Source organism: Oncorhynchus kisutch, linkage group LG19 (assembly GCF_002021735.2).
Source record: "Oncorhynchus kisutch isolate 150728-3 linkage group LG19, Okis_V2, whole genome shotgun sequence".
Lineage (NCBI taxonomy): Eukaryota > Metazoa > Chordata > Actinopteri > Salmoniformes > Salmonidae > Oncorhynchus > Oncorhynchus kisutch.
This window is the reverse complement of record NC_034192.2, coordinates 40,185,174-40,257,262: the sequence shown is the minus strand read 5'-3', so window position 1 is coordinate 40,257,262 and position 72,089 is coordinate 40,185,174. Positions and strand designations below refer to the sequence as shown.

The window sequence follows — 72,089 nt, the reverse complement described above, 5'->3', positions numbered from 1 at the left end:
TTAATGATAGGGTTTGCATTGTTACAACAGCTGACGGAGTCCTAGCCTAGCTTATTTAGGTGGTAGTGACTTATGTAGTTACGTGTAACAAGGTTACACAATAGGCTGCATTGTTAACATGGTGCTACACAGGAGACTAACATGTTAGTTACATTTGGAACTAGACCTCTTGTAATTACACATACATCAATCATGCGTAATTACACATGTGGAATAACCTCCGAGTAGATTTGTAATTACACATCCTTGTTACACTTGTGTAATAACACAAATAACACCTTATTACATTGTAATTAGTAGTGACATGTAACTATGTTATAAATACATTTATTACTATTTAGTTACATATTAATTAATGTGCACTTAAAGTAAAGTGTTAACCAATATATTCATATTACGAATTTTAAATGTACAATTGCAGCATTGTTCGTTTTTTTTTTTATCACATAGAAGAGCTACTATCCCTCTCTCCACCCACCCCAATCCCACCCTCCTTTCCACATCTGTGAATTTGAATATGAATGTGAGATGCTCAATTGCGCTCAACTAAAATACTGGAATACTTTTGAATAAAAAAATATGTATTTAAATGTTATCTGCATAAATAAAGCACCTTTAACAATATTAAACACGTTGATTCTATTTGCATTGAAGTTGTGTAGACTTGACAATCAGTATTTTAAATTGTAAACATTCATTTGAGACCAATGCACATATGGGATACTTCTGTGTTTGGGCTCCCCCAAGCCTTCAGCTTTACCAGCTTGTCATGTGGGGAAAATCTGTTTTGGGAAAGGACTATAACCACAGACAGAACAGCATCTGGTTGCTTTAAAGACATAATTGGAGTTGGGGGATTCAATTTAGGATGAAAGAGGGGCTCAAACGTTTCTGCCCCATCTGGATAGTGTTTACAGTAGAGTAGTACGACTCATATACATAAAATGGTACTACTATCCCAGAGTCCTACTGTACACTGTGGAATGATTCCAAATATCCTTCATGATCAAATCAAATTGGATTGGTTGCATACACATATTTAGCAGATGTTATTGCGGGTGTAGCGAAATACTTGTGCTCCAACAGCGCAGTAGTGTCTAACAATTCACAATAATGAAAGTAACACTTCCATTCCGCTGCTATGGAAACGTGCATAGAATCCATACCATAATAGAGCAGCATGAGAAGCATCAGAGAGGAGTGGCAGGAGGAGTGGGTACGTTTGTATGCAACTGGACTATGATACATACTTAATCTCCACCTGTATCCTTCTGGAGGTTTTTAAATCTATTAAATGGCACCCCAGATCTGTGGTGGCCCCCCTACTCTTGAAGAGATAATAGATGTGCAGATTTCTATATAGTCTAATCAAGTCCTGATGAGCAGGTGCTAGTATGGTCAGGTGTGTTTAGAACAGGGTTGGATCCTTGAGCGGAGGGTTGGATATCCCTGTGCTAGATGTTTAGGGACTATGGAAACAGTATGGTTTCCAGTTCTCTTCTGCACGGAATAAATGTTGTGGAATGCATCATGCCTGCATTAATGTTAGAAAACACATTCCCAGACAAATGTATTAAATGATTCACCAGGGGAGGAGCAAACCCCTCCTCACCCACAGTTTCATCTTCCAGGAGGGCCAGTGGGTGGCTTCCAGTGTGGGTCTACTTAAAGAAAGTCCAACAGACGATTAAGATGACAGTAGTGTGTGGTGGTTAGTTTGACTTGGTGAAGTGGTTACTGATGGATTCATAAGCTGTGGCTAACTCTCGTCTTCTGTCTTACTGGACTTGGTGTTTTAGATTGACAGGTTTTTGACTGACTATTCCAGCCTGTGCTAGAGCCAAGTGTGTGTGCATTGGGGTGGCTTCACACCACCTCTGATGCATAGTTGTCTGCTGAGTGCTTTCAGGGGTGTGGTGGAGTGATGGAAAATGAGGCGGGAGCAACCTCATGCTGTTCCTTTTGAATTGGTTGACAGCTTCGTAGCCAGGATATGCTGCGTCAAAAATAGAAATCCTTCCACGGAAATGTAGTGCATCCCATTCTGTGCACCTTTGCATTGCCACAACGCATGGCTGTCATTGAACACCATTGGCTGTCTTTGAACACCATTGGTTTTCCTGAGTTTACGATGCATCATTTTGATCGGTTTGGAAGCTCCCTTAGTCTACCGTTGTGTACTGGTTTGTCCAGGAACATAGTGTGGTGCACAGATGCTGTGGTGGTTACCCCATAACTGATGCCACATTAGCTTTTATTGTCCCTTAGAACTGTGGGTAAAAAGATGTCTGTGCCAATGAACTTCCTGTCTGAATTTAAGCTTTTCCACACAAAGTGTTCCACAGCTGGCTCACACTGGCCTACATAAACACACACACACACTAAAGCTCATGATCTAAGCTACAAGTATTCTATTCTAAGCTGAATTCAATTCTCATTGATACTGTTTGCGCATCACACTAGCCCTATTGATTCCCTGTTTATAGCTTAGCAAAATTCCAATGGGCAGCTTTCACAGGTCAATAGTTTAGCTTGCCAAAAGCACTTAATATGCTAACTGTCGTCTGAACTATTGCCTCCACAAGAGACTGGTAAACCCATATTTTTCTTTCCTTAAACAACCTAACCATGACGAAAGATGAAGTTAGAGAGAGGAAAAAGAGATAAAAATGTTTGTATTGTGTGCCAGCATGGAGAAAATCTGTGGAGCTTCCTTCTCCTCTGAAGTCCTGTGAGCCATTCACAGTAAACTCGGGATGAGCCTCGGGTCCTGATATGCCCTCAACAGCTCCGTGAAGGAATTGCTAATCAAATGCAGATAAAACTCAAGGTTGACTGACAACAAAGAAAGAATTCCTTCTAGAGACTTGGACATGTATCTTTATTCATAGTCACTGTTTATACATGTTTTTTTTGTGTCATTTTTGTGTCAAGTGTAGGCATGTGAAGAATGCATCTGTTTGTGCTGTCTGTGATTTCGCTATTGTCATCGAATCAACCTGATGCTGCCAGTGGAATGCTCAGCCTAGAATTGAACTCAAGGATTCACTGTGAACAGGACCTATGTACTAAGGGAGAGGACATGCGAGGGAGGAAGCCATTTTGAGATATTGGTACATGCCATGTGCCAGTGCCAAACACTTCAATGAAGTGTCAGTGCATCATTAATTAACAGTGATTTTTTTGCAGCTTGTAACTTGAATAACCCAAGGAAGTTTAGGCTATACGTGTCTGTCGTGTGTGGAAGTAGCATTGCTCCTGGGGTTAATTGTAGCTTCCTGTCATTCTCAGGCCAACTGAACTTCTCCCCCCACCAGACACTCCCGCCAAGGTAAAACCACTATAACTATAACTTTTCTTTCTTTCAATAGGCCACTATGTCATTGTACACATGCAATCACATCCCATTATTAAGGAATTACAGCAATGATACTTGTTGTAGAAATGACATTGCTGCACAGTTACAGTAGGTCTATGTTTGACACATCCACACAAAGTTGTGATGGGCTCATTGTCAATTTTCTTCCCTTGATTCCTCGTACCCTCCCCTTAATTATTTTCCAAACACATTGTCAGAGAACGTCTGAAGGTCTCTGGTTTCTCGTTTCACGGAACATTCGCACTTATATGTTAGTCAGACCAAAATGAGTCTGTTTGGAATGTTCCATCTCCATACTGCATGATAGCTGGATGGTGTATCCAGGTCAGCGGAAGTCAGTCAGTCTCTGTAAGGGGAAACTTCCCTTCCTTATCGTTGCATCGGGGCTCGAAGCCAACTGGATCAGTGTCTAGTGTTTACTGTCTTTAAGGCCTGGTTTCTGTCTAAATCACCACAGTGGAAGCCAGAAAGGAAGTGTTGACCCCCAGGTAAAAAGACAATGGAAAAAGTGTTTACTGTCAATGGCCGAGTTTTAAATTGAGACTGCGCGCGCAACTCAGACTGTCGTGCAAGTCCTTCATTGACATCAATGTATGACTTAACGCAAGTGTGTTTCAATGTAGAATTTGGCCCTATGACAGGGTTCCACAGTAGCAGAGGATGGGGGTGGATAGTCTGTGTTAAAATTCCACCCAATCCTAATCAGCTCCTCCTTATCATAATTAATAGACAAGAGTTGGTGTAAACACCAAAGAGTGCCCATGCTGCATAACCATCATAAAAAAATAAGACATTTAGTAGCCTTTGTTCTCACTGAGTGATATAGTGTCATCAACACTATGGGTTTGAAGGAGGCCAGGGAAAACTCTTACAAGGCTGTTAAATCATTGGGAAAGGAAAGTGACCACTTCACCCTGCCGTTGATCACTTCACCCTGCCGGTGAGCACTGCGGCCTGCAGGTGACCACTGAACCTTGTCTGTGACTACTGCACCTTGTCTGTGACCACTGCACTAACAGCTGATATGAATTTGAAGAATGCTGATGGGTTGACATCTGAGACAAAGCAGAGTGCTTCTCTAGCCAGAATAGATTCAGACCTTACACTTGCAACTGGAATGGCTGTGTCAGCCAATCAGCCCCGTTGTTGTTCAATGTGAGGTGTCATTCCATAATGGCTGCTGTGGCTACTGCTAGCAAGCATGAGAACGAAAACAGCAACAATCTTCTCCGTGTAACAGTTGGGATAATGGGACAAGTAAAGAAAACCTGTGGATGTCCCTGCTATCTTATTAGTGCATGGCCACAACATTCTCTCCCCTCTCCTCACCTCTCTCTCTCTCCTGTAACTGACATTGGTGTTTCAACACCACCATCCCGGCTCCAGGAAGCCTGTTTCTGGCACTGACCACCAGATGGGATTTAGCTTCTTCCTGTGGCAGGAAGCTGGTTCAAGGATGCAAGGAGATGGTGAGGAGAGAGGGGGCAGAAAGGTTGAACGAGGGAGGACAGGGTAATTGGGGGGAGGACAGGGGTAGAGTGGGACTCAAGGAGGGTTGGAGCTATGTCAACAAACAGCTCCAGGTTCTAACAAAGGCAGTGGGACAATGGTCGAAGGGTTAGTGGGTTCAGAACGCTGAGTGTTTGGGTGTAAACGGGCTGTGTCATTGCCTGTTGTTGTTGTCTATAGGCTAGCTATCCAATAGGCTTAAGGCTTAGGGTGGAAGAATCACTAAGGAAGCTAAGAGTTTAGCTTGGGGATTGGTCATGTGTGGTTGGGTTGGGCAGAATGTGTTAGGGATAGTGGTTAAACAGGTCGTTGTGGGAAAGGTGTACTGTCACTACCTTGCATGAATTTCAGAACAAACGGAATAGATATCTTGAGTCTGTTGTACAGTGTGCATGTGTTGGTAAGCGTACAGACTCAGATTTAGGTTAAGAAATATGTTAATATAGCGGATGAGTGACACAATCTTTTCCACACCTGCATCCTCTCTGGGGAGTGGTGTCATACAACCTCCATCCTGTCACAATGATCACTGCCATACAACCTCTATCCCGTCACACACACACACACACACACACACACACACACACACACACACACACACACACACACACACACACACACACACACACACACACACACACACACACACCCCAACACACCCCAACACTCACACACACACACACACACACACACACACACACACACACACACACACACACACACACACACACACACACACACACACACCCCAACACACCCCAACACTCACACACACACACACACACACACACACACACACACACACACACACACACACACACACACACACACACACACACACACACACACACACACACACACACACACACACACACACACACACACACACAACCTCACTTGTCTGAGTAGGCTGAGCCAGGTAGGACTACTTAACTGTGTGTGTGGATGTTTAGAAGAGTTCCTGGTCTTGTAATCATGGGGCCTTAGCAGGACAATAGGAAAGTATTGGGTGCTGACTGCACTCACTCTGCACTCTGAATGGGAGTGGAGGGTCAAAGGAAGAGCTTCTCTAAATGTAGCCTGGAGGTGACCCCTTATATTGAGGGCTGTAAGGGGTGACTGTTAATACTAACTTCTTTGGGGAATCATGTTTTATTTGTGAATTCATGCAACATACTGGACATAATGTCAGCATGATTGACAAAGTCGAGCAATTTCTCTCATCTCTAGTTAAAGATGTATATTGTGTATCCATTCAAATGTGCGATTCAAGGCTATTGTGTGTGTGGGAGGGGGGTGGTGGGAGGTGGGGTGGGGGGTTGGAGAGGAGTTTGAGGAGTTTCAAAACATTTTCTCCCTCTCCATTCCTACTGAATACCACTGCTGGTTTGGAGTGTGGCTAGATTCCACCAATATGACTGGAAGTCAGAGAGATTCGGTTTTCCTATTATTTTTCTAAGTGCGTTAGACCTCTCTAGGTCTCCCTGTCCTGAGTTGTTCCTGCCTTTACTGGGTGTCACACAGGGTGACAACCACACACACACTCAGCTGGACTACAAAAATACACATGCACGCACACATTTACATGCACACACTTGCATGCACACACTTGCTGGTTCAAGGATGCAAGGAGATGTAGTCTTGAGGTAGACTAAATTCCTCTTCCCAATTTAACATGTTTCATACAAAACAACATTTATCACAAGTGTTATATCTGTATTGGTACACACTGTATCATCAGTGAAAAATGAGGAGCTACTCTGATACAGAAACGAGGTCACAAAATCACCACATCCCACAAAAAGCTGGGAAAACTAGTGGGTGGTCACGAGGGGCGTGAAAGAGGCACTTAGAAAAAGAATAGGAAAACCGAATCTCTCTGACTTCCAGTCATATTGGTAGAATCTAGCCACACTCCAAACCAGCAGTGGTGTTCAGTAGGAACGGAGAGGGAGATTTCTTTTTGAAACTCCTCAAACTCCTCTGCAACCCCCCCCCCCTCCCCTCCCACACACACACACACACACACACACACACACACACACACACACACACACACACACACACACACACACACACACACACACAATAGCCTTGAATCGCACATTTGAATGGATGCTCAATATACATCTTTAACTAGAGATGAGAGAAATTGCTCGACTTTGTCAATCATGCTGACATTATGTCCAGTATGTTGCATGAATTCACAAATAAAACATGATTCCCCAAAGAAGTTAGTATGACAGTTTTTTACAATCACTTTGGCACTAATTTCAGAACCTTGTGGTCATTTTTCAAAACTCTGGACACAAAACTCAAAACAGTCATCACTTGTAAAACAGGCTGCCCAATGTTCAAAACATTGCATTGTGCATTCATATCTTTAAAGAAACCTTACACTTGCAGAATCATTGGTTCAAATAACTAATTTATCATGAAATACCATCGGAACATTCATTTCGATCACCCACACACAAGATACCGATAGTTTCACTGTGTAGTTGTCCGTACAATCATTAAATATTGTAGTACAAAATATGTGATACATGTTTCATTATGCTACTACATGTAAATACATCAATGTAGAAGGACTAGTAGAGAGAAAACTATAGACACAGTGGAATCATTGAACAAAATATGAAATTTATTGATGAAATGCAATAAAATCACAACGTAGGTTTCTTTGAATCAAAGCAAAAATAATTAGCTACAAAAAAACAAAAAAAACTACAGTAAAACGTCAGATGCATTGTTCCTCACCTGGCTTACTGTAAAACATCACTGCAGTGTTCCTCACCTGGCTTACTGTAAAACATCACTGCAGTGTTCCTCACCTGGCTTACTGTAAAACATCACTGCAGTGTTCCTCACCTGGTTTACTGTAAAACATCACTGCAGTGTTCCTCACCTGGCTTACTGTAAAACATCACTGCAGTGTTCCTCACCTGGCTTACTGTAAAACATCACTGCAGTGTTCCTCACCTGGCTTACTGTAAAACATCACTGCAGTGTTCCTCACCTGGCTTACTGTAAAACATCACTGCAGTGTTCCTCACCTGGCTTACTGTAAAACATCACTGCAGTGTTCCTCACCTGGCTTACTGTAAAACATCACTGCAGTGTTCCTCACCTGGCTTACTGTAAAACATCACTGCAGTGTTCCTCACCTGGCTTACTGTAAAACATCACTGCAGTGTTCCTCACCTGGCTTACTGTAAAAAGCAAAACAAAGGATTGATTACTGTACTATATTTCCATCAAACCTGTCTTGTGGATTTGGCCACAGGTTCTCATCCACATCACAATGGATGTTTTCATTAGCCAAACATCTTAGGAAGAATCTTCGGGCATGGCGAATCCAGGCCTGACCCTGGTCTGCCGTGATGTCATTGAGTGCATCATTCCATGGCCTGGAGAAGGGCGGCTTGTTCATGAGGGTGCCTACAATATACCTTCCACCTCCATGTGGAGAAAAATTCCTATTGGGTTAAAAGGAGAGTATGGGGTAAGTACAGGGTGGTAAATTGTGGTTGGGCCTGAAACCATGCTTGCACCATTTGAGAATGGTGGAACCTGACATTATCCCACACAATGACATAGGTCATGCCATCTGCTCTACAGACCTGATTTAGCTCATCAAGAAAGGTTACATTCGAACAGTGAATCATGTGGCTGCCTGCAACTCAATATATAGAGTATATAGGGTAGTTATCTTTAGATGTTGTTCGACCAAACATTAGAACAGGCAAGATGAGTAATCTAAGCAACTTTGACCGTGGTATGATTGTTGATACCACACATGGTGATTCCAGCATCTCAGAAACAGCTGCCCTCCTGGGATTTTTGCGCACTACAGTCTCTAGAGTTTTCAGAGAATGGTGCGATAAACAAAACACATTCAGTGAGCAGCAGTTCTGTGGGCAAAAACACCTTGTTAATGAGAGAGGTCAGAGGAGAATGTCCAGACTCATTCAAGCTAACAGAAAGGCCACAAATCCTCAAATAACAGCTGTTTAAAACAGTGGTGTGCAGAATGGCATCTCTTACCATACAACACCATGAATAATTCAGGCTGTTGTGGAAGCAAAAGTGGGTCCTACCCAGTACTAGATAGGTGTACCTAATAAAGTGGCCGGTGAGTGTACAGTAATGTCAAATCTGAAACCATGGTCTGGAAAAGTGGTACATGGAACCATAGAAACATCGTCTGATAAAGAATGATGATGAACTATAACATCCATAGATAATGTAGTCCAATTGGTTCATGTTCCACCGTAATTGATGTCAATGGATCTCGTTATCCTGAAACTTTCATGATCTAAACATGGAATATTGTTTGTCAGTTTCCATAAAACTCTGCATTAAGAGTAATGCAACAGTTACTTATCATTTTGAGCAGTTGCATCAATTGATAGATCATTGTAATGAAATGAATAGACAGTCATTTCAGATGTAATGTGTGAATTGCATTTTGAAATGGTAATACCTTGATGTCAAGTTGTGTCATTTTGAACAGGTGATTTTAGTTCAATGATCAAATGATCTTAGCTTTATGTGTATTGTATCCAAGCAATTGGAAAAAGTGTTAGAGTTTTGAACAATTTGCATTTTGATCATTGGTTGTGAGTTTTGTCTCTAGAGTTTTGAAAAATGACATCAAGGTTCCAAAATTAGTGCCAGAGTGATTGTAAAAAACTGTAACAGTCACCAGGCACAGCCCTCAATATATAAACATGTTGTGTCCAGTTAAGGGGTCACCTTCAGGCTACATTTAGAGAAGCTCTTCCTTTGACCCTCCACTCCCATTCAGAGTGCAGAGTGAGTGCAGTCAGCACCCAATACTTCCCTATTGTCCTATACATTTTTTCTCAATCATCTATACACAATACCCCATAATGACAAAGTGAAAACAAGTTTTTATAAATGTTAGTACATTTAGTGAAAATTAAATACAGAATAAACTCATTTACATAAGTATTCACACCCCTGAGTCTGTACTTTGTAGAAACACCTTTGTCAGAGATTACAGCTGTGAGTCTTTCTGGGTAAGTCTCTAAGAGCTTTCCACACCTGGAAAGTATAACATTTACCCATTACTCTTTTAAAAATGATTCAATCTCTGAGATTGGTTGTTGATCACTGCTAGACAACAATTTTCAGGTTTTGCGATAGATCTTCAAGTATATTTAAGTAAAAACTGTTGCTCAGCCACTCAGGAATATCTATATTCTTGGTAAGCAACTCCAGTGTATATTTGGCTTTGTGTTTTAGGTTATTGTCTTGCTGAAAGGGGAATACATCTCCCAGTGTCTGGTGGAAAGCAGACTGAACCAGGTTTTCCTCTAGGATTTTGCCTGTGCTTAGCTCCATTCTGTTTAGTTTTTATCCTGAAAAATTCCCCAGTCCTTAATGATTACAACAATACCTATAACATGATGCAGCAACCAATATGCTTGAAAATATGTTGAGTGATACTCAGTAATGTGTTGTATTGGATTTGCCCCACACACACACTTACAGACACCAACAGATTAATGGACTGCTGAATGCCATCCCTATATCTGTCTATCCTGTCCTGTTTCATGCCTGTTTATTAATTAAATGTTCACTGCCTGTACTTGTTTCGCGTCTCCCAGCGTTGGTCCTCACAGAATGCTGACACCACAATTTGGAGCATCAGGGAGCTTTTGTTTTTTGTTTTTGTTGGTGACATCGGGTCCGGGTGCCGCTGCCGATGGAACCGGGGGTGCCTCAGCTGGCTCGTCGGGCTTCCATTCCTTAGCTGGCTCGTCGGGCTTCCATGCCTTAGCTGGCTCGTCGGGCTTCCATGCCTTAGCTGGCTCGTCGGGCTTCCATGCCTTAAGCTGGCTCGTCGGGCTTCCATGCCTTAGCTGGCTCATCGGGCTTCCATTCCTTAGCTGGCTCGTCGGGCTTCCATGCCTTAGCTGGCTCGTCGGGCTTCCATGCCTTAGCTGGCTCGTCGGGCTTCCATGCCTCAGTTGGCTCGTCGGGTTTCCACGCCTTAGCTGGCTCGAGAGGTTTCCTTGCCTCGGTTGGCTCGGCAGGCTCCCCGCTCCATTTTATGCCTCATCCTCAGCCTTATGCCAAGCACGCTTCAGCAGGATCGTCAGGCTTTCAGGCCTCAGCCGGATCATCAGGCTCCCACGCCTCAGCCGGTTCGTCAGGCTCCCACGCCCCTAGAGGGGGGGGGGGGGGTACTGTCACACCCGCTCCCGCTCCCCCTCCCTGGCACTCGATGGCACCAGGCTGCCCATCATGACGCACACATGTCACCTTTGTTACGTGAATCAGCGCTTCATTGGACTCACCTGTACTCTTTCATGTTTTGATTGCCTTCTCTATATCTGTCTGTTCCTCTGTTTCATCCCAGTGTCAGCATTAATGTTATGTTTTTCATGTCCAGACGCTGTCCTGTTTCATGTCTGTTTATTAATTAAATGTTCACTCCCTGTATTTGCTTCTCGTCTCCCAGCGTTGGTCCTTACAATATTACTCATTTCTGAGACTCACTTAGATAATTCTAATTCTGCTGTATTTGATGATACAGCAGTAGCAATACAAGGACATAACATCTATAGAAGAGACAGAAATGCTTATGGGAGAGGTGTTGCTTTATATATTCAGAGCCATATCCCTTTATTGCTTAGAGATGATCTTATGTCAAGTGTTATTGAAGTATTGTGGTTGCAGGTTCACTTTGCACATCTAAAGCCTTTTCTTTTGGGGTGTTGCTATAGGCCACTAAGTGCTAACAATCAGTATCTAAATAATATGTGTGAAATGCTTGATAGTGTATGTGATGTAAACAGAGAGGTCTACTTTCTCGGGGACCTGAATATTGACTGGTTTTCATCAAGCTGTCAGCTCAAGAGGAAGCTTCTCACTTTAACCAATGCCTGTAATCTGGTTCAGGTTATTCATCAATTTACCAGGGTGTTTACAAACACTCCAGGAACAAGATCATTCAAATGTATTGATAACATTTCTACTAATACTGTAGACTTTGTTCTAAAGCTGTGTCCGTACCCATTGGATGCAGTGATCACAATATAGTGGCTATATCCAGGACAGCCAAAGTTACAAAAGCTGGGCCTAAAATAGTGTATACAAAAGATTTTGCTGTGACTCTTATCTGGATAATATAAAAAATATATGTTGGTCTGATGTGATCCATAATTAGCATCCAGACGCTGCACTTGATTGATTTATGAAATTGCTTCTTCCAATTATTGATAAACATGCACCTGTTAAAAAACTCACTGTTAAAAAAACAGTATTGTGAAGCATAGATCAATGATATACAGTGGATATTGAGAGTCACCACTCCCTTTCAAACTGTTCACCTTCTGTTACATTGCAGCCTGAATTGAAAACACATCAAATGATACGTTTCCCAACTTTATTTACACACGGTAACCCACAATTACCAAGTGAAAAAACATCTTTATAAATATTAAAACAGTAAAATACCCTATTTGGATTAGTGACCCTCCCCCTTAGAATTACAATTGCAAACTTGCTGAGGTATAGTTCAGAATAAAACAGATGTACATAGAGGAATCCACTGCTTAGTAGTGCAATTCAAAGCAAAGAATCCACTGCTTAGTAGTGCAATTCAAAGCAAAGAATCCACTGCTTAGTAGTGCAATTCAAAGCAAAGAATCCACTGCTTAGTAGTGCAATTCAAAGCAAAGAATCCACTGCTTAGTAGTGCAATTCAAAGCAAAGAATCCACTGCTTAGTAGTGCAATTCAAAGCAAAGAATCCACTGCTTAGTAGTGCAATTCAAAGCAAAGAATCCACTGCTTAGTAGTGCAATTCAAAGCAAAGAATCCACTGCTTAGTAGTGCAATTCAAAGCAAAGAATCCACTGCTTAGTAGTGCAATTCAAAGCAAAGAATCCACTGCTTAGTAGTGCAATTCAAAGCAAAGAATCCACTGCTTAGTAGTGCAATTCAAAGCAAAGAATCCACTGCTTAGTAGTGCAATTCAAAGCAAAGAATCCACTGCTTAGTAGTGCAATTCAAAGCAAAGAATCCACTGCTTAGTAGTGCAATTCAAAGCAAAGAATCCACTGCTTAGTAGTGCAATTCAAAGCAAAGAATCCACTGCTTAGTAGTGCAATTCAAAGCAAAGAATCCACTGCTTAGTAGTGCAATTCAAAGCAAAGAATCCACTGCTTAGTAGTGCAATTCAAAGCAAAGAATCCACTGCTTAGTAGTGCAATTCAAAGCAAAGAATCCACTGCTTAGTAGTGCAATTCAAAGCAAAGAATCCACTGCTTAGTAGTGCAATTCAAAGCAAAGAATCCACTGCTTAGTAGTGCAATTCAAAGCAAAGAATCCACTACAGGCAGATCAGGCGACTGGCGACTTTGAAGGAGCTTCAAGCCTTTATGGCAAAGACAATGGCAATGTGTGCATGACCACAATATCACAAGTGCTCCATAAATCTGGCCTTTATAGGGAGGGTGAAAAAAAACACTCCTCAAAAAAGCCACATCAAGTCTCATTTGAGCTTTGCCAAAAGGCACATTATAGATTCCGAGGTCAAGTGGCAAAAGGTGCTGTGGTCTTTTTGGAACTTTTTGGCCTGGACACAAAATGATATGTCTGGCAAAAACCCAATACATCTTTCCACCCAAAGAACACCATGCCTACAGTAAAGTACAGGGTTGGCAGCATCCTGTTGTGGGGGGTGTTTCTCTTCAGCTGGGACGGGAGAGAAAATTGTCAGGATAGAAGGGAAAATGGACAGTGCAAAATACCTACATATTCTTGAGGAGAACCTGCAGCCTTCTGCCAGTAATTTGAAAACGGAAAGATGGGTCATGTTTCAACATTACAATGACCCAAAGTACACCGCCAAAGCAACCATACAGTGTCTGAAGGACAAGAAGGAGAATGTCCTTGAGTGGCCTAGTCAAAGCCTTGATCTAAATACCATTGAGAATCTGTGGAATGACTTGAAGAGCGCAGTCCTTGAGTGGTCACTATGCAATTTTACTGAGTTTGAACAATTCTGCAAGGAAGAATGGGCAAATATTGGACAGTCTAGGTATGCAAAGTTAGTAGAGACATACTTAAAGACACTCATGGCTGTAATTCAAGCATGGCTGTAATTATATATATTTTTTCACTTGGATATTGTGGGTTACTGTATGTAAATAAAGACAGAAAAAGTCTGATTTTGTGTTTTTATTTTAGGCTGTAAGGCAACAAAATGTAAACATTTTGAAAGGGGGTGGTGACTTTCCATACCCACTGTAAGGAATTGTGGGAAAAAAACTTTGTTGTACTTGAAATGAAATGATGGGCAGAAAGACACATTCAACTCCATCTTTCATTGACTCAGATGCAGTGGTGTAACATACTTTAAGTAAAAAATACTTTAAAGTACTACTTAAGTAGTTTTGATGGGTATCTGTACTTTACTTTACTATTCATATTTTTGACAACTTTTACTTTTACTTCACTACATTCCTAAAGAAAATAATGTACTTTTAAATACATTTTCCCTGACCCCCAAAAGTATTCGTTACATTTTGGTCCGATTCACTTATCAAGAGAACATCCCTGGTCATCCCTACTGCCTCTGATCTGGCAGACTCACTAAACACAAATGCTTCATCTGTAAAGTATGTCTGAATGTTGGAGTGTGCCCCTGGCTATCTGTAAATTAATAGAACATGAAATTTGTCCCGTTTGATTTGGTTAATATAAGGAATTTGAAATAATTTATACTTTTACTTTTGATACTTAAGTATTTTTTAGCAATTACATTTACTTTTGATACTCAAGTATTTGTAAAAACAAATACTTTTACTCAAGTAGTTTCTTACTGGGTGACTTTCACTTTTACTTGAGTCATTTTCTATTAAGGTATCTTTACTTTTACTCAAGCATTACTATTGGGTACTTTTTCCACCATTGATCAGATGGCTTATTCATCATAAAACCATTTGATGTTGCCAATTATTTGAATGATTACTTCATTGGCAAATGAGGCAGGAAATGCCAACAACGAACAGTGAGCCATTATACTCATGCATGCAAAAGCTAATAATGAAAGACAAGCATTGCAAGTTTAGTGTGGGAGAGGTGGAACTTTTTTTGTTATCGATCAATAATGACAAACTTCATTGCATTGACAACTTAGAGGGAAAGCTACTGAGGATGGTAGCTGACTCTATAGCCACTCCTATCTGTCATATCTTTAATCTGAGCCTAGAGGAAAGTCTTGGTCCTCACTCCTGGAGGGAAGCCAAAGTCATTCCGCTACCCAAGAGTGGTAAAGCGGCCTTTACTGGTTCTAACAGCAGACCTATCAGCTTGCAGCTCTTAGCAAACTGTTGAGAAAAATGGTGTTTGACCAAATACAATGCTACTTCTCTAATGAAATTAAAAGCAGACTTTCAGCATGCTTATAGAGGGGCACTCAACAGACAAATTACTGATGATTGGTTGAAATACATTTATAATAAGAAGATTGTGGGAGCTGTACTGTTCGATTTCAGTGCAGCGTTTGATATTATTGACCATAACCTGTTGTTGAGAAAACATATGTATTATGGCATTTCAAACTCTGCTCTTCATTGTAATCAGAGGGCTGATATAAATACTTTGAATAACAGTCTCTCTTGGCTGAGAGTTGAGGAGAGACTTACTGCATCACTTGTTATTTTTACAAGAAACAATGTGTTGAAATGTCCATTTTTTTGCATAGTCAACTTACACACAGCTCTGACACACACACTTACCCCACCAGAGGTCTAGTCACAGTCCCTAAATCCAGAACAAATTCAAGAAAGCTTACAGTATTATAGAGAGCCATTATTGCATGGAACGCCATCTCATATTGCTCAAATGAACAGCAAACCTGGTTTCAAAAAACAGATAAAGCAACACTTCACACCACCTCTCCCCTATTTGATCTAGATAGGTTGTGTGTATGTATTGATATGTAGGCTATGTGTGTCTTTTTTTAAATTGATATCGTTCTGTCCTTGAGCTGTTCTTGTCTATTATGTCATTTTCATGTTTTGTGTGGACCACAGGAAGAGTAGCTGCTGCTTTTGTAACAGCTAATGGGGATCCTAATAAAATACCAAATTACCCTTTGTATTCAGGGCAAAAACCTAATTGCTTTGGCACATTTTTGCAGTATTACTTTAGTGCCTTGTTGCAAACAGGATGCATGTTTTGGAATATGTTTATTCTGTATCCTCAGATTTCTCCTATCACAGCCATTAAACTCTGTAACTCTTTTAAAGTTGCCATTGGCCTCATGGTGAAATCCCTGAATGGTTTCATTCCTCTCCTGCAACTGAGTTAGGAAGGACGCCTGTATCTTTGTAGTGACTGGGTGTTTTCATACACCATCCAAAGTGAAATTAAAAACTTCACCATGCTCAAAGGGATATTCAATGTCTGGATTTTTATTTTTCTGTTTACCTATCTACCATTATGATGTGACTTGTTAAGCACATTTTTACTCCTGAACTTATTTAGGCTTGCCATAACAAAGTACTTTAATATTTTTTGAACAAAGACATTTCAGCTTTTCATTTTAAATTATTTGTACAAATAATTCCACTTTGACATTATGGGCTATTGTGTGCAGGCCAGTGGCAAAGAAAATTCAGGCTGTAACAAAACAGAATGATGAAAAAGTCAAGGGGTGTGAAGACTTTCTGAAGGCACTATAATTCCCTCTGCTGGCTTTCTTCATTTCCCTAATCTGCTATCTTTTCTCTTTCTTCATTCCCCCAAACTGCTTTGGTCACGTGTGCTCCCTCTCTGGCCTCTAGGTCACCAGGCTGCTTGTTAAGTCGCACACCTGTCACCATCGTTACGCGCATCTGCTGATAATGACACTCACCTGGACTCAATCACCTCCTTGATTATCTGCCCTATATACAGTGGGGCAAAAATGTATTTAGTCAGCCACCAACTGTGCAAGTTCTCCCACTTAAAAAGAGGAGAGAGGTCTGTAATTTTCATCATAGGTACCCTTCAACTATGACAGACAAAATGAGGGAAAAAATCCAGAAAATCACATTGTAGGATTTTTAATTTATTTATTTGCAAATTATGGTGGAAAATAAGTATTTGGTCACCTACAAACAAGCAAGATTTCTGGCTCTCACAGACCTGTAACTTCTTCTTTAAGAGGCTCCTCTGTCCTCCACTCGTTACCTGTATTAATGGCACCTGTTTGAACTTGTTATCAGTATAAAAGACACCTGTCCACAACCTCAAACAGTCACACTCCAAACTCCACTATGGCCAAGACCAAAGAGCTGTCAAAGGACACCAGAAACAAAATTGTAGACCTGCACCAGGCTGGGAAGACTGAATCTGCAATAGGTAAGCAGCTTGGTTTGAAGAAATCAACTGTGGGAGCAATTATTAGGAAATGGAAGAAATACAAGACCACTGATAATCTCCCTCGATCTGGGGCTCCATGCAAGATCTCACCCCGTGGGGTCAAAATGATCACAAGAACAGTGAGCAAAAATCCCAGAACCACACGGGGGGACCTAGTGAATGACCTGCAGAGAGCTGGGACCAAAGTAACAAAGCCTACCATCAGTAACACACTACGCCGCCAGGGATTCAAATCCTGCAGTGCCAGACGTGTCCCCCTGCTTAAGCCAGTACATGTCCAGGCCTGTCTGAAGTTTGCTAGAGAGCATTTGGATGATCCAGAAGAAGATTGGGAGAATGTCATATGGTCAGATGAAACCAAAATATAACTTTTTGGTAAAAACTCAACTCGTCGTGTTTGGAGGACAAAGAATGCTGATTTGCTTCCAAAGAACACCATACCTACTGTGAAGCATGGGGGTGGAAACATCATGCTTTGGGGCTGTTTTTCTGCAAAGGGACCAGGACGACTGATCCGTGTAAAGGAAAGAAGGAATGGGGCCATGTATCGTGAGATTTTGAGTGAAAACCTCCTTCCATCAGCAAGGGCATTGAAGATGAAACGTGGCTGGGTCTTTCAGCATGACAATGATCCCAAACACACCGCCCGTGCAATGAAGGAGTGGCTTCGTAAGAAGCATTTCAAGGTCCTGGAGTGGCCTAGCCAGTCTCCAGATCTCAACCCCATAGAAAATCTTTGGAGGGAGTTGAAAGTCCGTGTTGCCCAGCAACAGCCCCAAAACATCACTGCTATAGAGGAGATCTGCATGGAGGAATGGGCCAAAATACCAGCAACAGTGTGTGAAAACCTTTTGAAAACGTTTGACCTCTGTCATTGCCAATAAAGGGTATATAACAAAGTATTGAAATATACTTTTGCTATTGACCAAATACTTATTTTCCACCATAATTTGCAAATAAATTAATAATGTGTAAATGTGTAATAATGTGATTTTCTGGAATTTTTTTTCTCATTTTGTCTGTCATAGTTGAAGTGTACCTATGATGAAAATTACAGGCCTCTCTCATCTTTTTAAGTGGGAGAACTTGCACAATTGGTGGCTGACTAAATACTTTTTTGCCCCACTGTATGTCACTCCCTTTTGTTTCTTCTCAAGGTGTCATTGTTTCTGTTTTATGTCTGTGCATTGTTCTTGGTATAATTTGTTAATTCATTAAATGTATTCACTTTCTGAACCTGCTTTCCTACTCCCAGCGCACATGATGCAGAATGACACCTCACCAAAGGGAATCATCAGGGAGTGTTTTTGTTCTGTTGAAGATGTCGGGTCCGGGTATCAGAACCGGAGTAACCTGGGAGGCCTCAGCCGGTTTGTCGGATTCCCATGTCTCGACGGGTTCCCCTGCCTCAGCGGGATCGACGGGTTCCCCTGCCTCAGCGGGATCGACGGGTTCCCCTGCCTCAGCGGGATCGACGGGTTCCCCTGCCTCAGCGGGATCGACGGGAGCCGCGCACCGGGGAGGGGGTACTGTCACGTATGCTCTCTCCTGCGCCATGCTGCCGCGCCTCAGCTGGATCGACAGGTTCCCGCGCCTTAGCAGAGGTGACCGGTCCGCTCCTGATTCCTGGGATCGTCATTTTGGTCAGCGTCCTGCAACTGGAGCCATGCATTGGGGAGGGGGTACTGTCACGTGTGCTCCCCCTCTGGCCTCCAGGTCACCAGGCAGCTCGTTGTGTTGCATATCTGTCACCATCGTTACGCGCATCGGCGCATAATGACACTCACCTGGACTCCATCAGCTCCTTGATTACCTACCCTATATATGTCACTCCCTTTGGTTCCTTCCCCAGGCATCATTGTTTCTGTTTCATGTCTGTGCGTTGTTCGTGTTTCGTTTATTCATTAAATGTATTCACTCCCTGAACCTGCTTCCCGACTCTCAGCTCACACGTTACAGCTATCTTTTCTCTTTCTTCATTGCCCCAGTCTGCTAGCTTTGAAGCTCTCTATTTTTTCACTTTGCACTTTCTACTTTAGGGCAATTCCGTGGTAACGAAATTACGCTGAGACTCAGATTTTTCACTTTAAAATGTATGCCAAACTAAACACTGGTTTAACAAACCATAGAACTCTGTGCACAATGACCACTTTGAACAATTTACACAGTATGTGCACAGTTCTTTCTGTAAAATGTGTCTTTGTAAAATGTTCAGTGGAAATTATTCAAAGTAGTCATTGTGCATAGAGTTCTATGGTGTGTTAAACTTTGAAATCAATGTTTTTTTGTTTGGCATACATTGTAAGGTGAAAAATCTCTGCTCGACTCAAAATGTTTTCTTTAGGTGTCAGTTCAGTAAGTCAGTAATTCTGTCTTTAGAAAAGTGTGTGAGTGCTTATGCATGCACACACTTATGTGTGTGTGTAATCACTATGATCAGATGGAGCCTCTCCCGTAGAGACTCCAGCAGCTACTAAACTTGACTAGACAGAGGCAGGGAAATTGCACTTGGCCTTGTTGTCTTGTTTACCAGCGTCCATATCCTTTATCTATCTGGTAAACAACTCAAATAGCTGGTTTCTTCCTGGAACCCCAGTGTCCCTATTTGGCTTTGTCGACTCACTTTCCTGTTTTTCCAAGTATCACCAGCTATTGTTTTCACTTCACAATGATGTTTAGATTAGATACCCAACACCGGTCCGCACTAAAATGAGAATGAAAAGGAAGGTGTGTAGGAGGCTCTCTGTTGGGGGTCTCCAACGTGAGCGGTGGGAGCGAGAGGGATGGATGTATATGTTTAAGTGAGGGGGAAATGCTCTACACACACAAGAAAACGTTCATCTTGACGGGATGTACACACACTCACAACAAATGTGGCAACCAAGACTACTACCAGCAGGAAGTCTCCCCCACATGAAAAGTCTTGTCAGATGCCAGTTTACATTGGCAGACCAACTTAAGGGGGATGAGGAAGGAAAAGGAGGGGGGAGATAATAGTTCATCAGATGCTCTCTGATCTGTTGTTTTCACATGTTCTGCTTATCTGCATTGTGGAACAGAAGAGCACAACTCAAGCCAGAGCCAAATGTTACCGTCTCCTTCTGGCCCTACTGTGTTACACTCCCTGAGGCTGTCTGTGTTTTTGGCTGAATGTTTTCCTCCTCCTCCTTAGCTGCTGTGTATTTTTCTGTATTGACTAGCGACAGATGAATTATCTGAGTGCCAAAAAGGGGATTGAGCATTATTCTAAAGCAGTGTAGCAGTAGCTGCTCTGGAATGTGTATGTGTGCTGCAATGGAGGCTGCTGAGGGGAGGACGGCTCATAATAATGGCCGGAATGGAGTGAATGGAATGGTGTCAAACATGGTTTTCATGTGTTTGATACCATTGTATTCTCTCCATTCCAGACATTATTATGAGGCATCCTCCCCTCAGCAGCCTCCACTAGTGTGCTTGTAATGTATACTAAAGTTTAGGATCAGACTTTAACCTAAGAGCAGTGTTTCCCAAATGGTCACTCGGCAAGGTGTGTGTGTGTGTGTGTGTGTGTGTGTGTGTGTGTGTGTGTGTGTGTGTGTGTGTGTGTGTGTGTGTGTGTGTGTGTGTGTGTGTGTGTGTGTGTGTGTGTGTGTGTGTGTGTGTGTGTGTGTGTGTGTGTGTGTGTGTACTCCAGTGGTGAGGATGACAAGTGGCTCAGGATTGTTTGTAGGGAACGAAATGCTTCATTGGTGCATGTTATTGGAATGCAAACAAACCCTAAACAGGGATGGTAGACACACACACACACCACTACCTTGCTAAATTTTTCTCTCCTTGATGTCCTCCACTCTATGAATTCTCAATTGGTCCTAAGAGTCCAGCTTTATGTCCACCTCTAGGTTTTCTTGACTGCTCGACTTCTCATGGAGCCTGCAAAATATCAAGACTCTTATGTCTGACAGTATGACAGCAGTTCCAATCAGAGCCTTCCCACCGGGCAAAAACTGGTTGAATCAACGTTGTTTCCACGTAATAATAAAATAAAAAAAACTATATGTGATGACGTTGAATAATGTGGAAAACTGATTGGATTTGAAAAAAGTTAGCAACTTAAGGGAATTTAGTCGTTTTTTTCACCCAACTGTTAACAGAAATCCAATGACAAGGTGACACTTTATGATTTCACGTTGAATTCACATTAGTTGATAACTCAATCAAGTGTAAACCAAAACTAGACGTTAAAATGACATCTGTGCCCAGTGGTGGCTTATTCTTATTCTTATCTTTCAGGTAACAGTATTTTTTTGTATAAACCATTTCAAAAAGTTTGTTTTGTAGAAAAATAGGGCTAATCATTACCACACACTAACCACATGCCCTCCCACAGATGTGGAGGTTGAGAATGTTGAAAGTTACAACACACCTTCATACACGTTATGTTAATTAGGAGAGGGGGTAGTGGTATGTTTGCCCGTGTGTGTGAACGTGCATGTGTATTTATACTTTGATAGAGAGACAGAACTGTTAAGGACTCCCACCAGCTCTCAAAATGGGGATAGGAGGAGAACAGCTTTATGTGTGAAACGGATCCCCTGTTTGTTTAGGAGATAGAACCTAATCGCATTGGCCGACCTCTGCTCTCTCTGGCCGCACAGAGACGGTCGCTCTGAGGGGAGTCAGCCTCCCCTTTTGGCTTTTTACGAGGTCTGGGGACCCTTAACTATGTCTCTGAAAACATACAGTGGAAAGGGACTGGTATCTTCAGCATCATCTTTCCCAGAGTTATCACCCTGCCCGGTGTTATCACTCTGTGAAAAGCTTTTATTGGCCCGCACAGTGATAGGTTTGTTGATGTCCAAGCTGAAAGGGAAACCTCCCATGCTATTGTTTCTGGTATAGGTTATAGGCCTACGGTTCCTTCGGTCCAGCTCATCAAATAATTGATAAGCATTGTGATAATACAAACAGGATATTTATATTAAAGTAAACATTGATTGATCAGGTTGATTGGTCAGGCTTTACATGTTGTGTTAACAGTAAAGAGTACAACAAACTTTGTCTATGTAGGCTATTAGATCATTTCCTGTTGCACATTCAACTTGTATATATACATGCAGAGCTAAGATTAGGCCATTTCACACTCCTTTATCATTTTCCTATTGTGGAGATCCATATAATTGGCAAGATGTCTGTTGTTTATCAGGATTGCTTGCCCTGTTTGTTAGCATCTATATTGCAGTTGTGCATTATACACTACATTGTTGCTAGACCTTCAGTATGGATAGCTTCTACTTTTTACAACAGCAAAAATGTTATGTTATGTTCTTGACTGAGCTATGTGTGATAAAAAATGTTTTAACTGCTCAACAATTGCAGCTTACTGCTGAGAAACCCAACAAAAACCACATCATATTACAACAAAACATGAAAGAAGACATTAAAGTAATCCAAAAATGGGCATTTGACAATCTAAAAGACGTTTTCTACTGACAAGTTTGAAGTTGCCCACACATTTATCAGCAAGTGCTATCTAGTGTTTAGGATTTCTGTCGCGAGCCCAGACCGTAGATCATGCAGCTCTGAGTGGAGAGCAGGCCTGGTTACAGCTAAAAGTCCCATAGGGGCAGAGCTTCAAGCCCACTACTGAGTTAAAGATCCACAATGCAAGGCTCTGATGGTTTTTTGAATATTGCAGGAAAAAATGAACAAGGCAAAATGTGGTCTGGGGGCAGAGCGGGAGGATCACATTTCTTTAAAAGCACTCAAATGTTGTTTCAACTCCTGCTTAATTTCCTGAGGGCCCATTTTTTTTCTTTCTGTTTTAGGTTGTGGAGTCCAGATTTGCATATGCTCCATGCCTCCTGTTCTGATTGGCTGGGTCCTCCCCTGCTTGTATCATCACAGATCCAAACTTCCTCAGTGTTCTCCTAACTTTACTTTGTAGCTACAAGCTGATGAACCGAGAGGCTGGGAGCCAGCAGCTGTGTGAGTGAGTAATGCAGTAAGCTATGAGTGTATGTATGTGTAAGAGAGGGAGGCAAGAGTTATAGTTATAGGGTTTGTAATTTGGTTCTCTGACTCAACTTAAGGGTTGTAAGGTTGTTGGTATTTAAAGGATGTAGGGTTATCTTTAATTTCATTTGAATTCTGTTTGGTTAGGAAATACATTCGATTGTTTCATTGATAGATTTAGCTGTAATTGTTGGTATATTTTGTGCTGATATTCAGAGCTCTGTAAAAGTGTAAGAATATGGGTGGATGAGCAGTTTGATTCATGATTTTTACTGATAAAAACATAATTCTATGTTTTGTTGATTTATAACTCAGATATTGAACTATCAACATTTTACTGTAGCAGGCTATATTCAAAGGAGATATTTTCTATCAAAAGGTTTAACTTTTTTTCATCAGTCATCAGTATTTAAATTGAAGAAGATCATTTTAGAGTAGGGGCAAAGAATTACACCACCTTATCTCAGTAGTTTATAGTGGGTGTTAGACATGCCCTTTTAAATGCTGGACAGGACAGTAATATCTCACACAGTCATGCTGCTGGCTCTACTGCTGGTTCTGTGTCTTGCTTCTGGGGCCCAGTGTTCAGACCCGGCCCCATTAACTGTTATGTACAGAGTCTGGGAGGAGCAGCCTGTGGGCACCAGGGTCGGCCATCTGGTCGATGACCTGCGTCAGAGAGGCGAGACAGAGGCATTGGAGGATTTCCAGGTCGTGGAGCATGGTCAAGCCCTGCCTTTCTCCATCGGAGCGAGCGACGGAACTCTCTCCACTCTGGGACAGCTGGACCGGGAGGAGCTGTGTCGAGGCTCGGACCTGTGTGAGTTGGCCTTCAGTGTCCTCTACAGGAAAGGTGGTGCTATCCACTTTCTGAGGGTGCGGGTGGAGGTGATGGACCTGAATGACCACAGCCCCACCTTTCCCAGTGGCAAGCAGGAATTGGAGATCTCTGAGACGGCTACGTTGAGGATGCGGATTCCCCTGGACCGAGCCGTGGACCCGGATGCCGGCCCCAATGGACTGCAGACCTACTCACTGTCCGTTAACCAGCACTTTGCCCTGGATGTAAGGAGCACTGCGGATGGGCCAAAGCAAGCAGAGCTGGTGGTGATAAAGGAGCTGGACAGGGAGGTGCAGTCCTCCTTCGAGTTGACTCTGGTGGCCTGGGACAAGGGGAACCCTCCCAGGTCGGGCAGTACTCTGGTCAGAGTCAAAGTCTTGGACTCTAATGATAACAGCCCCATGTTTGAGGATGGCACCCCCACCGTGGAACTAACTGAGGACACAGCCCGTGGGACTATCGTCATCAACCTCAAGGCCACGGACCCTGATCAAGGGGCCAATGGGGAGGTTGAGTACTCTCTAAGCAAACATGCTCCACCTGAGGTGCAGAGGCTTTTCAGTGTCCACCCCCAGAGTGGGGCGGTGACCTTAAAAGGCGAACTGGACTATGAGGACAAACACTCTTATGAGGTGGACATCCAGGCTCGGGATCTTGGGCCCAACGCCATCCCCTCTCACTGTAAACTACACGTCAAGCTGAGGGACGTCAATGATAATGCACCAAGGATCCACGTAACTTGGACTCCTCCTGATTCCCCAGTGGCAACTGTTTTAGAGGGTGCACCGGAGGACACGTTCCTTGCACTGGTGATGGTCTCTGATGCAGACTCCGGGGACAATGGGAATGTGCACGCCCACATCTGGCACGGATCAGGCCACTTCCGCCTCAAGAAAATCCATGGCGACAACTACATGATCGTAACCAATGGCACCCTGGATCGCGAAAAGGTCATGGAGTATAACCTCACGTTACTTGCCCAGGATTACGGTGACCCTCCACTGTCATGTGTTAGATACCTAGTTGTCCATGTGTTGGACGAGAATGACAATGCCCCTGTGTTCTCCAAGTCCCACTACAGGGCTTCCTTCAAGGAGAACAATGCCGTAGGCCTACAGGTCCTCAAGGTAGAAGCTAATGATGTGGACATTGAGCTCAGCGGCAGGGTGTCCTACTCCATCCGAGAGTCCAATGAACTGGGAACTCCCACGGCGTCTTTTGCCATCCACCCTATCAGTGGAGTAGTCAGCGCCCAGCAGTCATTGGACTATGAGGAGTCTCCCACCTACTCCTTCATCGTGGAGGCCATAGACCATGGGCATCCACCCCTCACCAGCACTGCCACGGTACTCATCGAGATCCAGGATGTCAATGACAACTACCCCGTCATCAAGGAGCCAATGCCAAAGAAAGGCATAGCCTTTGTGAGCGTCCCTGTCAACGCAGAGAAGGGGGAGATGGTGACAGAGCTAGGGGATGGTGCTGAAGAAGGCTCCACCTATCCTCCGATCGATCGCTCTGCACAAAATGGACTTTCAGGATTCCTGGCCACTACCATCAAGGCCAATGATCTAGACTCTGGCCTCAATGGAAGACTCAGCTACATGATCACAGATGGAAACCCCACAGGACTGTTCAGACTCGACGACACTACCGGACATCTGTATGTTAACACGACCAATGCGACAGAGCTCATTGGGAAGACTTTCAAAGTGGATATCGCTGTATCGGACAAGGGCTCTCCAAGGCTAGTGACAAAGGTCACTTTGGAGGTGACTTTCGTCAACTTGCGGGACCATCTGAAGAACTCAGCCCCTGGTAACCGTGGCCATCTGAGTTTCACCATGATGATGGCCATATGCCTTGGGGCCAGCTGCCTACTGCTTCTCCTGGCTGTTGCCCTGGTGACCACCTTCTGTCGACCCACGAAACGAGATAACCATGCCTACAACTGCAGGATGGCTGAGTCCACCTACACGCGTCACCCTCGCCGTCCACAGAAGAACATCAGGAAGACGGACATCCAGCTGGTGCCAGTCCTGAGGGGACGAAGGGAGGAACCTCCGGAAGACGAGGATGAAGCCCAGCCCCTCTCTCCTATGCCCCTGGTGGTTGAAGAGCAGCACACCGAAAGGCAATACAGCATAGCCACCTCCATGCACCCAACAGTCCACTCCCAGGCCTACCCTGATGGGGGCGCAACGCTGCCAGTCTCCCATACCAGAACCCTCAGGAAACCTGGGAGCATCGAGCTGGACGGCAGTCTCCCGCGAACCCCCACCACTCCTTACCGAACCCTGCGCAAGGCAAGAAACCCTTCGTTGTCCTCCTCACTCTCTCAGACCAGCACCCTGAAGAGACATGGGAACTCTGAGATCCAGGCTAGGCCTGACGTTGAAGAGCCAGAACCATCCTCCCCAGTGTCCCAGGTAGCAACACTTAGAAGGTCCAAGAACACAGACACCAGAGGTGGACATGATGCTGAAGACCACAGACGGATGCTGAGGAACTTAGTCCGTCTCTCCATGGCTGCCTTCGGAGACAACTCCATCGAGCTGTCTGCTGCCTCTCCAGAAGTACAGGTAATAAACATTTTAGTTATAAATACTACAAACATGAATGCACATTTGATATATATCATGCAATGCATTACCTTGATTTCCATCATTCTCATGTTAGATGATACCGTATATACATCTAACTAATAACAGACTTTTGTTTTGTAAATAGGCCTTCTTTTTTTTCACTTAAAGAATTACTGTAAGTAATTAAGTGTAACCTACAGGAATATGAATGTAATGTCCTGAGAGCAAATATTTTTCTCCCTCTGTTCCTCTCTGCTATTTTGGCCTGGTGTTTAGCTTACATATAGGAAGCCTGAGGGGACAGCTGACAAATGATGCTGGAGCCAAAGCATTGAGTTTATTCAGGTGCTCATGTGTCAGCCACTGTAATCCTGTCTACTTCTGTGCCCCCGAGCAATCTCTCCTTTTACTCAATATCACATAACAGATTCATACAGGGGAGGAAAAATGCCAGGAAGAATCAGTAGACCACTCTTATTCTCTAAGGGGGAAGCCCAGCCAAAGTAAGCTCTGATATGTCTGTAGTGTAAGGTAATACTGCTTTGACATGTAAGGACCTCGAGTCGTCAGTTACAAATGGCCCAAATTGCTATTTCTGAGCTCACTTTAAGCAAAGAAAAACAGCAACTGTAAAGGTCTGGTTTCCAACTACTCCAGAAGTGCTATGCTAGTCAAACGATGCATCCTCATTGAGGGAGAATTCATGCAGTCGACAATGCCAAACACCCAATGGGCTTAGAACATAGAGTCTGGCAAGGTCTGAAGGCCTCATGTGAATTCCATTTTAACAGCAGGAAGAGGCCTGATTCTTGACCCACCTTTCCTGTACCCCCGCCCGCTCGCCCGCCTGCCCGCTCGCCCCACTTGGCACTTTGGCTTTAGAGTCCCCCCGTCCTCCACCTCCACACGTTCATATTTCGGAGGTTCATCCTGGAAGGAAACGGGTCAGAGAAGAATAGTCCTTTATGTAAAAGCACTTTCCTGTCCACCCTCGACCCTCTGTGTGCAACACATACATGTGCCTACACACACACACACACACACACACACACACACACACACACACACACACACACACACACACACACACACACACACACACACACACACACACACACACACACACACACACACACACACACACACACACACACACTTCCCTCTCTTCACATCACAAAGCCTGTTTCCTCTCTGAGCTTGGGGCCACAGTTAGCAGCACATCCGGTCCTATAAAAAAGATGCCAGCACAAACCGTTCCAATTGTCTAATTGAATGACACCCATTCCCTCTCCCACAGAAAGTCGCCTTTCTTTCACATGTTGCAACAGTTAAACCAACATATACCATGAACATAGATAAACAATGAGAACCACAGTACTTCATGGTATTTACATGCTGTTCAATTTAGTAGATTAAAAACTCTGACGTTTGTCGGCATTGCCTTTGTCAGGGAGTTAAACGATATCCCATACAGTTGGTATAAAACTGTCCAAACAGCCTCAATACACTACATTCCCCAAGCACTAGTTTGTTATTCTGACTTCTGTGTTATAATATCAGTAGCTGGTTTCCATCCAATTAGTGACATATTTTCATGCGGATGTTCTCAAATCGGAGAATTTCCTCACTAGAGGTGCGTTTACATCAAACTGACTTTTTGCGAATAAAATGCTGTGCGTGATGATGAAGGGCACATTTTTTTTATTTTTTTTTATTTCACCTTTATTTAACCAGGTAGGCTAGTTGAGAACAAGTTCTCATTTGCAACTGCGACCTGGCCAAGATAAAGCATAGCAGTGTGAGCAGACAACAAAGAGTTACACATGGAGTAAACAATTAACAAGTCAATAACACAGTAGAAACCAAAGGGGGAGTCTATATACAATGTGTGCAAAAGGCATGAGGAGGTAGGCAAATAATTACAATTTTGCAGATTAACACTGGAGTGATGAATGATCAGATGGTCATGTACAGGTAGAGATATTGGTGTGCAAAAGAGCAGAAAAGTAAATAAATAAAAACAGTATGGGGATGAGGTAGGTGAAAAAGGGTGGGCTATTTACCAATAGACTATGTACAGCTGCAGCGATCGGTTAGCTGCTCAGATAGCTGATGTTTGAAGTTGGTGAGGGAGATAAAAGTCTCCAACTTCAGCGATTTTTGCAATTCGTTCCAGTCACAGGCAGCAGAGTACTGGAACGAAAGGCGGCCAAATGAGGTGTTGGCTTTAGGGATGATCAGTGAGATACACCTGCTGGAGCGCGTGCTACGGATGGGTGTTGCCATCGTGACCAGTGAGCTGAGATAAGGCGGAGCTTTACCTAGCATGGACTTGTAGATGACCTGGAGCCAGTGGGTCTGGCGACGAATATGTAGCGAGGGCCAGCCGACTAGAGCGTACAAGTCGCAGTGGTGGGTGGTATAAGGTGCTTTAGTGACGAAACGGATGGCACTGTGATAGACTGCATCCAGTTTGCTGAGTAGAGTGTTGGAAGCCATTTTGTAGATGACATCGCCGAAGTCGAGGATCGGTAGGATAGTCAGTTTTACTAGGGTAAGCTTGGCAGCGTGAGTGAAGGAGGCTTTGTTGCGGAATAGAAAGCCGACTCTTGATTTGATTTTCGATTGGAGATGTTTGATATGAGTCTGGAAGGAGAGTTTGCAGTCTAGCCAGACACCTAGGTACTTATAGACGTCCACATATTCTAGGTCGGAACCATCCAGGGTGGTGATGCTAGTCGGGCATGCGGGTGCAGGCAGCGACCGGTTGAAAAGCATGCATTTGGTTTTACTAGCGTTTAAGAGCAGTTGGAGGCCACGGAAGGAGTGTTGTATGGCATTGAAGCTTGTTTGGAGGTTAGATAGCACAGTGTCCAAAGACGGGCCGAAGGTATATAGAATGGTGTCGTCTGCGTAGAGGTGGATCAGGGAATCGCCCGCAGCAAGAGCAACATCATTGATATACACAGAGAAAAGAGTCGGCCCGAGAATTGAACCCTGTGGCACCCCCATAGAGACTGCCAGAGGACCAGACAGCATGCCCTCCGATTTGACGCACTGAACTCTGTCTGCAAAGTAATTGGTGAACCAGGCAAGGCAGTCATCCGAAAAACCGAGGCTCCTGAGTCTGCCGATAAGAATATGGTGATTGACAGAGTCGAAAGCCTTGGCAAGGTCGATGAAGACGGCTGCACAGTACTGTCTTTTATCGATGGCGGTTATGATATCGTTGAGTACCTTGAGTGTGGCTGAGGTGCACCCATGACCGGCTCGGAAACCAGATTGCACAGCGGAGAAGGTGCGGTGGGATTCGAGATGGTCAGTGACCTGTTTGTTGACTTGGCTTTCGAAGACCTTAGATAGGCAGGGCAGGATGGATATAGGTCTGTAACAGTTTGGGTCCAGGGTGTCTCCCACTTTGAAGAGGGGGATGACTGCGGCAGCTTTCCAATCCTTGGGGATCTCAGACGATATGAAAGAGAGGTTGAACAGGCTGGTAATAGGGGTTGCGACAATGGTGGCAGATAGTTTCAGAAATAGAGGGTCCAGATTGTCAAGCCCAGCTGATTTGTACGGGTCCAGGTTTTGCAGCTCTTTCAGAACATCTGCTATCTGGATTTGGTTAAAGGAGAACCTGGAGAGGCTTGGGCGAGGAGCTGCGGGGGGGGCGGAGCTGTTGGCCGAGGTTGAAGTAGCCAGGCGGAAGGCATGGCCAGCCGTTGAGAAATGCTTATTGAAGTTTTCGATAATCATGGATTTATCAGTGGTGACCGTGTTACCTAGCCTCAGTGCAGTGGGCAGCTGGGAGGAGGTGCTCTTGTTCTCCATGGACTTCACGGTGTCCCAGAACTTTTTGGAGTTGGAGCTACAGGATGCAAACTTCTGCCTGAAGAAGCTGGCCTTAGCATTCCTGACTGACTGCGTGTATTGGTTCCGGACTTCCCTGAACAGTTGCATATCACGGGGACTATTCGGGGACTACATAAAAAACACTTTTGGGCTTAAGTTTCCATGTACCGAATAAAAAGTTCTATGTGTTTCCAATCAATTGTTATCTTTGTCGATGATTTTGGCACAAAAAGTATTTGATAAAGAGCAAATGTGCCCACTCTGGTCTTGGCACCAACAGCTTGCAGATAGGCTACAGTGCAGACGGTACATGATGCGATTATGGATAAGAGCGAGATCATTTTTATTACTAAATTAGCAGCCAAGCACCGATTCCAAAGCTTTTCCATTGTAATTGTTGCATATTTCGTTTTACAGACACAAAAGTATCGCACCATGTCCAACAAACAAAATGTCTATCAACATTTATGAAATTGTACCGACACTTAGTCTTTCCATCACACCTGTCGTGTTATTTTTTTTTCATAAGGCATGACTTAACATAAAAAGGTTGGCTGGAAACATGGTTACTGTCTACTAACCCCTCTCTCCTCCTGCCAATTTACAGCAGATCTCCCAGCTCCTCTCCCTGCTCCACCAGGGCCAGCTGCAGCCGAGACCCAACTTCCGAGGCAACAAGTACTCCCATCGCGCTGGCAGGTGAGTACATTACCTCTTTATTTTTTTCATTTTCTTCCCTTTTTCTTTTAATTATCTCTCCTTTGTTTCAGAGCCATTTGGCTGTTGATCACTACTACCGCTACATGCATCGTTTATGTGAGATTTTCATTATGTCTTTTTTCACAAAATGTTGACTTATCTCAAAAGCGTATATATTTACAACATTATGTTTTTTATTTATATGTATCTTTTATATGTACAAGTCATCCCATTAAGATGTTTTTCTCTGCTCGAAGGCACCTTATAAATAATTATAGTTTCAAATGCTCCTATGAATATAACTAGGCAATAGAGCTCAGGTTTGTGTCTGATAAACCGGAAGACCACCTCTGCCCTCAGTCTGCCAGTAACAGGAAGAGTGTCTCATAACCTAGGTGGTCTGCCAGTCAGTCAATGTGTCAGGGGGCATGTTAGAGCATGACTCACTGCCCTGACTCATGCCTATAGGGCAGGAACCAGCACATCCAATGACCACAATGTTATTATCATCTGTAGTGAGAGGTTTATATGGTCGTGAGAGGTTTATATCTGGTTTGGCTTCTTAGCTAACACGAGGAATGAAGAGTATGTCATAGTGTTTTCTTTCATTGAGATCATCTTAAAACAAGACACAGGCACAATGCAGACTTTTCTCCTCTACTTGGGTATCTGTTTTTATTGTCATCATGACACATAAAAACATGTTGACCCCCCCCCCCACTGAGAGGTGGCATTAGTCTACCTGATTGGGTGAGACTTCCTGTCTCTGGCCTGATTGGCCTAGCTATCTCCCTTGGGTCCAGGTCTGTCTGGCTCTGACTGGCTCAGATAACGTCTCTGACAGGGAGCATGTTCTGTTATCAGTCTATACCTCAAGTCTCTGGTATTTTATCATTAAACACTAAAACACCTAGAAGTACAGTGCATTTGGAGGGTATTCAGACCGCTTGACTTTTTCCACATTTTGTTACATTACAGCCTTATTTTAAAATCGTTTTTTTGCCCTCATCAATCTACACACGATACCCCATAATGACAAACCAAAAACAGTTTTTTTTTTTAAACGTAAATATCACATTTACAAAAGTATTCAGACCCTTTACTCAATACTTTGTTGAAGCACCTTTGGCAGTGATTACAGCCTTAAGTATTTTTGGATATGACGCTACAAGCTTGGAACACCTGTATTTGGGTAGTTTCTTCTATTCTTCTCTGCAGATCCTCTCAATCTCTGTCAGGTTGGATGGGGAGCGTCACTGCACAGATATTTTCAGGTCTCTCCAGAGATGTTTGATTGGGTTCAAGTCCGGGCTCTGGCTGGGCAACTCAAGGACAATCAGAGACTTGTCCCAAGGCCACTCTTGCATTGTCTTGGCTGTGTGCTTAGAGTCGCCCCAGTCTGAGGTCCTGAGCACTCTGGAGCAGGTTTTCATCAAGGATCTGTCAGTACTATGCTCCATTCATCATTCCCTCGATCCTGACTAGTCTCCCAGTCCTTGCCGCTGAAAAACATCCCCACAGCATGATGTTGCCATCACGATGCTTCACCGTAGGGATGTTTCCAGGTTTCCTCTAGATCTGACACTTGGCATTCAAGCCAGAGTTCAATCTTGGTTTCAACAGACCAGAGAATCTTGTTTCTCATGGTCTGAGAGTCTTTAGGAGCCTTTTGGAAAACTCCAAGCGGGCTGTCATGTGCCTTTTACTTATGAGTGGCTTCAATCTGGCCACCTGATTGGTGGAGTACTGCAACCTTATTAAATTGTAAAAAAAAAAAAATGCTTCTTAGCAAAGTGCAATTTCTCAAGCAATATTTTTGCTAGGACTGCCTGGGAGGAGAGAGGTTTGGAACTACCTTTCTTATTGGTCTATTAACTAACAAGACAGGCCCAAACTCCATCCCACCAAAACAGGCAGAAACTTTGGGCAGTCTTTATTAACAGCTCTTACACTGAAAGGGCATTATCATAATTTTCAGAGTATTGTTCCAACCTCTTGTTGTGGCAATATATATAAAACACAGGAAAATGAAGGTTTTGACTGCACTGGTCCTTTAAACTTTTATATTGAGCTCAGATCAGCATATTTCCAGAATGAAATCAACTTTCTCCCATCCAAATTTGAGAAAATTGAACAGGACAGTCATAATGATGGTTCCACAAGATGGCTGACGTTGGTTCTAAAATGTCCTCCCTCACTGTCCCTGACACTCCCCTGTCTGCTTCCCTGAAGGACCGGCGTTCAGGACACTGATTGTCAGAGCACCAAGGACAGTGGCCATGGCGAGAGTGAAGCCGGAGACATGGACTGGGACACGGGCCGAGACTCCCCTGTCAACCTGCTACTGGAGGAGGACCTTAACACCCTGCTCAACAACCCTGGTAAGAACCGTTTTTATTTTTCAATGAAACCTTTATTTTACTAGGTTGTCCCATAGACATCAGAATACCCTTTCACCACTAAAGAGAACATATACTATTTTATAGTCAACAAACAACAATAACATTGAAGAAAACTTAAAACAAATAATGGTCAAAACTAACAAAGAGAAAATACATTTACTTGCATTCCTAGCTCTCTGTGGGGCTTCATTCTGTTCTGACAATTCATAGCTGACTTAAATGACTAACAATGTTTTCACTCAGCCGTAAAGATTCACATTGGGATATACTGTATGTGAAACAGTAGTCAGCGCAGCGCTCTGTACGGTCGAACAGACTAATTATGTTCACATTCTATAGTCCCAACATACACAGTAAATATATGTGTGGAGTTCCTTCCAGGTATTGTTCAGGTCATTGTCTCGTTCTGACTAGGGGCCCTGTCTTTGTTCTTTTCAAATCAAAGACACACCCCTTAGTTTTTCTCACTTAAGACCTCCGGGCAAATACAGGGATTTCTATCTTTCGGTTGATCTTCAGTGAGAGCAATATAAAGTCTATGTTGGTACAGTAATCTCACACAGGGGTGTTACAAAGACCTGCGTGTGTGTCTGTGTGTAATCCTTGAGTCACCCGTACCCAAAGGCAAAGGGGTCCTCCATTATCCGTAAGTCACACTATATTTGTGAGACACGCGAATGGTGAGAAGCTCAGGCTCTTTGAGGATTCCTGACTATGTTTAAGCCGCCTGTTTCTCAGATGTTTTGTCTTCTCACCTGGAGAGTCGTTCTTTCTTGTATTTTGCTATGGTAGTCCCATTTTCTAAGCTGTATAGAGCAACCAGACAGACACACCCCGTCACCACCACCCACTCTTCCCTGAGGCAGTGAACAGATAGTCTCACCTCTGACATCATGTTTCAAATCCAATTTGTTTGCCACATGCTTCGTAAACAACAAGGTGTAGTGAAATGCTTACATACGGGGCCCTTCCCAACGATGCAGAGAGAAAGAAAATTGAGAAACTAAGAAAAGTAAAACACATAATAATATAAGTAAAAATAGATACACAATAAGTAAGGATAACTTGGCTGTATACACGGGTTACCAGTACCGAGCCGATGTGCAGGGGTACGAGGGAATTTAGGTCAACTGCTACCTACATGTACAAATTACCTTGACTAACCTGTACCCCAGCACATTGACTCGGTACTGGTACCCCCTGTATATAGCCTCGTTATTGTTATGTCATTTTCTTGTGTTACTTTTAGATTTTATTGATTCAATTTTTTTTTAACTTTAGTTTATTTAGTCAACATTTTCTTAACTCTATATCTTGAACTGCATTGCAGGTTAATGACTTGTAAATAAGCATCTCACATTCAGGTCTACACCTGTTGTATTCGGTCTGTCTGACAAATAAAATTGGATAGAGTGACAGATAGTAAACAGTAGCAGAAGAGTATGTGATAAGTCAAAAAAAATGTAGTGCAAAAGTGGTCTATACAGAGTGTCCGGGTAGCTGTTTTGTTAAATATTTAACTAACTATTTAGCAGTCTTATGGCTTGCGGGTAGAAGCTGTTCAGGGTCCTGTTAGTTCCAAACTTGGTTCATCGGTACCGCTTGCCGTGCGGTAACAGAGAGAACAGTCCATGAATTGTATGGCTGAAGTCTTTGGCAATTTTTCACCTGGTATAGAGGTACTGGATGGCAGGGAGCTCGCCACCAGTGATGTACAGAGCCCTCCGAATTACCTTCTGTAGCACCTTGCGGTCGGCTGCCAAGCAGTTTCCATACCAAGCAGTGATGCAGCTAGTCAAGATGCTCTCAATGGTGCAGCTGTAGAACCTTCTGAGAATCTGAGGGCCTATGCCAAATATTTTCAGCCTCCTGAGGGAGAAGAGTCATTGTCGTGCCTCTTCACAACTAGTGATGTCGACACAGAGGAACTTGAAGCTTTCGGCCCGCTCCACTACAGCCACGTCAATGTGAATGGAGGCGTGGAGGCGTGCTCCATTTTCTGTAGTCAACACTTGTTTTTTTTCGATCAGTTCCTTTGTCTTGCAGACATTGAGGGAGAGGTTGTTTTCCTGGTTTTCCTGGCACCACAATGCCAGGTCTCTGACCTCCTCCTCTCATTGTTGTTGGTGATCAGGCCTAGCACCGTTGTGTCTTCAGAAAACTTTAAAATGGTGTTGGAGTCGTGCGCATCTATGCAGTCGTGGGAGGAACAGGGAGTACAGAAGTACAGATTTGCCAAATGGAGGGCGAGTGAGAGCTTTGTATGCATCTGTGTGAGTGGAATAAAGGTGATCTAGAGTTTTTTTCACCTCTAGTTGTATAGATGACATTCTGATAGAAATGAGGTAAGACTGATTTCAGTTTCCCTGCATTAAATTCACCGGCCACTAGGAGCGCCTCCTCTGGATGAGCATTTACAGCTCATTGAGTGCGGTCTTAGTGCCAGCATCTCCAACTTCTTAATCATAGCCTCAATTTTGTCCCGCATATTGAATATAGTTGCGCAGAGTCCCTGTAATCCTAGATTCAGGTCATTCAGGTGAGAAAAAGCATCACCCAGATAGGCCAGTCCTGTGAGAAACTCATCATCATGCAAGACAAGTGAAAATCATGGTCAGTAAAGAAAACTTTAAGCTCGTCTCTCAATTCAATACTTTGCCACTTGATAACCAGCACACTTCTGTATGTTGTTAAAGCGTTACATGGTCGCTGCCTTTATCATTGCGTAGTGCAGAAAATACACAAGAGTTCAGGGGCCTTGCTTTAACAAAGTTAACCATGTTCACTGTAGTGCCCAAAATGTCTTTCAAGCTGTCAGGCATTCCCTTGGCAGAAAGAGCCTCTCAGTGGAGGCTGCAGTGTACCCAAGTGGCGTCAGGAGCAACTGCTTGCATGTCATGGCTTTTGCACCATCACTAAAGATACCAACACATCTTGACCACCAAAGTCCATTTGATGTCACAAAGCTGTCCAATACTTTAAAAATGTAATCTCCTGTTGTCCTGGTTTTCCAGTGGTTTGCAGAAGAGAATGTCTTTCTTAATTGACCACCCATAAACATAATGGACATATACCAGGAGCTGTGCCAGGCCCGACACGTCTGTTGACTCATCCAGCTGTAACACATAGAATTCACTGGCTTGTATGCGAAGCAGTAATTGTTTCAAAATCTTCTGCCATGCCACTGATGCGTCGTGAAACAGTGTTGTTTGATGAAGACACTGTCTGTATAGTTTTTTGGGGCTTTTTCCCCCAGCATTTTCCCAGCCATATCCGTGGCAGCAGGAAGAATGAAGTCCTCCACAATAGTATGGGGCTTGCCTGTCCTAGCCACTCGGTAGCTCACCATATAAGACGCTTCTAGCCCCTTCTTATTAATGGTATCTGTTGCTTTTATACATCTTACTACTTGAAAGTTGTCTTAATTCTCGCAAAAGAATAATAGGCATGTTCAAATAAGCTTGTTTTGTTTCTAAATGTCTGCGCAAGAGTGAAAGTTTCATTGAGTTGTGAGATAGTACTTTTGCACATATAACACACTGTGGCTGAGGAAAGGCACTACTCCCAATATAAGTGAACCTCAAATCAATCTAGTTCCCATCAGATTCACAACTGTCAGTGTCCATGCTAGCTAGGCTAACAACAAATGTATAATTACTGATGCTAGCGTTGGATGTGCTCATGGAAGCAGACCAACTTGTGTCATCAACAGGTGCAGGTGTAGTACTGCTGGTAGTAACAGTACTACCAGTAGAGCTAGTGTGTGTCTCTATGGACGCGGGCCTTACTTTCTTTTTGACCATTTAGCCATTTTAGAGCAAACCGGAATGAGCAGCAGCTATGTTTGGCTACATACGGACAATTAATGAAATTCCTGCTAGAGAAAAACGGTTAATGTGATTGAATGTTAATTATTCGACTAGGCTTCCTGTATTTGACATTGTGTTGTTATTTCGCTGAACACAAGATGGTTTAATTTTATTTTTGTATGTTATCCGTGTCGTCGTTCAGCCACGACTCAGTGAAACATAAGATATTCCAATTTTCAATGTCCCATTGGTAGGATATTTGTGATCGTAGCTAGTCTATTTTGTTATCCAATGATTGTACGTTGGCTAATAGGACTGATGGTAAAGGCAGATTGCCCACCTGCCGTCAGATCCTTACAAGGCACCCCGAAGAACGTCCCCAATATCTCTGTCTCTTCTTCATGTGAATGACAAGATTTGGGCCTTGTCGGGTGTCTGAAGTAAATCCTTCACGTCTGACTCGTTAAAGAACAAATCTGTGTCCAGTACGAGGTGAGTAGTCGCTGTCCTGATATCCAAAAGCTCTTTTTGAGCATAAGCGACGGTAGGAGAAACATTATGTACAAAAGAAGTTTACAAATAAGGTGAAAAAACACAACATAGCACAATTGGTTAGGAGTCTGTAAAACGGCAGCCTTCTCCTCCGGTGCCATTCTTCTTAGAAGATTTCTATGGGCACAAGCACTGTTCATATCACAATCTGTTCACACCCCTCTTGTTGGTGGAGAGAATTTAGAATTCTTTGTAAAAGCTTATTTCCTGCAATTCTACACATTTTGTCATGGGGCGCAAAGAACATTTAGCCGTTTTAAAGCATATTTTCTTGCAATTCTATACATGTTGCTATGTCTAATGTGTATTCATGTGATATTTGAGTGACAAAAAAATGACAACTATATCTATGGGCTAAAAAACCTCAATAAAAAAACGTTAGCTGACATGGGCTTGTTGATCTGGACATTTCTGACAAGTTATAAATAGCTCTCTAATGTATGCAATGACCCACGACCCAAAAAAACTGATGACGCACGACCCAATTTCCAAATTGCACCTCGTGCATTCTACTATTACAACTTTCAAGAGTACATTTAAAGCCAGACTGAGTTCCTTAAAAACTCAGTCCGACCCCCGCACCCACCCCCCCACCCCTGCCGACCCCTCACGCACCCCACCATTTGGGAACCACTGCTGTAGCGTACTGTTCAGATAGGTTAACTCACGTGTCCAACTCATTCCACGGAGCGCCGAGTGTCTGCGTGTTTTCTCTCCTCACATGTACTTAATTGATGAAATATGGTCATTAATTAGTAAGGAATTCCCCTCGCCTGGCTGTCTATTGACTGAAATCTGGAGACTGACTGTAGGTCTGTAACACGTGTCAAACTCATTCCACGGAAGGCAGAGTGTCTGCTGGTTTTCGCTCCACCCTTGTTCTTAACTGATGAATTAAGGTCACTAATTAGTAAAGCACTTCCCTCACCTGGTTATCTAGGTCTTAATTGAAAGGGAAAACCCACGGATGCTAGGCCCTCCATAAAATTTGACATTTAACATTAACTCCTACAGAACTAAGCATTTCTTGCAGTAAAATGAGTCACCAAATGTAGGCAACATTTTGACTCAGGAACAGGAGTGGAGAAATATAATTTCTTTCTTGCAGCATCTTGAATGTGAATGCGCAGTTAGATACCATCTGTAGAGTTGCTGTCTTTATCAGCATCATAAAAGCTGATCGTATTTCAGCTACATGACATTATGCTGGTGAGCATGGGTTTATTTTGTGTTCTAGGACAACATATAATGACAAAAGAGAAGCTGCATGTTTCTAACTATAGACAAGTTGACTAACACAGGGTTTCCCAAACTCGGTCCTGGGTCCCCCCTTGGGTGCATGTTTTGGTTTTTGCCCTAGCACTACACAGCTGATTCAAATAAACAACTCATCATCAAACCCTGGACTAACAAATAGCCTACCAAAACGTCGGAAATTATAAGCAGAAACATATCTAAATAAGGCAACAACGAAAAAACTTTCCACAGTTTCTGACTGCATTTTCTAAATTAGGGGGTTAGGGTTGGATGCAGGCCTCAGATTTTCACTTTATCCTTTATCACATATAGTCGAGTCAGGCGGTTGTGGAAGGGTTATGACCGGTTGTGGATGGGTTATGACCGGTTGTGGATGGGTTATGACCGGTCGTGGATGGGTTATGACCGGTTGTGGATGGGTTATGACCGGTTGTGGATGGGTTATGACCGGTTGTGGATGGGTTATGACCGGTTGTGGATGGGTTATGACCGGCTGTGGATGGGTTATGACCGGTTGTGGATGGGTTCTGACCGGTTGTGGATGGGTTATGACCGGTTGTGGATGGGTTATGACCGGTTGTGGATGGGTTATGACCGGTTGTGGATGGGTTATGACCGGTTGTGGATGGGTTATGACTGGTTGTGGATGGGTTATGACCGGTTGTGGATAGGCTATGTTGTGTCTTTGCTATCATTAAATTAAGACTTTTAGTTTTTATCAAAGATTCTCTGTAATTATTATTACGCGATTAAACTGATTAATCATGTAACTGTAATTAACTAGGAAGTCGGGGCACCAAGGAAAATATTCAGATTACAAAGTTATAATTTTCCTAATATAACATTTCAGATATTTTCATATCTGATCAATAGTCTTCTGATTAATGAATTCTTCTTTACCTCACGTTAGTCTCATTCCAAACGTTGAAAATTGTTGGTTATCTGCACGAACCCAGTCTTCACTATGAGTCATCCATACATCAATTGTCTTAAATCATTTATTTATTAACTAACTAAACAATCACAGAAGTGCACACACAAACAAACAAAGTAAATATGGTAACAAGAAATGATAGGAGAATGTGCCCTAGTGGGCAAACCGGCATGGCTTGTTAGACAAAAGGGGAGTGGGGGTCAGCTGAGAAGTCACTACAGCTGAGAATGTCCAGTCTCTTGACAACAAGGTTGATGAAATCCGAGCAAGGGTAGCATTCCAGAGGGACATCAGAGACTGTAACGTTCTTTGCTTCACGGAAACGTGGCTCACCGGAGAGACGCTATCCGAAGTGGTGCAGGATTTTAACAAGGCTAATCTGAAAACAAGACTCCCTAAATTTTAGCAGCATATCGATTGCACAACCAGGGGTGGAAAGACCTTGGATCATTGTTACTCTAACTTCCGCGACGCATATAAGGCCCTGCCCCGCCCCCCTTTCGGAAAAGCTGACCACGACTCCATTTTGTTGATCCCTGCCTACAGACAGAAACTAAAACAAGAGGCTCCCACGCTGAGGTCTGTCCAACGCTGGTCCGACCAAGCTGACTCCACACTCCAAGACTGCTTCCATCACGTGGACTGGGAGATGTTTCGTATTGCGTCAGATAACAAGATTGACGAATACGCTGATTCGGTGTGCGAGTTCATTAGAACGTGCGTTGAAGATGTCGTTCCCATAGCAACGATTAAAACATTCCCTAACCAGAAACCGTGGATTGATGGCAGCATTCGTGTGAAACTGAAAGCGCGAACCACTGCTTTTAATCAGGGCAAGGTGTCTGGTAACATGACCGAATACAAACAGTGCAGCTATTCACTCCGCAAGGCTATCAAACAAGCTAAGCGCCAGTACAGAGACAAAGTAGAATCTCAATTCAACGGCTCAGACACAAGAGGCATGTGGCAGGGTCTACAGTCAATCACGGACTACAGGAAGAAATCCAGCCCAGTCACGGACCAGGATGTCTTGCTCCCAGGCAGACTAAATAACTTTTTTGCCCGCTTTGAGGACAATACTGTGCCACTGACACGGCCTGCAACGAAAACATGCGGTCTCTCCTTCACTGCAGCCGAGGTGAGTAAGACATTTAAACGTGTTAACCCTCGCAAGGCTGCAGGCCCAGACGGCATCCCCAGCCGCGCCCTCAGAGCATGCGCAGACCAGCTGGCCGGTGTGTTTACGGACATATTCAATCAATCCCTATACCAGTCTGCTGTTCCCACATGCTTCAAGAGGGCCACCATTGTTCCTGTTCCCAAGAAAGCTAAGGTAACTGAGCTAAACGACTACCGCCCCGTAGCACTCACATCCGTCATCATGAAGTGCTTTGAGAGACTAGTCAAGGACCATATCACCTCCACCCTACCTGACACCCTAGACCCACTCCAATTTGCTTACCGCCCAAATAGGTCCACAGACGATGCAATCTCAACCACACTGCACACTGCCCTAACCCATCTGGACAAGAGGAATACCTATGTGAGAATGCTGTTCATCGACTACAGCTCGGCATTCAACACCATAGTACCCTCCAAGCTCGTCATCAAGCTCGAGACCCTGGGTCTCGACCCCGCCCTGTGCAACTGGGTACTGGACTTCCTGACGGGCCGCCCCCAGGTGGTGAGGGTAGGCAACAACATCTCCTCCCCGCTGATCCTCAACACTGGGGCCCCACAAGGGTGCGTTCTGAGCCCTCTCCTGTACTCCCTGTTTACCCACGACTGCGTGGCCACGCACGCCTCCAACTCAATCATCAAGTTTGCGGACGACACAACAGGGAGGAGGTGAGGGCCCTCGGAGTGTGGTGTCAGGAAAATAACCTCACACTCAACGTCAACAAAACTAAGGAGATGATTGTGGACTTCAGGAAACAGCAGAGGGAACACCCCCCTATCCACATCGATGGAACAGTAGTGGAGAGGGTAGCAAGTTTTAAGTTCCTTGGCATACACATCACAGACAAACTGAATTGGTCCACTCACACAGACAGCATCATGAAGAAGGCGCAGCAGCGCCTCTTCAACCTCAGGAGGCTGAAGAAATTCGGCTTGTCACCAAAAGCACTCACAAACTTCTACAGATGCACAATCGAGAGCATCCTGGTGGGCTGTATCACCGCCTGGTATGGCAACTGCACCGCCCTCAACCGTAAGGCTCTCCAGAGGGTAGTGAGGTCTGCACAACGCATCACCGGGGGCAAACTACCTGCCCTCCAGGACACCTACACCACCCGATGCTACAGGAAGGCCATAAAGATCATCAAGGACATCAACCACCCGAGCCACTGCCTGTTCACCCCGCTGTCATCCAGAAGGCGAGGTCAGTACAGGTGCATCAAAGCTGGGACCGAGAGACTGAAAAACAGCTTCTATCTCAAGGCCATCAGACTGTTAAACAGCCACCACTAACATTGAGTGGCTGCTGCCAACACACTGTCAATGACACAGACTCAACTCCAGCCACTTTAATAATGGGAATTGATGGGAATTGATGGGAAATGATGTAAATATATCACTAGCCACTTTAAACAATGCTACCTTATATAATGTTACTTACCCTACATTATTCATCTCATATGCAAACGTATATACTGTACTCTATATCATCGACTGCATCCTTATGTAATACATGTATCACTAGCCACTTTAACTATGCCACTTTGTTTACATACTCATCTCATATGTTATACTGTACTCGATATCATCTACTGTATCTTGCCTATGCTGCTCTGTACCATCACTCTTTCATATATCCTTATGTACATATTCCTTATCCCCTTACACTGTGTATAAGACAGTAGTTTTTTTGGAATTGTTAGTTATATTACTTGTTCGTTATTACTGCATTGTCGGAACTAGAAGCACAAGCATTTCGCTACACTCGCATTAACATCTGCTAACCATGTGTATGTGACAAATAAAATTTGATTTGATTTGATTTGATTTGAGTTAATAATTATAACAATAACAATTGAAATGCTAATCCTTTGCACATGAACGCTCACTCATTCGGGAACAATTGCAATCAATATATATATTTACGCTCAGTGTGTCGTCGGGGTCTCTGTTGAAAAGTTTGTTTCTGTTGGAGAGTTTCTCCGCCCTCTCTGACGTGGTTAGAATGGATAGTTCAGAGTGACATTCATTCATGTCGTTATGGATAGATGTTTCGGTGGTTGTCGGTCTTCGCGTTCAATGATACCGAATTCCTAGCTGCAGACTAGTAATTAATATCAAAGACCGGTTGTAGATGGGATATGACAGGTTGTGGATGGTTTATGACCGGTTGTGGATGGGTTATGACCGGTTGTGGATGGGTTATGACCAGTTGTGGATGGGTTATGACCGGTTGTGGATGGGTTATGACCGGTTGTGGATAGGTTATGACCGGTTGTGGATGGTTATTAGCATATTATGTGCGGGTGAACAAACAACTGAACCATGCACCACTAGTGTGTAGATCAGTGTGTTTTCAGCACCCCTTGTTCAGAATGTGGCCTCACAATCTCTATCTGTCCTTGAGCTTTGCTATTTTCTTTCAAATCTGCATTATTTTGTTTGGTAGCCATATCACCTATTAAAGGGACAGTTCACTTGAACATCTAAATTGAAACTATAGTCTTAGAGAGGATAGAAGATGAATCACATATCATATTGAGTTGTCAGATTTACTAAACCGATGATTATGATCATTATTAAAGCTGAGCTGACTTTAAATAGATTTGTAGATCTAACGCTTGGCGGTATGCTTTAAACTGCTTCCATATTTGCGGGTGTTTGGTTGTGGTTGTAGTCGATCTACCACAGAATGGATGTTCTCCACATCAAACCTGTTTGTGTGATGTGGTGTGTGGGGGTTCCTCTGGTTCCAATAAGAGGGTAATTGTTTTCTGAGGATTTAGGGGTTCCCTGCTGGTGGGTCCAGTCTAATTAAGTTTGCAAGGGGGCGAGCCATGGATCACGGAAGATAGAGAGAAGAAGGGAGTGGGAGAGGGAAATGAGATGTAGAGTGGGGGGTGTAGAGAGAGAGGGATGAGGTACAGAGTGGAGGGTGTAGATATAGGGGGAGGAGGTATAGAGTGGGGGGGTGTAGAGAGAGGGGATATAGAGAGAGTGGGGGTGTAGAGAGAGGGGATATAGAGAGAGTGGGGGGTGTAGAGAGAGGGGATATAGAGAGACTGGGGGGTGTAGAGGGGATATAGAGAGAGTGGGGGGTGTAGAGAGAGGGGAAGAGAGAGAGTGGGGGGTGTAGAGAGAGGGGATATAGAGAGAGTGGGGGGTGTAGAGAGAGAGGATATAGAGAGAGTGGGGGGTGTAGAGAGAGAGGATATAGAGAGAGTGGGGGGTGTAGAGAGAGGGGGAGAGCGAGATAAGGAGAGGGAGAAGAGTTTGCAGACAACTTTGATGGGGGCCACAAAAAATCACAAGGGGCCTTAGTGGCTCGCGGGTCTGCGTACCCACATTCATACCCACACAAGCAGTCAGAGTAGGCATTAGCCTTTTGGGGACCAAAGAAAAAATTTTGCTAAATCTTCTCTCCTTCCCATGGAAAAATGTGTATAATTGCAGCAAACTTGCTTTAAAACTGCAACATTTTCTCTGCGCCCCATGGCAAAATGTGTATAATTGCAGAATTTTAATTTTCTGAATACATTTTATTGCTTTATACACATTTTGCCATGGGGCGTAGAGAAAATGTTACAGTTTTAAAGCAAGTTTGCTGCAATTATACACATTTTGTCATAGGGTGGAGAGAAACGTTTGTAGTTTTTAATATGATATTTGAGTGAGAGTGACTAACAAAATCAATCGGGGTCCCACGTCAGTAATTCAACCATGACTACTACAACTTTAGATAGCTGATATGGGCTCATTGAGTGATTGTCAGTGTAACGGATGTGAAACGGCTAGCTTAGTTAGCGGTGGTGCGCGCTAAATAGCGTTTCAATCGGTGACTTCACCTGCTCTGAGACCTTGAAGTAGTAGTTCCCCTTGCTCTGCAAGGGGCGATGGGTAACGATGCTTCGTGGGTGACTGTTGTTGATGTGTGCAGAGGGTCCCTGGTTTGCGCCCGGATATGGGCGAGGGGACGGTCTAAAGTTATACTGTTACATCAGTGACTGACAAGAGAAAAACTGCTGATGTACAACCACATTTCAAAATTGCACCCTGTGTATTCTACTATTCTAACTCTCAGACCCAAGTGAGTTCCATTTGTTTTTTGGGAAATTGATCCGCGGGCCTAGTACCCCACCCCTGAATTAGACAGTAAGAGGGACAGAGAAACAGAGAGAGAGGGGATGGAGGGGGGGGACAGAGGTGTTTGCAGAGAAAGCAGCCAGACAAGGAAGCAGCATTTTATTGAACCCAGGCAGTTAGCTTGTGAGTTAATCTCTCTCTCTCTGATGTGGTCTGCTGTGGGGCTAAGACTGCCTCCCCAGCCTCCGTGTCAAAGTCAAGCAGTCGCAACAGACCATGTACAAGGGCCAGCCTGCCCCTTTAGTTACTGGCAGTTTATATGCATGCTGGCAATGTTAGCAACGCTCTCTTCTGAGGTCTCCGGGAGACGACAGACATGAAAGATGGCCTTAGAAGTAATGGTGGTTGACTGGTTCAGGGCCACTTCGTTTGATTACCTGTGTGTGTGGTTCAACAACTCAAGAGTTAACCTCCCCCCCTCCACAAATATGGAGCTTCCTCTCTTTCATTCAAAAACCCCCACATACATGGAGCTCAGTCTTTGAACATTCCAAACAAATACTGCAGAGGATAACTATCTTACAGGGATTTGGGGCGAAACATGATATGCGTCTGAACGTCATGTGGGATTTGTGTAGGTTGCTCTTCACTGATGTGTAGGGTAAACACAGCTGGATAAGGATTTGTGTAGGTTGCTCTTCACTGATGTGTAGGGTAAACACAGCGGGATAAGGATTTGTGTAGGTTGCTCTTCACTGATGTGTAGGGTATACACAGCTGGATAAGGATTTGTGTAGGTTGCTCTTCACTGATGTGTAGGGTATACACAGCGGGATAAGGATTTGTGTAGGTTGCTCTTCACTGATGTGTAGGGTAAACACAGCGGGATAAGGATTTGTGTAGGTTGCTCTTCACTGATGTGTAGGGTATACACAGCTGGATAAGGATTTGTGTAGGTTGCTCTTCATTGATGTGTAGGGTAAACACAGCGGGATAAGGATTTGTGTATGTTGCTCTTCACTGATGTGTAGGGTAAACACAGCGGGATAAGGATTTGTGTAGGTTGCTCTTCACTGATGTGTAGGGTAAACACAGCGGGATAAGGATTTGTGTAGGTTGCTCTTCACTGATGTGTAGGGTATACACAGCGGGATAAGGATTTGTGTAGGTTGCTCTTCACTGATGTGTAGGGTAAACACAGCGGGATAAGGATTTGTTTAGTTTATGGATTGAGATTTAAGTCAAGGTCTGTCAGTGTCACAGTGGGGGGAGAGAGTATGAGTGTCTGCGTGTGTGTGTTTGAGAGAGGGAATTAGGGTGTGTGTACTGTATGTATGTGTGTGGGGAGAGATGCTAGCTGCTGGGGTCGTTCAGGAACTTCTCTGCAAGTGTGTGTGTTGCTGAGTGTGTGTGCACCAGGTCTGGTTGTGATTTAATGAGGACCACAGGGTGAGTGATCAACAACAGGCGCTTTTTCTAGGCCATGAGCCTAATCAGATTGAAGTGAGGAAAATCAGGTTAAAGAGTTGGGGAGGCCAAAACAAGAGGAGTCATTCTGGTGTTTTTTATATTTTTTATTCCTGGGGTTGTAACCTGTAGCATGTTGCTTGTGTTTTGTCATTTAAAAATGTCTCTCGATAGTCTCTATCCATTTAGTTGAAATGTGGTATTTTTTAAACATGCCATTTAAATGTCAATTATCAGTTATACTATAACTAACACCCCCCCCCCCCCCCCCCCCCCCCAAAAAAAAAATTGATAAGTTGGTCAAGATAATCAGGCATGGACATCCCCATAATGCCTGGAATGCTTAACTCTAGAGATTGGCTTAGTTTTAAGTGGATTTTCACCCATTCTGAGTCTGTTCATGCTCATTATGTGTAAAACCACTTGGCCACTTTACTTGAGTATAACTCAGGATATAGCCAGGAGATGACAGGAAATGCCAGATAAATATACTCCTCCTGTGATTTCCTCCATCCTGCCACCCCCCCCCCCCCCAAAGGAAATTGTTTTTGAGCAAGATTGGACTTTTACCTCCATAAGCTTATTTTTTATTAACTTATTTTTCTCTTTGTTGTCTTTAACATACCAGATAATCATTCTCCCATCTTCAGATTTCATTTAATGTTGTTTTCACAGGAGGAAAGGCATTTTCTCAGGCGCAAACAACAACACTGGCCAACAACAACAAATACTATAACAAAGGACACCCATGTGGTGCTTTGTGTCACATCCAGCGGTGTATTTCTGTAGAGCTGTTGCTCTGTCTTATATACATGTTGTTAAACTGTTAGTTTTATACTTTATCGACATGTTCTCATCTCTTTCCTTGTCTCTTATCAGATGACGTCTTTGCTGACATAGAGGACCCTGCATGGATGGCCCGCCTCTCCCTCCCCCTCACTGCAGACTACCACAAGAACATTTTTGTCCCCAACGGGCCACCGTCCTCCGACACCCATTGCTCCCCAGACACCCTTGACGACTCCTCCTTCTCCACCTTCGGCAAGACGCCGGAGAAGGATGGCCCGCTGGGCGGGGCCTTGCTCTCCGAGGTCAACACCTTGTTTAACATGCTCCTGACCCAGAAGGGCGACTCCCAGTCACGCCCCTCGCCAGATGTGCTCTACAGATTGTCTGCCGCCTACCGGCGCTCGCTGGGGCTGGACGGAGCTGCCAATGCGCCACGGAACTCTGGGAACCCCGAAAAGACGTCCCCTCTGGCTCATTGCTCGGCCCAATTCCCTTAGGCCTTGTCTTAACATGGTTACGTCATGGAATTCAGTTTAAAAGAAGTTGCTGGAAAAAAGACAGTCTCTACAAGCCAGAATGTTGAATACAATGATATTCAAACGTACGTTGCCGGTTGTCTGTGCTGTTGGTCCTTTTGGCGGTAGGAAGTGTAGATAGGGTATCCACAGGAAAGTGTTGTTTACACAGCTTTTTGCCACGCTGGTAGTTTCTGTCACTTGTATTTTCCATCTCCTCATGCATTTCAAGTGATGCACAATATGTCAACATTAGCCGAATGTAACTGAATGTTGTTGACCAAAGCGCATTACTTCAAAAGCAGCTTGAAGTGCTTGTGAAATTTGCCAGCTGATTACGTGGGACAACGTTTGGTCTGTGGCATTTTTGACATATTGTGCATGTCGCTTGCGGATTTCGTCAGCATTGAAAATACAAACCAACATACAGACCAACGTCCTTAAAGTTGGGTTAATAACACTACTCTGTGGATATTTTGTCTCAGATGACCTCCTACATCAGGACAAAATCAGCAGACAACAGGTAAATTACATTCACATGAAGTTTATTCAACAGTCTGACTTGTGATGTGACTGTTCACAAAAAGGGAGCCTACATGTTAGAGACGAGAGTCGTCCACTCTTGGATTCGTAGAGGCTATCTTAGACCCAACTCCTGGTTTGAAAACAGTTGCATCAACTTCATTTGATTGGTTCCTGTGTGTTTGGGCTATTTAGAATGTCCAGTATGTTCTTACAATCCCCCCAAACCGGTGACTGTGTTTTCCTTTTTGCTGTGGTTGCAAAAATGACTGAACTGCTCAAGTTTACAACAGCAACCTCTTCTCCTAACATATCCCCATTAGGAGATGTCAATTACACTATTAGCCCCAGACAGACTGCTTCCCTGTCTGGAACAAGCCAAGGCCAGAAAAGGGAGCGGAGTTAACCTAAGGTCTTTGTTCAGTGCTGGAACACGGTCAATGCACTATACAGTACTCCCTACATAGCACAGAGTGCACATTTAACTTGGGATAAATGTTACACAAGTAAACTGTTTCCCTCATGTGGCACATTCTCCCCTGTATCATTCTGATGAACTCTCTCTCTCTGGTCAGAAGTGTTTATCAGTGGGAGCAACAACACGGTGCTATTCTTTGTTAACGTTGTCCATGGTATGAATGGCTGAGTTTAGCAACCCAAGCAAAGAGTCCAAGAAGGAAATGGCTCTTTGTCTTTTCTTAAGAGAAAACACTAGCGAAACTAAGTCCTGTTCCTGAGGATGTCTGCCGCCATTTCCTTCACCTCCATTTTGAGAAATGTCTCCATTGTTGATTACTATTTGTATTTACTCAAGTAAATTCCTTAGCTACTGAAAAATGTCATATTCACAGAGGTAAATATGCTGTTTATTGAGGTCTGTGTAAGAAAACATAAACAGGATTTGGTTTGAGATATTTGAATGGCTGTAAAAGTGTTACAAATGTACTTTTTTGACAAAAGGTGTAATTTGTAACTTTGCTTGGGAGAATATGGCATTTTTTTGGCCATAAATCAAACCAGCAGCACTTTGTACATAATATTTTCTAAAACATTTAAATAAAATTATTTGAAAACAGCATCATGCTCATTTCATCATACAAATTCCACAATGTTGAGGATTTTGACTTTTGTTTTGAATGTTGCGAAATTTGATTTTCTTTGGGTGAGAACATGGAGACTCACTGCAAAAGAACATCTCTAGGAAAAACCTTTGTAAGACAACGACCTCTGGTGCTTTTCCCATGTAATTTTTGTATATTGACTCGTGATGAACACTCTTTACATTTGCGCAATACGGATTGAATAGAGTCCTCAGACTAGACATGACAACACAAGTATGCCAGTACCAGATGCTTCTCCTCTCTGTCCAGTCATTAATAATCTGGGATTTTGACCAATTAGATTGGCTCTGAAAAAGATCTGATGTGATTGGTCAGAAGACCAATTAATTGCAAAAATAAAATAATTGGGCAGCCTTTGAAAGCTCTGCCCAAATGGTCTAATCAGTCAAACAGGACCCAGCTGTGTTTTGAGGGCGGGACAAAATGTGAATGGTTGATTGAAAGCTAAATGGGAAGAGATTGCAGTGACAGGTGAGAGTAAAACAAACACCATCAGGGAGGCCTGTGACCAATGACATCCCTGGTTCGAATCCAACAACTTTCTTTTCCAACTTAACAGTATAACTAATTAGACCCCCCTCCCCCTGGATCTTCTTTCTCAATGTGTTTTTTTTAGGAGGCAAGTAGAGAGGACGCGAGGAATCAAGGAAATACAAGTACAATTAAGATGAAGTCAAAATGTTACAACCCCAGCACACTGGATCCATGGCAAAGGGAAAGGAAAAAGAGAAATGACAACATTTGATCTTGTTTTATTATTTACATCATTGATGTATTTGCACCTTGCACTTACAGTATTTCACTGAGTAATCGTTACATGTTTTCATAGGCAACGGGATCTACATTATAAGAATAAACAATGTTAAAATTTGACGTCTATGTATGGGACATTGAAGTTATTTTGTTGTGAACAATATTGTTTGTTAATTTGTTGAACAAAAAAATACCTTCAATGACTAAGGATACTGATATTCTACTTGTCTTTCCTCTTCAGAACATTGATGAAGGCATCCTTGGGGACTTGCACGGTTCCAACATACCGCATCTTCTTTTTACCCTCCGCTTGTTTCTTCAGGAGCTTCATCTTTCTTGTTATATCACCTCCGTACTGAAAGAGAGAAAAGCCCAGTTTATACCTGGTTGTAACATGCATTCTTTGTCCTGATCCTGTCCACATTCAGATTGTGCCCACATTTCCAGACAGGTGTAGATAATCAAAAGACACATTATGATCAGGTCTTCCTGCCCACCTCCAGGGGTAGTCAGACACACATTGTGTCTGGATATCTTAGAAGTGTAGCCGGATCTGGACAGTGAAACCACTTAACATACCATTAACATACTATCAGCCTTCTAAAATCATTGACAGGTGATCGCCATTGACTTATGGCATAAATATGTGTCTTGTAATAAATAAATAGTATTTTGAAAGATTGTCTGTCAAATAATTTGCATAAAGGGAGGGACCAGGAAATCTGGTCACAATGCAAACACAGTGGACGGATAACAGACATATTTTATTACCATGTGTAGACATCTGTAAATATGAACACAATCAGAATGTAAACAAGATCAGGACTAAGGAACTATGTTAGCACCAGTTATAAAATGGGGCTATAGAGACTCAAGGATCAGCTAACATACTAAAACACTACAATCAAAACTATGAAATAACACATCGTAACCAAAATAAAAAGGTTAAATTATAGATTCTTCAAAGTAGCCACCCTTTATGACAGCTTGGCATTCTTTCAACCAGCTTCATGGAGGTAGTCACCTGGAATGCTTTTCCAACAGTCTTGAAGGAGTTCCCACATATGCTGAACACTTGTTGGCTGCTTTTTCTTCACTTTGCGGTCCAACTCATCCCAAACCATCTCAATTGGGTTGAGGTCGGGTGATTGCGGAGGCCGGGTCATCTGATGCAGCACTCCATCACTCTCCTTCTTGGTCAAATAGCCCTTACACAGCCTGGAGGTGTGTTTTGGGCCATTGTCCTGTTGAAAAACAAATGATAGTCCCACTAAGCACGAACCTGATGGGAAGGCATATTGCTGCAGAATGCTGTGGTAGCCATGCTGGTTAAGTGTGCCTTGAATTCAAAATAAATCACTAACAGTGTCACCAGCAAAGCACACCATCACACCTTCTCCTCGCTTCACGTTGGGAAGCACACATGCAGAGATTATCCGTCAAACTACTCTGCGTCTCAGCGGCTGGAACCAAAAATCGCAAATTTGGACTCATTAGACCAAAAGGACAGATTTGCACCGGTCTAATGTCCATTGCTCATGTTTCCTGGCCCAAGCAAGTCTCTTCTTCTTATTGATGTCCTTTAGTAGTGGTGTCATTGCAGCAATTCGACTATGAAGGCCTGATTCACGCAGCCTCCTCTGAACAGCTTATGTTAAGATGTGTCTGTTACTTGAACTCTGAGGTGCAAACTAAGGTGTAGTTAATTGCCGATTTCTGAGGCTGGTAACTCTAATGAACTTATCCTCTGGGTCTTCCTTTCCTGTGAAGGTCCTCAGGAGATCCAGTTTCATCATAGAGCTTGATGGTTTTTGCAACAGCACTTGAAGAAACTTTTAAAGTTCTTGAAATGTTCCATATTGACTGACCTTCATGTCTTAAAGTAATGATGGACTGTCATTTCTCTCTGCTTATTTGAGCTGTTCTTGCCATAATATGGACTTGGTCTTTTTCCAAATAGGGCTATCTTCTGTATATCACCCTTACTGTGTCACAACACAATTGATTGACTCAAACACATTAAGAAGGAAAGAAAAACCACAAATTATTAACAGGCAGACCTGTTAATTGTAATGCATTCCAGGTGACTACCTCATGAACCTGGTTGAGAGAATGCCAAGAGTTTGCAAAGCTGTCATCAAGGCAAAGGGTCACTACTTTGAAGAATCTCCAACATAAAATATATTTTGATTTGTTTAACACTTTTTTGGTTACGACATGATTCCATATGTGTTACTTCATAGTTTTGATGTCTTCACTATTATTCTATAATGTAGAAAATAGTACAAATAAAGAAAAATCCTGGAATGAGCAGGTGTGTCCAAACATTTGACTGGTACTGTATATAAACCCTGAATTGTTGACGGTATGTATTGTCCATTGAGAGGCCTTGAAGACACAGGTCGGCCATATTGGCACTCCCCAGTGGGAGCAGTCCTTCATAGGAATTCTACATTATTTCAATGAAATCTTTCAAGGACAAAATTACATGCATTGAAGTTTTTTTGTTGTTGTAGTGGGCACAGTAATATTATTCATCTTAAATTATACTTTAAAGGCAAATGGTTTTTAAAATATATTTTGTAATTTTTTATTTGATGTTTAGCTCACATAATAAAATGGAAAAGTATGCATTAAGGTGTCTGTAATATAATAAATGTGGCAAAAAACGAATGTAAACATTAATAAGGGCATTTCTATTTTTTACAATGGTGGGGGAGTGCCAAGATTGAGGCACCGTTGCTTCAACACAGCGCCCCCTATCAGTCACCTAGGGTATATCTAAATCATTGGTACAAACCAACATTTGAATTAAAAGAACAAGTTTACTTACACATTTTGCGAGCACATTTTTCTTGTAAGCCTTTATTCTGCAAGAGAGAGAGAGCGGTTGTCGTGCAATCCGCAACGCTACCAACTTTCCAAATGACTTGGTCTTGTGTGTATTCTTCCATGTTTGGCCACGACACTTACGTCTCCCTCGCGATGACTTTGCTGCCGATGGCTGCTTGTACTGCGATTTCAAACATCTGTCTGGGTATGGCGTCTTGCAGGCGCTCGCACATGGCTTTGCCTGCACTGTATGCCCGGTCTCTGTACATAGGAGAACAGAACAGAAGACACCCAAGGGTCACATCATTACGGTACTCAAATAGATCATACTATTAGTAGCCCTTGAAAGATAGACACATTGAGCAAAATAATAATTTGTATAGTAGATACTGTTTTTTTTACTCAAGAGTTGAATCACACAGTAATGTCAACGGGAGAGATTCACAAAAGTTTGAGTTAGGAATCAGTCAACACTTGTTTTTCAACCGTAGGGGTCTGAGCCCAAAGATTAGCTGATACAGGTCGAAGCACTAAGTATCAAAGACTTACTTGTGAACAATAGTGGTGAGTTCCTCCACAGGTTTCCCGTTCAGCAGAATATCCATCTTGATCACATGGGCAGCCTGGTACCCTGCATCCTCATAGTCAAAGCTGATGAACAATATTACAACATACAATGTCTCATGTTCTTCTAATCATTCAGGTTACCAAATCAATCTGAAAAGTTGGGCCGGAGCAATACCAGTATCCCGATACTCGTTCGTATCCTGGCAAGGAAACAAGACACCAAGCGGATTTCATTTCTTTAGGAAAACAGGCATAATGTTGGAAACAAACATCATTTATGCTGTCATCCAGAGTCACATTAATTTATTTTCCAAGATCTACAGCACACAATATTTTACATCCAGCAGGTTTTTAAAGGACCAAAGAGTTTGGTCTGCTTTGTGTTTTCTTTTTTTGCTATGAAAAAAAACTATTGCGATACTGGTATCGTCCCGGCCCAACTGAGAAGGTTCCCTATGCAACATAGAATTACCTGGCATATCCTGAAGACATGGATTTGAGGAGGTCATAGAAGTCCACGACAATTTCATTCAGAGGGAAGAGATATTTCATCATCACTCGGTGGTCGTCAATGTACACCATGTTCTTCTGGACGGCTCGGCGATTCTACAAGAATGGACAAATGATGGTAAAAAAAAAAAGTGAAAGTGAAAGTAATCAAAACACATTTTCTTAAATGTCTCTGTTACACAGTGATCCTAAAAACAAATAATTAGCAACACCTGAAAGCCAGGCTGGCTTACCAAGCAGATACTCATGATTTTCCCAATGTAGTCATCAGGGGTGATGATGGTCCCCATCACCATGGGCTCCAGGTACTCTTTCACTACGGACCTGTCTGGGAACTGGGCTGGGTTCACTATGGTGATCTCCTCCTTCCCATGCTCCTACAACACAACAGTTAGAACCTTCACCAAACAACGGTTACCATGTACATACATATATATTTTTTCATATGACAGTGTATGAAACAGTTTATAAACTATTTTTTCACTGTTTGAAAATAATAGTTGACGTAATGTAACAGTCAAAAGTCTGGACACACCTACTCATTCAAGGATTTGTCTTTATTTTTACTATTTTCTACATTGTAGAATAATAGTGAACACATCAAAACTATGAAATAACACATATGGAATCATGTAGTAACCAAAAAAAAAAGTTAAATATTCTACATTTTATATTTGAGATTCTTCAAAGTAGCCACCCTTTGCCTTGACAGCTTTGCACACTTTGCACTCTCAACCAGCTTCATCAGGTAGTCACCTGGAATTGCATTTCAATTAACAGGTGTGCCTTGTTAAAAGTTAATTCCTTCTTAATGTGTTTGAGCCAATCAGTTGTGTTGTGACAAGGTAGGGGTGGTATACAGAAGATAACTCTATTTGGTAAAAGACCAAATCCATATTATGGCAAGAACAGCTCAAATAAGCAAAGAGAAACGAAGGTCAGTCAATCCAGAACATTTGAAGAACTTTGAAAGTTTCTTTATGTGCAGTCGCAAAAACCATCAAACGCAGAGTTCAAGTAACAGACATCTCAACATCAACTGTTTTTATTTAACCTTTATATAACTAGGCAAGTCAGTTAATAACCAATTCTTATTTACAATGACGGCCTACCAAAAAGGCCTCCTGCGGGGACGGGGGCTGGGATTAAAAATATAGGACAAAACACATCACGACAAGAGACAACACTACATAAGAGACCTAAGACAACACAGCATGGTAGCAGCACAAAACAGGGTACAAACATCACAAAGGGCAAGAAAGTAGAGAAAACGATCTCACACAAAGCAGCCACAAGTGTTAGTAGAAGTGTCCATGATTGAGATAAAACTGTCCAGTTTGAGTGTTTGTTGCAGCTCGTTCCAGTCGCTAGCTAGCTGCAGCAAACTGAAAAGAGGAGCGACCCAGGGATGTGTGCGCTTTGGGGACCTTTAACAGAATGTGACTTGCAGAACGGGTGTTGTATGTGGAGGATGAGGGCTGCAGTAGATATCTCAGATAGTGGGGGAGTGAGGCCTAAGAGGGTTTTATAAATGAGCATCAACCAGTGGGTCTTGCAACATGTACAGAGACTCACAAAAGTATTCACCCCCCTTCGCATTTTTCCTATTTTGTTGCATTAAAACCTGTAATTTAAATGGATTTTTATTGGATTTCATGTAACGGACATACACAAAATAGTTCAAATTTTTGAAGTGAAAAAAAGAACTTGTTTAAAAATATTCAAAAATAAATAAATACATTTAAAAGTGGTGCGTGCATTTGATTTCACCCCCTTTTCTATGAAGCTCCTAAATAAGATCTGGTGCAAACAATTACCTTCAGAAGTCACATAATAAGTTGGAAAAGCATTCCAGGTGAAGATGGTTGAGAGAATGACGAGTGTAAAGCTGTCATTATGGCAAAGGGTGGCTACTTTGAAGAATCTAAAATATGTTTAGGTTTGTTTAACACTTTTTTGGTTGTGTTACTTCATAGTTTTGATGTATTCACTATTATGCTACTATGTAGAAAATAGTTGTAAAAAATAAACTGGAATGAGTAGGTGTATCCAAACGTTTCACTGGTACTGTACATTTGCAAATATATGTACTCGTGTGCATTTATTTTGCTGTGATATCATGTCAACTTCCCAATGCAATATATGTACAGTTGAAGTCGGACGTTTTACATACACCTTAGCAAAATACATTTAAACTCAGTTTCACAATTCCTGACATTTAATCCTAGTAAAGTTAGGATCACCACTTTATTTTAAGAATGTGAAATGTCAGAATAATTGTAGAGAGAATGATTTATTTCAGCTTTTATTTATTTCATCACATTCCTGTGGGTCAGAAGTATAAATACCCTCAATTAGTATTTGGTTGCATTGCCTTTAAAATGGTTAACTTGGGTCAAACGTTTCAGGTAGCCTTCATCAAGCTTCCCACAATAAGCTGGGTGAATTTTGGCCCATTCCTCCTGACAGGTTTGTAGGCCTCCTTGCTTGCACAAGCTTTTTCAGTTTTGCCCACAAATATTCCATGGGATTGAGGTCAGGGCTTTGTGATGGCCACTCCAATACCTGGACTTTGTTGTCCTTAAGCCATTTTACCACAACTTTGGAAGTATACTTGGAGTCATTGTCCATTTGGAAGACCCATTCATGACCAAGCTTTAACTTCCTGACTGATGTCTTGAGATGTTGCTTCAATATATCCAAATAATTTCCCTTTCTCATGATGCCATCTATTTTGTGAAGTGCACCAGTCCCTACAGCAACAAAACACCCCCACAACATGATGCTGCCACCCCCGTGCGTCACGGTTGGGATGGTGTTCTCCGGCGTGTAAGCCTTCCCCTTTTTCCTCTAAACATAATAGTCATTATGGCCAAACAGTTATATTTTTGTTTCATCAGACCAGAGGACATTTCTCCAAAAAGTACGATCTTTGTCGCCATGTGCAGTTGCAAACCATAGTCTGGCTTTTTATTGGCGGTTTTGGAGCAGTGGCTTCTTCCTTGCTGAGCGGCCTTTCAGGTTATGTCGATATAGGACTCGTTTTACCGTTTCCTCCAGCATCTTCACAAGGTCCTTTGCTGTTGTTCTGTGATTGATTTGCACTTTTCGCACCAAAGTACTTTCATCTCTAGGAGACAGAATGCGTCTTCTTCCTGAGCGGTATGATGGCTGCATGGTCCCATGGTGTTTATACTTGCGTACTATTGTTTGTGCAGATGAACATGGTACCTTCAGGTGTTTGGAAATTTCTCCCAAGGATGAACCAGACTTGTGGAGGTCTACAATCTTTTTTCTGAGGTCTTGGCTGATTTCTTTAGATTTTCTCTTTGTCAATCAAAGAGGCACTGAGTTTGAAGGTAGGCCTTGAAATACATCCACAGGTACACCTCCAATTGACTCAAATTATGTTAATTTGCCTATCAGAAGCGTCTAAAGCCATGACATCATTTTCTGGAATTTCCAAGCTGTTCAAAGGCACAGTCAACTTAGTGTATGTAAACTTCTGACACACTGGAATTGTGATAAGTGAAATAATCTGTCTGTAAACTATTGTTGGAAAAATTACTTGTGTCATTCACAAAGTAGATATCCTAACCGACTTGCCAAAACTCTAGTTTGTTAACAAGAAATTTGTGGAGTGGTTGAAAAAAACGAGTTTTAATGACTCCAACCTAAGTGTATGTAAACGTCTGACTTCAACTGTACATGTGAGTTGAAGCCCCTAGAGGTGGTGCTGTCTATTACCTTAATGAGCTTGGCGGAGGACAGGATAGCCTTGTAGGGCACAGTGGGGGCTGTCACTATGACAGAGGCGTTGTACTCCTGTTCCAAGCGCTGGTTAAACACCTCCATGTGGAGCAGGCCCAGGAAGCCTAGTCTACAAAATGAAGGAAAGAAAAACAAAGGAAAACAATAACAGTGTGAGGGGGCGAACAATTTAGGAGTCAGGGTCACACAGGGGTCTTGATCACAGCTGAAAATGGTATCCCTCAAAGCAAATGAAGAATATAAAGCATAGCAGTGCAGTCACAGACCAGGGTGGTTATGATGCATTGACCCAAAGCTATGTATCCTGTCAAGGTCCTCCCCGTCACCATTTGTATAGCTTTAAGTAGTAGATGATTGTAGTTTAGTTGGTCATGTTATGATCTGACCTCCAGCCTGCTCCCAGTGCCAAACTGCTGTCTCTCTGGACCGTCACACTGGAGTCGTTGAGCGTCAGTTTCTCCACAGCACTGCGGAGGGCGCTGTAGTCTGACTGGTCCATAGGGTACATCCCTGGAGAGAGATGCCAACAAGCACACTCAGGATAGAAATCAGTGACACCTGCTACTACTAATGTTTGCTTATAAACTACTGCCTATTGACACTTTGTAAATGCAACATTATGGGACCAGTTGCATTGTTTTCTCACTTATATGTCTGTCAGCGTACCTGCAAACACCATGGCCTTGGCTGGCTTGAACCCCGGGAAAGCTTCTACCAGATGTTTCTGATGGTAGAGGGTGTCACCGATCTGGGCCTCCTTCACTTCCTTCATACCTGCTATCACATAGCCCACCTGGCCTGCGTACCTGCACAACACACCCTCAGTGTTAGGAATGAAAAGAAGAGTCATTGTTCATTTACAGCCATGTGACCAATATGATATGCCTATATAGCAATGTACCAAACAAGAAGAACCGATACAATTAGCACCTTGTATCTTACTACCACGAGGAAGGGAGAACTGACAGAGTGTGCATTTAATACAACAGTCACCACCAGTGATATGGAATCAGACAAGATGAATATTATGCAGGCTAAGACACTCACAATCTGTCTGTGGGGTGCTCATCTGGCCTGAGGAGGCCTAGCTCGTTGACCTCGTAGCTTTTCCCCAGGTACGCAGATATGATCCTGTCTCCTTTAGACAAATAGCCTCCGAACAGAGCGATGTTCGCCACCACCCCTCTGTAGTGATCGAAGTTGGAGTCAAACACCAGGGCTTTGAATGGGTCCTCTTTTTTAAAGGTTGGTCTGGGAACAAAAAATGACTATGTTGAGTGCATCTGAAACGGCACTCTATTCCCTACATAGTGCACTACTTTTGACCAGGTCTCTACAGGCCCTGGTCAAAAGTAGAGCACTACAGGGAATAGGGTGCCATTTGGGAGGCAGCCATGGATTCAAAGGGGAAGTGCATTACATTGGAAGACATTTGTTTTTCCAACAGGAAGTAAGGAGTCAAATAAAACTTACGGTGGTAACCGTTTCACCACCTCTTGGAGGACTTGTTCTACATTGGTTCCCAGTTTGGCAGAAATCTAAAGAGAGGAGGAATCATCATATTTAGACAGTTGTCCAAACTAAGATATTGGCAATTGTCAACATCTCAGTCAATAAACTCACCCTAATACATTCTTCAGTTGGAATATCAAACACCTTCTCAATCTGTTTTTCTACCCTCTCTGGATCAGCATTTTTCAAATCAATCTGAAAAAGAAACAGAACATGATCATATTTGTCAATCACTTATCTAACATAGATTCATTGGGAAATGTACCTTGTTGATGACAGGAATGATGGTCAGCTGAGCTTCGAATGCCAAGTAGAAGTTAGCCACAGTCTGTGCTTGAATCCCCTGATCCACACAAGAACACATCAATGACACTCTACCTTGGATACATTTCCCAGGTAATGTGTCTGTCAAATACACATTATGCCGAAAATAAAGTTTTACCTTGCCGAAAAACCTACCTGATTGGCATCAACAATCAACAGTACACCTTGGCACGCTGAGATGGATCTAGACACTTCATAACTGAAGTCAACATGACCCTGAAAACAGAGAAGACCAGGAGTGCTGTAATTAAGACTACTACAAACAAACCCCTTGTGTCACTGACGGTATCTAGTCCCATCTACACTGAACAAAAATATAAAATGTAACATGTAAAGTGTTGGTCCCATGTTTCATGAGCTGAAATAAAAGATTCCAGAAATGTTTCAATTCGCACAGAAAGCTTATTTCGCTCGAATTGTTTGCACAATTTTTTTTACATCCCTGTTAGTGAGCATTTCTCCTTTGCCAAGATAGTCCATCCATCTGACAGGTGTGGCATATCAAAAATCTGACTAAACAACACGGACATTATACAGGTGCACCTTGTGCGGGGGACTATAAAAGGCTACTCTAAAATGTGCAGTTGTGTCACACAACACAATGCCACAAGTTTTGAAGGAGTGTGCAATTGACATGCTGACTGCAGGAATGTCCACCAGAGCTGTTGCCAGAGAATGTAATGTTAATCATTCTACTAGAAGCCGCTTCCAAAGCCATGTTAGAGAATTTGGCAGTGTGTCCAACCGGCCTCACAACCACAGACCACGTGTAACCACGTCAGCCCAGGACCTTCACATCTAGCTTCTTCGCCCGTGGGATCGTCAGACCAGCCACCCGGACTGATGAGCTGATGAGACTGTGGGTTTGCACAACTGAAGAATTTCTGCACAAACAGAAACATTCTCAGGAAAGCTCATCATCCTCACCAGGGTCTTGATCTGACTGCAGTTCAGCATCGTATTAGACTTGTGGGCAAATTCTCACCTTTGATGGCCACTGGCACGCTGGAGAAGTGTTCTCTGCAAGGATGAATCCCAGTTCAACTGTACCGGGCAGATTGCAGACAGTGTGTATGGCGTTGGGTGGGCGAGCGGTTTGCTGATGTCAATGTTGTGAACAGAATGCCCCATAGTGGCGGTGGGGTTATGGTATATGCAGGCATAAGCTACGGACAACGAACACAATTACATTTTATCAATGTCAATTTGAATGCACAGAGATACCGAAATGAGATCCTGAGGCCATTGTCGTGCCATTCATCCGCCGCCATCACCTCATGTTTCAGCATGATAATGCACGGCCCCATGTCGCAAGGATCTGTACACAATTGCTGGAAGCTGAAAATGTCCAAGTTCTTCCATGGCCTTCATACTCACCAGACATGTCACCCATAGAACACGTATGGGATGCTCTGGATCTATGTGTATGACAGCGAATTCCAGTTCCCGCCAATATCCAGCAACTTCTCACGGCCATTGAAGAGGAGTGGGACAACATTCTACAGGCCACAATCAACAGCCTGATCAACTCTATGCGAAGGAGATTTGTTGCGCTGCATGAGGCAAATGGTGGTCACACCAGATACTGACTGGTTTTCTGATCCACGCCCCTATTCTTTTTTAAAGGTATCTGTGACCAACGGATGCATATCTGTATTACCAGTCATGTGAAATCCATAGATAAAGGCCTAATGAATTTATTTGAATGGACTGATTTCCTTATATGAACTGTAACTCAGTAAAATCTTAGAAATTGTTGCAATGTTCAAAAAATTGTTCAATGTACTTACTGGTGTATCAATGAGGTTGAGCAGGTAGGTCTGTCCCTGGTACTTGTAGAACAAGGAGGCTGTCTGGGCCTTCACAGTTATCCCTCGCTCTCGCTCCACCTGCAGCTTGTCCAACACCTGTTTGTTCTTATCTGTCGTGGCTATGGCACCTGTAAAAACCAAGCAATGAGCTGAGCCATATCATACAAGAAACTAAATGCATGAGTATTTGTGTGATCCATGTGTATGAATATGGTAATGGACCAGCATGGAACCCGAGACAAAGATGCAGAGTAGCCCACATTTTGTGAGAATGGAGAGGCCAGAGATGGCCGGAATAGTAAATTGGGCAATGGAACCGAAGTTGGGTATTGGAGAAAGGCCATTAGTGCGTGTTCTGCAAACAATATGGCGGATGAAGGCGCGGCATGAGTGTGGTGAACGGATAGACATGATTATGGACAGACAGGAAGAAGAGCCATGTGCAGAGGGAAGATGTGTGTTGAGGAAGAATGGCGCCAAGTACAAACCATAGTCTGCTGTCTCAGAAATTGAACCTGGCGAGAGTGAGGATGAATTACCTGCGGTGGCAGGTGTGGTGAAGAATTGAGTACGAGCCTCACCCATATGGTCATGAAAAGGATCATTCTGGCCCAGCGGGAGTTACATTTTTGGAGAAAGTGGATCCCTGCCTTTTGGCTGACACATATGTAGTCTCAGGCTAGGTAGATAATAATTTGGGTACTGTTAAATGGATTTCAAAGTGGACCTTTACTCTTTTCTGTAATGCCTGCCGTTTGGCGCGATGCGGTGGCGAGCATGGTGAAACTGAGAAGACACGGTCTGTCCTTAGGAGTTTTGAAGAGTCTTTACTTGACAAAGTCATGTTAGGATATGTCAGTTATCCTGTGAGAGCTTTTGTGCCAAACCCACTAAGGTGTTTTAGATGCCAAGTTTATGGTCATGTTGCAGCAGTGTGTAGGAGGGAGATTCTGAGATGTCATAAGTGTGCAGGATTGCATGGGACAAAATATTGCATAGTATCGCTGGAAAGAACTGTGTCAGTTGTGAGGGTGTCCATGTTGTTCGGAATCAGAAGTGCCCGGTGCAAGAGAGACATGTTGAGGTTGCCAGGGTCAGAGTAGAAAAAAAAGGTGTCGTATGCTGAGGCAGTGAAGAGAGTAGAACAGGGGTATTCAACTCTTAACCTACGAGATCTGGAGCCTGCTGGTTTCCTTTTCTACCTGATATTTGCACCCACCTGGTGGGCCAGGACTAAATCAGCCCTGATTAGAGGGGAACAATGAAAACAAGTAGTGGAACTGGCTTCGAGGTCCAGAGCTTAAGGGGAGTATAGGACGATGGGTCAAGGGAACAAATACAAATTTGTGCTTTAGTAAGGTTGGCTCCTTAGAATTCATTGCAATGGTTATGAACTGTACCACAAAAGTGGATATTAAATCACCGAAAATGGATGCTGTTGTGGAAACTGCAGGGAAGTACTTGGATGTACAAGGTTTTACTGCAGAATATCTAGAAGATGTGTTGAATGAAAGAGTCCTGTCTTCCGGGCTGTTGGCCTGGTGTAGGATCAGTTAGGATCACCACTTTATTTTAAGAATGTGAAATGTCAGAATAATAGTAGAAAGAATAATTTATTTCAGCTTTCATTTCTTTCATCACATTCAGAATGGGTCAGAAGTTTACATACACTCAATTAGTATTTGGCAGCATTGCCTTTAAATTGTTTAACTTGGGTCAAACATTTCAGGTAGCCTTCATCAAGTTTCCCACAATAAGTTGGGTGAATTTTGGCCCATTCCTCCTGACAGAGCTGGTGTAACTGAGTCAGGTTTGTAGGCCTCCTTGCTTGCACACGCTTTTCAGTTCTGCCCAAAAATGTTCTATAGGATTGAGGTCAGGGCTTTGTCCACTCCAATACCTTGACTTTGTCATCCTTAGGCCATTTTGCCACAACTTTGAAAGTATGCTTGGGGTCATTGTCCATTTGGAAGACCCATTCGTGACCAAGCTTTAACTTCCTGACTGATGTCTTGAGATGTTGCTTCAATATAGCCACGTAATTTCTACCTCATGATGCCATCTATTTTGTGAAGTGCACCAAGTGCTCTTGGAGACAGAACGTGTCTCCTTCCTGAGTGGTATGATGGCTGTGTCGTCCCACGGTGTTTATACTTGCGTACTATTGTTTGTACAGATGAGCGTGGTACCTTCAGGCATTTGGACTCCCAAGGATGAACCAGACTTGTGGAGGTCTACAATTTTTTTGAGGTCTTGGCTGATTTCTTTTGATTTTCTCATGATGTCAAAAAGGCACTGAGTTTGAAGGTAGGCCTTGAAATACATCCACAGGTACACCTCCAATTGTGTAAATTCCAAGCTGTTTAAAAGGCACAGTCAACTGAGTGTATGTAAACTTCTGACCCACTGGAATTGTGATACAGTGAATTAAGTGAAATAATCTGTCTGTAAACAATTGCTGGAAAAGATTACTTGTGTCATGCACAAAGTAGATGTCCTAACCAACTTGCCAAAACTATAGTTTGTTATCAAGAAATTTGTGGAGTGGTTGAATTGTTTTTTAATTACTTAAATTGTAGGTGAAGGGTTAGTTGGTGGTGCCATTTCTTCCCTTCCCTTTTATATCACAAAATATGTGATCCATCACACACTCCTGCAGTTGGTGCCAGCTTGCACAAAAAGTTACAAACACCATGATACCAATGAAGAAGAATATGGTCATTTAGGTGATAGCTACCTGTTAGTTCCAGAAGCCTGTCAGCCAAGGTGCTTTTCCCATGGTCAATGTGAGCAATGATACTGAAGTTTCTGATCCTCTCCACTGGGAACTTTGACATATCTATGTTCTCCTTCAAGAAATAACCAAATCAAATCAAATTTTGTCACATGCGCCGAATAAAACATGTGTAGACCTTACCGCGAAATGCTTACTTACAAGCCCTTAACCAACAATAGTTTCAAGAAAATATTTACTAAATAAACTAAAGTCAAATGTAAGTCACACAATAAAATAACGAGGCTATATACAGGGGGTAAAGGTTAGTCGAGGTAATTTGTAGACGTAGGTAAGGTTAGGGGTAAAGTGACTATGCAACAAAGTTAGTGCAGTTAGCTACAATAAAGGACATGACCTGTAAGATAATGCATACTGCACGGCAAGCTGTAGAGTTCATTACTTTGTCAGCCTGTGTACTGATCATCTTGTTGGTGGTGTTGTGTGTGCAGAAAACAGGTGCCCTCTTCATCCATCGGTGTCTAATGACCGTGCAAGCTATTTTACAGCCCTGGCTCCTTTGTCTTGTTTGACAAACCCTGAAGTCCAAAAGATGCCTTAAAAAAGGTGTTGCACACCCTTGATGTTTTATTAAAGACAGCTGCATGTTAATGTTCGTTAGGTAATCAATTCGTTAGCTGGCTAAAGCTTCTGTACAGGGCATTGACATTAGCCCTGATAGCTAGCCAATTTAACGCCGCAGACCCTGTTAAATCGTGTCAACATACGCTACATTTCTTTACATTTCAATCGCAATGTATGAATTCTCAGAGGTGTGATGAAAAATCCAAATCAGATAAATATAACTGTGTCTAAAGGAGAACTAAAGTTAATCAAATAAAAAACATGCTTGGTAGGGCGCAGCCATGTTGGGTTGTAAGGTTACTAACAATGCATCCTGGGAAATGTAGTTTAGCGCCTTGTGCTCTAAAAAGCCATTGTTGGTTCCACATGTTTATTTTCAAAATAACAAAAACCCAATTTTTTCTTTTATTAGGGGGAATTTACAAAGAATGGATTCAGATTGAGTGAGTAGAGTGTGATATTACAGGAATATCATACAAACTAATAATTTAGGAACAATTTAAATCCGTTGACTATAACAGATGAGCCATCTAAAAATGAACTACAAATACTGTTCCACTCATTAACCAACTGGGCTAGAACCAGAATAAGAGGTGCCACCATTCCAGGAAGATAGCTTCATCCTGGCTGAAGAGGAAGAATACCTTGTAGCAGTTCCCAACCTCGTTGTCTCCACTGACCTGGATAAATCTCTCTGACTAAATTGCAGCAGGAATATTTCAAGCATGGTCAAAAAGCCAGATAGGCTACTGACACATCTTGTGAATACTGACAGTGTACCTTTCTTGTGTAGGGCCCACACATCTGACAGTTCCAATTCTCCTTTGGGATGAGTTTGACACCTAATCAGAGCCTTAGAAGAACATTAGTAATCAAAACGCAACCCAGAAAAAGAGAGGAGGCTGAAAATGTGTTTTGGGGTATTTGTTGTTGTTTCTTATGGTAACCATTACAGTGAACCTTGAGACGAAACATTTATTATTGAGTTGCAGGGTGATGACAGATGTTCCAATAACATAATATATTGTGTAGCAGCCTATACTATGAATGGTGCTGTTTCTAGGCTATTCCATTATTTTCCACATGCACAGATGACAAGAATAGGGGTAGAGGGTGGAAAAATCATTGCCATGGCAACATAAGACAGCAGCCCGCTCATACTGAGTAGGTCCCCAGAATGATGTTCAGATAAGAAAGCAAATGAAATATCTTGCCACCGCTTTTCATCTCTGACTTCTGTGTGTGTGTGCCTCTTTCGCACGTTGACGTCGCTATTACAATTCTCCTTCCTTGCCAAGTGTGATACATCAAGGGCAATTGTACTGTTTTTCTAGGTATTCTACCAATATGAAAATGCTGAGCTTTTTCATAATCAGTTTGTTTCCAACTCGTTAATTGTAATAATCAATTAGCTCAATAGGTTGCTGATGGATGCAGGTTTTTCAGTGCCTGCACACTCATTAAAATTCTGATTAATTCGGCAAGCAGATAACACGAGGATTCAGACTACGTGTCGCGTGAATTAACCGACATTTATTGATTCCCTATGCTATGAGGTTACTCATTTTAATTTGTTGACCAACTACCCAATGACTCAGGCAAGACACTCAGGCACTTTATCTGATTTAATACATTTGGGATTCAAACAGGTTCTGAGGATCTTTAATGTAGCACCACCGACCAAATAGGACTGGGAGAAAATGTGGGCTGATTGATTTAATTTAAATAATTAATAAGAGTTTAAAGCTATAGATTTTCACTCTTGAGTCCTCATTGTAGACAGTCTCAACTCATTCTTGATGTACCACAGTATTCTATGACTGTACATTTCTAAATCTATTCTCATGCTTTTTTACAGCTACAATTGATATATTGAGTGATTTAGTTCAAGGTCCAATGCAGAATTTTTTTTATCTCGATATCAAATTATTTCTGGATAACAATTGAGTACCTCACTGTGATTGTTTTCAATTAAAATGGTAAAAATAAACAAATAGTTTCTTAGCAAATAGCAATTCCTCAAGCAAGAATTTAGTTAGCTAGGACAGTCTGGGAGTAAGGAGGGGAAAACTGAAAATGAGCTGTTATTGGTAGAGAGGTTTGGAACTCTATTTTTGGTCTATTAACTGCCCAGCGCATCACCGTGGGAAAACTACCTGCCCTCCAGGACACATACACAACCCAATGTCACAGGAAGGCCAAAAAGATCATCAAGGACAACAACCACCCGAGCCACTGCCTGTTCACCCTGCTATCATCCAGAAGGCGAGGTCAGCACAGGTGCATCAAAGCTGGGACCGAGAGACTGAAAATCAGCTTCTATCTCAAGACCATCAGACTGTTAAACAGCCATCACTAACATAAAGAGGCTGCTGCCAACATACAGACTCAATTCTCTGGCCACTTAATAGAGGTATCACTAGTCACTTTAAATAACGGCACGTTAATAATGTTTAAATATCCTACATTACTCATCTCATGTGTATATACTGTATTCTACACCATCTACTGCATCTTGCCTATGCTGCACGCCATTACTCATCCATATATTTATATGTACATATTCTTATTCATCCCTTTACATGTATCTGTATTTGTGTGTATAAGGTATTTGTTATTTTACTCCATAGTCGGAACTAGAAGCGCAAGCATTTTGCTACACTCACATTAACATCTGCTAACCATGTGTATGTGACCAATAAAATTTGATTCAACGTTTTTTTTTATGGAGCCTAAGCATTAGATCCCACTGTAGCACCAAGTTTCACACCAGGTGCTGATTCAGTCATCATCTCATATCATATCAGTTGTACCACAAGCAGATGTTGATATTCAGTTGTAGGTTTTTCTAATTATAGCCAGTAAGAATACAGCAAGATAATATTGTAATTTGCACTGCATCTTCAGCATTGCATGAAGAATTTATGATGCGTACTTCAGTTTCACAATGATGATTCTATTTTTAGTACACAAAATAGTTGCCCCATTTGGAAGGATAATCAAAGCCATAATGATCTTGGATAGAAAACATGACATTTTCTTGGATATAATGTCTTTGCCTTTGAATGGGAGAACCGAGGCGTTAAGTTTAATTTGTGCCGAATTGATTGGCATGTTAAAAAGATGGGAAAGCAATGAAATGGCCTGAAATGGTACACAATTATGTCATAGTTTGCTTGCTCCAAAATTGCAGCTTTTTTTTAACATCTAACATAATTTGATGTATGTGTAGTGTGGAGGCAAATGGAAAGCTGTCCACAGTAATTATACAGTAATTATCCATTGGCATGCCTGTTGGGAGCTGTGACAGTGCTCTGTAATTACATTTGAATTAAACCTGCAATGAATACTGATGGTCAGGTCTGACAGTGGATAACGGATACTACTATCCAGTGACAGATCTTTGTCAAGATTACAGCACCCCCTTCTGTTCTAATTTTGAGATGTCTATCAGCCATGTCCAATCGAGAGCTGTTTTATAAACTGTAGAGAAACTGCAGAAGAAAGAATGTGATAGAAGGGGGGGGGAGTAAGAAGAATGATACTCTCGTAAAATAAGGTGCTATCTAGAACCTAAAGGGTTCTTCGGCTGACCCTTTTGAGGAACCCTTTTTGGTTTCACGTAGAACCCTTTTGGTTCCAGGGTTCTTCTATGGGGACAGCTGCAGAACCCTTTTGGAACTCTTTATTATTATTATTTTTTTAAAGAGTGTAGAAGACAACTGGAATGTGATGTATTTCATCAGATGAAAGTGTGTTTTATCTACGGGTCGACTGTGGTATTCTGTTCACACATGGGATTTAGCCTGTGGTTGGTAGAAACTTCAAACTCAGGCTAGAAGAAGGAGGCACTGAAAGTGCCTCACACCCAGCTTCTATTTGACTTCTGCCAAGCAGACCATGAAGTAATCTCTCTCCTCCAATTTCTAGAATGTTTTGACAGCAAGGTGAAATAAGGAAAGCACCAATCTCGACCGTGCGCTGGTTAGAAAAATGTGTCTTGTCCTTCTCTACTTCTCTAGCTTGCTGCTCCCCAACCATAAAAAAGTACAGTGGTATCCATGACTCTCATGACCAACTCTCTGTGATCTGTACACTGTGTTAATACAAGATGTCTCTGCATAGTCACATTCATTGAAAGAATAATAATGCTTACAGATTCTTCTCACAGATGTCAACACAGCTGTGGATTGGGTCTGGCTCTGAGTGTTCACATTGTCTGCTGTTTGTCTCTCAATAAGAGGAGCCACAGACTGTGATGTAACTGACAAGTTGAGGATAGTTTGCCCGGTGCCTCATGACCCATGGTTCTAAACATCTGCTGCCATTATACCATTGAAAAATGCATTGAAGAGGCTTTTGTAAATTGCTCTTGTTGTTTTACACAAGACTGACCCATAGGGAATTTCAGCTCTTAATAATGGACGGTTAATTGTAATTCTAATCTCAATTCAAGAGATATTCTATATCTACGCCTACACGTTCTCACTTATCATCCACTGGCAATATGAATGGTGACCATGTATCACTGATTGGGGACCCTGAAGCTACACTCTTAGAAAAAAGGATTCCAAACGAGTTCTCTAGCTGTCTCCATAGGGGAACCTTTTTTGGTTCCAGGTATAACTCTGTAGTATTCCATGCAGAACCCCCTGTGGAAAGGGCTCTACATGGAACCCAAAACAGTTATACCTGGAACTAAAATGGGTTCTTCAAAGGGTTCTCCTATGGAGACAGCCGAAGTACCGTTTTTGTTCTAGACGGCACCTTTGTTTTATAACAGTGTATGATTGGTGACCATGTAGCTCTGATTGGTGGGTTTGACCTCATCCTCCTTAATTCCTTCCTTCCAGAGAGTGACTGTAGGTTCCTCTGAGTGACTGGAGCTCTTCCAACTTGAAGTTGCAGACTGTACTGTTGGCATGGCAACTGCCAGGATTGTCAGTGACATGACTAGAATTTACATGAGCTTTGGTTTCCTGTTCTAAGGATTATTAAAACCCCAAAAGAAAAGGATATCTTTAGATATAAGGGGTATTTTGTCTGAGGAACTTCAATGAATCAATGAACAATCGACAAATACATATGCATCTATCGATGTAGGCCTACTGATTATGGTTTAGATCAAAGAACTTGAGATAAATCCAGAGGATCATACTCACTAGAATATTCATTTTATATGGTGCATTATGGATGCCTAGCATTGTCAGGGAAACGGCCACTCTGCTAAGATCCTGTTTGGCTCTTCTCAGACAGCTGAGCATGGGCCATCTGGACTGTCTAGGCTCCAGAGATAGGCCCATCTGAACAGATAATGCCATCCATGCAAGATGCCAAGTCCAAAGGCATGTCAGCGATCATAGGCTCTTATGACCTTGGTCTTTCAAATCTGATGAAGATCGGGCCATATTTACTTCTCCCTTTTGAAAGGGATAGTTCAATTTAAAATGGTCCATCGTCATCATCCATTAGCAGTCGCTCAGACCTGTAAAACTGCATTATTGTGTTGTTTAAAATAAAATGTTTACCACAGTTATCAAAAAACAGCAATACATCTAACTTTTAACAATAAGTGACTAAATGTGAATTATAATTACACCATTTTACACGTGAAATGTGACTGTCCCATTTAAGTCTTGTCTTACAACTATTTCAGACATGGAGGGGCGTATAGAGTATACAGCATTCCATACAGAGCTCAGGAAGTTTATTAACCTTTACAGTGACAACTATATCTATCTTTTAGGATTTGTTATGACATGATGACAACCAACTGCTTTGGTGTAGCGCACCTCAGTCACTGGTCAGTGACACAGAACTATACTTGACACGCTTTGTTTTGTAATCCTGCATCATCTAGCATCCGCAGTGTAACATCCAAGTATGATTCAGGACAGGAATGGGCAAGTCCTCGTGTGCCTGATTGGCAGTGGTGGAAAAAGTACTCATTTGTCATACTTGAGTAAAAGTTAAGATGCCTTAATAGAAAATGACTCAAGTAAAAGTGAACGTCACCAAGTAAAATACTACTTGAGTAAAAGTCAAAGTATTTGGTTTAAGTATCAAAAGTATAAACCATTTCAAATTCCTTATATTAAGCAAACCAGACGGCACATGTTTTTTGGGGTTGACGGATAGCCAGGGGCACACTCCAACACTCAGACATCATTTACAAACGAAGCATTTGTGTTTAGTGATTCCGCCAGATCAGAGGCAGTAGATATGACCAGGGATGTTCTCTTGATAACTGTGTTCGCACAATTTCCTGTCAAAATGTAACGAGTACTTTTGGGTGTCAGGGAAAATGTATGGAGTAAAAAGTACATTATTTTCTCCTGAATGTAGTGAAGTAAAAGAAAAGTTGGCAAAAATATAAAAAGTAAAGTACAGAAACAACTTAAGTAGTACTATAAAGTATTTGTACTTAAGTACTTTACACCACTGCTGATTGGTGTCAAACCTTTTCCGAGGGCAGTGGATGAATATGAGTTTAGGTTTTTGGTGTCGACATGGTGATTTAGTGGCAGGGATGCTCTTTGTACAGACAAGCTCTTCTTCATTGGTCATATTATTAGCCCATGTACTGTCAAGGGAAGCTTGGCTGTTAAAAGAAAATCGCTTCTTTCTATGGTTGTCAAGGAAACTGTTTAGAGGCTATTTTCTCCTCACATTTTTTACAGAGAAAAAAACAGATCCTGAGGGCAGTTGACCTTCAGCAAACAAAAACACAGTGAAGGATTCATAATCTTACAAATCCA

The 72,089-nt window shown here is 42.7% G+C and overlaps 2 protein-coding genes across 2 annotated transcripts; one reads left to right on the top strand and one right to left on the bottom strand.

The window, feature by feature from the left end:
• The first annotated feature begins 23,200 nt into the window (after positions 1-23,200).
• Positions 23,201-49,848, top strand: LOC109864819 (protocadherin-12). The gene is made up of 4 exons (XM_020452789.2): positions 23,201-26,712; positions 31,172-31,263; positions 33,496-33,644; positions 47,826-49,848. The coding sequence occupies exons 1-4, from the start codon at positions 23,791-23,793 to the stop codon at positions 48,230-48,232; spliced, it is 3,570 nt and encodes a 1,189-aa protein (XP_020308378.1). The 5' UTR covers positions 23,201-23,790; the 3' UTR covers positions 48,233-49,848.
• A 781-nt stretch (positions 49,849-50,629) lies between these two features.
• Positions 50,630-65,631, bottom strand: guf1 (GTP binding elongation factor GUF1). The gene is made up of 17 exons (XM_020452791.2): positions 65,150-65,631; positions 64,711-64,822; positions 61,953-62,101; positions 60,298-60,378; positions 60,104-60,181; positions 59,950-60,033; positions 59,800-59,864; positions 59,374-59,577; positions 58,993-59,132; positions 58,713-58,836; positions 58,303-58,435; positions 54,789-54,932; positions 54,518-54,651; positions 54,028-54,129; positions 53,620-53,739; positions 53,480-53,516; positions 50,630-51,001 (listed from the first exon to the last, which is right to left on the bottom strand). The coding sequence occupies exons 1-17, from the start codon at positions 65,351-65,353 to the stop codon at positions 50,867-50,869; spliced, it is 2,046 nt and encodes a 681-aa protein (XP_020308380.1). The 5' UTR covers positions 65,354-65,631; the 3' UTR covers positions 50,630-50,866.
• Positions 65,632-72,089: the final 6,458 nt, after the last annotated feature.

Excerpts from the sequence above, each read along its gene's own strand:
- LOC109864819 (XM_020452789.2), top strand. The coding sequence starts at position 23,791 with ATGCTGGACAGGACAGTAATATCTCACACAGTCATGCTGCTGGCTCTA. Across the intron at positions 26,713-31,171 it reads CTGCCTCTCCAGAAGTACAG|CAGATCTCCCAGCTCCTCTC; the intron begins GTAATAAACATT and ends GCCAATTTACAG. Across the intron at positions 31,264-33,495 it reads TACTCCCATCGCGCTGGCAG|GACCGGCGTTCAGGACACTG; the intron begins GTGAGTACATTA and ends GCTTCCCTGAAG.
- guf1 (XM_020452791.2), bottom strand. The coding sequence starts at position 65,353 with ATGCAGCTGTCTTTAATAAAACATCAAGGGTGTGCAACACCTTTTTTA. Across the intron at positions 59,578-59,799 it reads GTGGTGAAACGGTTACCACC|ACCAACCTTTAAAAAAGAGG; the intron begins GTAAGTTTTATT and ends TTTTGTTCCCAG. Across the intron at positions 53,517-53,619 it reads AAAGTCATCGCGAGGGAGAC|AATAAAGGCTTACAAGAAAA; the intron begins GTAAGTGTCGTG and ends TCTCTCTTGCAG.